Source organism: Azolla caroliniana, unplaced genomic scaffold, assembly GCF_043228905.1.
Source record: "Azolla caroliniana isolate FFs.n. ecotype wild unplaced genomic scaffold, voAzoCaro1.0.p SCAF_6, whole genome shotgun sequence".
In the NCBI taxonomy this organism is placed as follows: Eukaryota; Viridiplantae; Streptophyta; class Polypodiopsida; order Salviniales; family Salviniaceae; genus Azolla; species Azolla caroliniana.
In genome coordinates, this window is record NW_028230441.1 from 8439185 (window position 1) to 8511273 (window position 72089).

General features: G+C 40.0%; 3 protein-coding genes across 5 annotated transcripts; 1 reads left to right on the top strand and 2 right to left on the bottom strand.

Moving 5' to 3' along the window:
• Nucleotides 1–23386: 23386 nt before the first annotated feature.
• On the bottom strand, nucleotides 23387–25509 carry LOC147862972 (uncharacterized). The gene is made up of 3 exons (XM_087321375.1): nucleotides 25118–25509; nucleotides 24188–24425; nucleotides 23387–23760 (listed from the first exon to the last, which is right to left on the bottom strand). The coding sequence occupies exons 1-3, from the start codon at nucleotides 25337–25339 to the stop codon at nucleotides 23627–23629; spliced, it is 594 nt and encodes a 197-aa protein (XP_087177501.1). The 5' UTR covers nucleotides 25340–25509; the 3' UTR covers nucleotides 23387–23626.
• A 4034-nt stretch (nucleotides 25510–29543) lies between these two features.
• LOC147862973 (putative serine/threonine-protein kinase PBL7) lies at nucleotides 29544–34307 on the bottom strand. The gene is made up of 5 exons (XM_087321707.1): nucleotides 34120–34307; nucleotides 32102–32283; nucleotides 31792–31981; nucleotides 31153–31544; nucleotides 29544–30720 (listed from the first exon to the last, which is right to left on the bottom strand). The coding sequence occupies exons 1-5, from the start codon at nucleotides 34256–34258 to the stop codon at nucleotides 29962–29964; spliced, it is 1662 nt and encodes a 553-aa protein (XP_087177833.1). The 5' UTR covers nucleotides 34259–34307; the 3' UTR covers nucleotides 29544–29961.
• Nucleotides 34308–40167: 5860 nt separating this feature from the next.
• Nucleotides 40168–55139, top strand: LOC147862974 (protein ENHANCED DISEASE RESISTANCE 2-like). Of its 3 annotated transcripts, XM_087321638.1 has the most exons (23): nucleotides 40170–40647; nucleotides 40753–40900; nucleotides 41417–41491; nucleotides 42081–42134; nucleotides 42216–42287; nucleotides 42379–42479; nucleotides 49057–49112; nucleotides 49179–49268; nucleotides 49358–49395; nucleotides 49616–49716; nucleotides 49818–49913; nucleotides 49985–50049; nucleotides 50122–50193; nucleotides 50356–50517; nucleotides 50857–51059; nucleotides 51145–51184; nucleotides 52654–52811; nucleotides 52899–53000; nucleotides 53435–53479; nucleotides 53575–53718; nucleotides 53806–53901; nucleotides 53997–54098; nucleotides 54578–55139. In XM_087321638.1, exons 1-23 carry the CDS (start codon nucleotides 40571–40573, stop codon nucleotides 54677–54679), a joined length of 2199 nt encoding a protein of 732 aa, XP_087177764.1. In that variant the 5' UTR covers nucleotides 40170–40570; the 3' UTR covers nucleotides 54680–55139. The 3 variants fall into 3 exon arrangements, with proteins under 3 accessions (XP_087177763.1, XP_087177764.1, XP_087177762.1); XM_087321637.1 differs by having other exon boundaries at nucleotides 40168–40900; nucleotides 49622–49716; XM_087321636.1 differs by having other exon boundaries at nucleotides 40170–40900.
• The last annotated feature ends 16950 nt before the right edge of the window (nucleotides 55140–72089 follow it).

Genomic DNA, 72089 nt, shown 5'->3' on the forward strand with positions numbered 1-72089 from the left:
AAAAGGTTGGCAACCTTGGTTCCAGAATATATAGAAAAGGTTGGCAACCCACATTAGATGTTACAAAGTACAACTCCGAATGATTAAAATAACCCTAAGCCCCTGAGGCAGTATTACACGAATGCCATGTGCCTTCTGTAAGTGAGCCTCCATCTCAGCTTTCTTGCGAAACCATCGTACCTCTTTTTTGCATGAATCTCCAACGATACATGTGCGACATTCGATACCTGTCGAGTCTCTTCCACACTTGAAGAGGGACATAGGGTCCACTACAACATTGGTGTGACATTTGCATTAGAAAAACCCAATATATACTTACTTCAATAATGATTACAAGATGTACATTAGCTCACCATTTAGTTTGACATCTTCAACAAATGGCCCCATGTCGTGTATGGGGTTTGTATCCATGTTCGAGTCATTCATAGGCTTTTCAGTAATGATGTTTTCAGCATCCATATCGTTGGATTTGGGGCACCTTGCACCCTTTCTTACAAAAACCCTAAATCATCATTCAAGTTAGCACACAAACATCACTATTTATACACAATATATAGTTGAGAAATGATTAAGGCCATACCTCCCTTCATAGGGTATTGTTTCACCCCAATCCGCATCAAAGTCTATGAAGGTCTTGGACTGAGTAGCCATTTGTACAAACCACATTCAATATTCAATAACCACCAATATGTCCATTGCATTCAAGTCTTCAAAATTCACAATCCAAGCACACCGAGAAATCGTCAAATGCATGCAACAATTTTTTATTGATATAACTAAATAATTGGGAGGACACAAGTCCACATATAATAACATCTGAAATATTCAATGGACAAATGTGGAACATGCAAGGTGTCTCCAATTGCATTTCGAATATGGCATATGAGAAGCAAGAAGAAAAAAAGGGATATAAAAGACGCCCATAAAATCAGAGACACCACACAGACATGTTATTTGTGGTGATTCAAATACATTGCATATTAAAATGTTTGAAATATATCAAATTTCAAATCCTACTTTGATTACAAAGCCTGTTGTGTCTAGAATCACGATTGAACCTAGTTCTCTTAATAAGATACTAATGTAGAGTGGAAGAATTCAAACATTTATAATATGGCACATGAGAAAAGCAAGCTTGCTTCCAACAACAAGAGAGAAAAGAAAGAGACATGAATGAAAGCCATACCATTATAGATGCCTAAGACAAACATGTTATTTAAGGTCATTCATATTCATCGCAAACTGTTGAGAATCAAGCTCAATCTAGCCTTGTGTGTGAACACACCCTTTGAGAATCTATGAGCATTCAAAGGTCAAAAGTCACACCATTACTCTCTACACATTAAGTTTTAAGTATGTGTCATAGAATCATATTCTATGACACATAACTAATGAGTTCCATATTCCCCATGACTAATGAGTCTTCACATTCCCCAAGAGAGAGTGGTTATTGTAGTGGAGGTAATGAAGAGAGAGGGTGACCTTATATAAAGCACCCTCCTCCTACTTCATAAGGTGTCGGTTGTCCTCCCTTGTAATGCTACATTTTGTAATTGATATTCTACTTGTTAATATACAATCTTCTTGAGTATTCTATTTTTCATTCTATCTTGTGTTTCTCTTCTCACCTCTTCTCTCCTCTTTTACACACACACACATAACACACATCTCTTCCGATGCACATAATCATATATGATTCTTTACATGGTATCAGAGCGAGGTTGGTAGCTTGATCTAGCCCATTTGTGTGTGTTGTGTTCTACACCAACGTTCAAGAAGAACCGGCTCATCGCTATCGTAGTGCGACTACATAGCTCGTGTTCTTGAGAGAAGGAAAAGAAGAAGATCTTCATCGACAATGAATACTCAAATGGGGAGCGCTCTCCCTAGCGAGAAGTTGGATAGAAACAATTGACAGGAACACATGCTCCTGATGAACAACGCTCAGCCACAATCGAGCTTAAACTCATAAAACACAGAAAAACGGGGAAAGAAGGCACAACACAGTGAGGAGAAGAGTACACAGGATGTTTACGTGGAAAAACCCAAATACGGGAAAAAACCACGGCAGCCCACAGACAGCAAACTATCACTATGTCAGAATGTACAAAATGGTAAAGCACCAAGGCAACGACCTCGAGCTTTCTATCTTCGCCACAGGCGGCGGTTACAACAGAGGCAACAAACTCTTCCTCTCTCACACTCTCTCTATACACAGTTGTGCACTCTAATCTTGCGCCAACAATCACAACAAAATCACAGACATATATTTACAACAGTTTGCCCTAAGTCATATTTATACTAAAAGGACTTTTCGGCTATTTACAAATATAGCCACGATGGACTCTCAGAAACATATTTACGAATATGTCTCTTTATCCGGTGAGCACTCCTCACCGGGCCTGCATCATCCGGCGCTTGCCGAGTACTCGTCATCCGGTTCTCACCGGGTCTGCGCCATCCGGCTCTCCGTAGCCGGGTACTCTTCATCCGGTTCTCACCGGGTCTGCACCATCCGGCTCTCCGTAGTCGGGTACTCTTCATCCAGTTCTCACCGGGTCTGCACCATCCGGCTCTCCGTAGCCGAGTACTCTTCATCCGGTTCTCACCGGGTCTGCACCATCCGGCTCTCCGTAGTCGGGTACTCTTCATCCAGTTCTCACCGGGTCTGCACCATCCGGCTCTCCGTAGCCGAGTACTCTTCATCCGGTTCTCACCGGGTCTGCACCATCCGGCTCTCCGTAGCCGGGTACTCTTCATCCGGTTCTCACTGGGTCTTCACCATCCGGAGGGATCTGTTTCCTAACAAACTCCCCCTTCACTCCAGCATGGGATGTCTTACTAGTCCGACCCGCTTCCGGCATGCATCCACCTTGTCAGGTGTCAGTCCTTTGGTCAGCATATCTGACCCGTGCTCGGCCGTGTGGATCTTCGTCAGCGCAAACTCCTGGTCATCTACTCTTTCCCGGATCCAGTGATACCTTCGCTGGATATGCTTTGTCCGGGAATGGTAGGCCGCATTCTTAGCAAGGTGGATGGCACTTTGACTGCCGCAGTAGAGTTGGTATTCATCTTGCCGGATACCGAGCTCTCCGATGAAGTCCTTCATCCATAATATTTCCTTCCCGGCTTCCACAGCCACCATGTACTCCGCTTCCTTGGTTGACAACGCAACCGTCTTCTGCAGCCTCGACTGCCACGAAACAGCTCCCCCTACATATGTCATTACATACCCGGATGTAGACCGGTTGGTATCCACATCAACCGACATGTCTGAATCAGTAAAACCGTCAAGTTGAGGTTTACCGGAGCCGAATCGGAGACACATGTTCGAAGTGCCCTTCAAGTACCGGAGTATCCATTTGACCGCGTTCCAGTGCTCCTTGCCGGGATTGCTCATAAACCGGCTCACCACTCCGATTGCGTATCCAATATCTGGTCGAGTACACACCATTGCGTACATTAAGCTCCTGACAGCAGAGGCATATGGAGCCTTCATCATATCCGCCTTCTCTGCTTTCGTCTTCAGGCTTTGCTTACCGGATAACTTGCAGTTTGTCGGAAGTGTCGATCCGACCGGTTTCGCATCTGACATGTTGAACCGCTGAAGCACCTTTGTCACGTACTTCTCCTGTGACAGCCACAGTTGCTTCGTTGGCCGGTTCCGGATGATATGCATCCCCAGCATATGTCTTGCCGGACCCAAGTCTTTTATTGAGAAGGTCCGGTTGAGAGCCTTCTTCAGCATGCGTATTTTGGTTTGGTCCCGTCCGACGATCAACATGTCGTCCACGTACAGAAGGAGTATTAGGAAATCACCTCCTTCAAACTTCTTCACAAACACACAGTGATCGGCCTGCGTCTTGTGGTACCCTTGATCGGTCATGAAGGAGTCGAACTTCCGGTACCATTGCCGGGGGCCTACTTCAACCCGTAGAGGCTCTTCTTCAACCGGCAAACCAGGTGCTCCTTCCCTTTCTCCACGAATCCTTCCGGTTGCTGCATGTAGATCTCCTCTTCGAGGTCACCGTGAAGGAATGACGTCTTCACGTCCAGCTGCTCTACCTCGAGGTCCATGCTTGCCACTATACTCAGCACCGTCCGGATGGAGGTCATCTTTACTACCAGGGCAAATATCTCGTCGAATGTCCACGCCCTTCTTCTGCTAGAACCCCTTCACCACGATCCTGGCTTTGTATCTCGGGGGGTTGCCGGCATCTCCCGGTTTCAACTTGTACACCCACTTATTTCAGAGTGCCCGCTTTCCTTTCGGCAACTCCACCAATTCGTACGTATGGTTCTCATGCAGGGAATCCATCTCATCCTGCATGGCACTTAACCATTTTCGGATGTGGGTGTCATCCTTCGCTTCTTCGAAGCTTTCTGGCTCCCCCTCATCGGTTAGCAGCACATGCTCTGCATCCGGAAATCTCCGGGGGGGCCTTCTCTTTCTAAGAGGATATCTCCGTCTCTGGGCTTCGGTAACCGGCTCCTCCATTTGCTCTTCATTCAAATCCGATTCGGGGTCTTGGCCAGTTCCGGTTTCAGCTTCCTCTACTTCTTCTTCTGTCGGTTCAGTATCCTCACCGTAACCAGTTGGTTCCTCGAGTGCTAACCGGTCTCTTGCCGGTTGGGTCTGCTCATCGTGGAATCGATCCTTACCTGTCGACTCAGAGTTCATTATCTTCTTCTCCGACTCCCAGTCGGCGAGTGTCTTGTCCTCCATGAAGATAATATCTTGACTCCGAAATACTTTCTTGTCGACCAGGTCCCACACTCGGTATCTGAACTCATCGTCGCCGTAACTGAGGAATATGCATGGCCGGGTCTTTGGATCCAACTTTCCTCTCCGGTCCTTAGCTACATGCACGTACGCGAGACACCCGAATACCTTCAGATGCCGGTAGGATACTTCCTTACCGGTCCATACTCTCTGTGGCGTGTCTCCGTCCAAGGGTACTGAGGGTGATCTGTTTATCACATATGTCGCCGTCGACAGTGCCTCAGCCCAAAACTTCTTGGGTAGTTTTGCATGCGCAAGCATACTCCAAACCCTCTCCATTATGGTCCGGTTCATCCTCTCAGCCAGCCCGTTTAGTTCCGGCGTCTTCGGCACGGTAAATTCGAGCCGGATTCCCTTCGAGCGATAGTACTCCTCGAACTGCCCCCGGTATTCACCTCCATTATCTGCTCGAACCACCTTCAGCTTCCAGCCGGTTTCTCTTTCCACTCTCGCGTGGAGCTCTTTGAAGACGGATAACACCTGATCCTTCGTCTTCAACGGTGTGGCCCACAACTTCCGGTTGTGGTCATCTCTGAACGTCACGAAGTACTGCGATCCTGCATGTGACTTCGTGTCCACTTGACAAACATCAGTATGCACCAACTCCAGTGGTGCATTACGTCTCATCGGTGGCCTTGGTCGAAAAGAGGTCCGGTTTTGCTTTTTGGCCAGACAATCAGTGCACTTCTCCAAGTGCACGTTCTTCACTGGAATGAGGTTGTCGTCTGCAAGCCTCTTCATCCCCTTTTCGCTCATGTGACACAGCCTCTTGTGCCACAGCTCACCGGTAGTGTCGGATGCCATGTTCACTTCCTCCGGACATAACCGGGCATTCATCAGGTACAATGTGTTTATCTTCCGGGCCCGAGCCACAATCAGGCTCCCTTTGCTGAACTTCATAACACCGTTCCGGATGCTACCCGTGTAGCCTTCATCATCTAGCCGACCGGCTAATATCAGGTTCAAACGAACCTCCAAAACGTGTCGGACATCCTTCAGCAGCATCTCGCATCCAGTTGGTGTTGTCAGCCACACGTCTCCTATGCCGACAATTTGGCATGTACCCTCATTCCCCATCCGGACACAGCCATGATCACCGGCTGAGTAGGATGAGAAGCATTTCCGGTCCGGGGTAAGGTGGAACGACGCTCTGGAGTCGACCACCCAGGTCATCTCGTCACCGGCAAGGTTTATCTCACTCTCCTCGGTAATGAGCATCAACTCTTCTTCACTTGCCGCGATTGCCGTCGTTCCCTTCCGGTCCGGCCCCCTCCGGTCTTTACCGTTCCGGTCCGGTATCCGCTTCGAATCGGTACCGTCGGTTTCCTTGTCTCTCTGGAAATGCCGACAGTTCTTCTGGAAGTGTCCCGGCTTGCCGCAATAGAAGCAAGTAGGCCTCCCCCTTGACTTTGACCGTGTCCCCGACTTCTCACAGTTCTGGGGACTACGGTTCCTTTGTCTTCCGCGTTCCGATTTGGTAAGGAGCGCTTTGGAGTCGGAGCTCTTATCCTTATCTTTCCGATGCGCCTCCTCATCTAGCAAGCTCGACTTTACTCTTGCTAGGGATAACCGTTTCCCTTCCGGCCCGGCGTTGCCCAAGGTGACAACCAACGTCTCCCAGCAATCCGGGAGGGAACCAAGCAGGAGTAGCGGTAGTACCTCATCGGCGAGAGGTACTTCCAATGATGTTGCCTGGTGGATCAGCCCCTGGAAGGCATTCATGTGCTCCGCCTTGCTAGAGCCATCTTGGTACCGGAGTCTTACTAGCTTCCGAAATACCGAAACCTGATTAACAACATTTTTGTTTTGAAACATGAGCTCATGTCGATGAAGTTGTTGTATAGGCTCATGTCGATGAAGCACCGTATGTACGCCGTTGTCTTCATGTGCATCACCTCCCATATCGTGGCGTTGATTTTGTCCGGTCTCTTGTCCCCGAACTGAACCGGCAACCAAAGATCTTTAACCACGAGCATGTCCCTCATCTTTGACTTCCACATAGAATAGTTGGTGCCGGTGAGCGTGAACATGCCTCCCAACGAATCATCCATTTTCTGTGTCGTTTTGCTCTGATACCACTTTGACAGGAACACATGCTCCCGATGAACAACGTTTGGCCACAACCGAGCTTAAACTCATAAAACACAGAAAAACGGGGAAAGAAGGCACGACACAGTGAGGAGAAGAGTACACAGGATGTTTACGTGGAAAAACCCAAATACGGGAAAAAACCACGGCAGCCCACAGACTGCAAACTATCACTATGTCAGAATGTACAAAATGGTAAAGCATCGAGGCAACGACCTCGAGCTTTCTATCTTCACCACAAGCGGCGGTTACAACAGAGGCAACGACCTCTTCCTCTCTCTCACTCTCTCTATACACAGTTGCGCACTCTAATCTTGCGCCAACAATCACAACAACATCACAGACATATATTTACAACAGTTTGCCCTAAGTCATATTTATACTAAAAGGACTTTTCGGCTATTTACAAATATAGCTGGACTCTCAGAAACATATTTACGAATATGTCTCTTCATCCGGTGAGCACTCCTCATCGGGCCTGCATCATCCGGCGCTTGCCGGGTACTCGTCATCTGGTTCTCACCGGGTCTGCGCCATCCGGCTCTCCGTAGCCGGGTACTCTTCATCCGGTTCTCACCGGGTCTGCACCATCCGGCTCTTCGTAGCCGGGTACTCTTCATCTAGTTCTCACCGGGTCTTCACCATCCGGAGGGATCTATTTCCTCACAACAACTTTGCATCTTGGGAGTACAAGATGCACCAATACTTTGTCGGCCAAGGCTATTGGAGCTACATCAAAGGAGCACAAGAAAATCGATCCGACCCAAAGGACGCAGAATACTCAACATGAGAGCAAGCGGCGAGTCAAGTAATGTATTGCTTGGCGACATGTGTTCATGACCACATGCTCATCTACATTCGAGATGCCGAAGGAAGCATGGGAGAATCTTAGGAAGATTTTTGTGGCCAACACAACAACACGAAAGCTTCAACTTCGCCAAGAGTTGAAGAACATTCAAAAAAGAGACATGTCCATCAAAAGCTACACCTTGAAGGTCAAGGAGCTTTGTGATTCACTCGGCTCAATAAGCGTCAATGTGGAGGATGATGAGATGGTGCAAATATGCCTCGACAGCCTTGTACCACGGTTCGGCGCAATGAGGACCACCGTACTAGCAAGGGAGAATCCTCCCTCTTTCTTAGACCTTCAATCCATGTTGTTGGTTGAAGAAAACCATGTTCGAACAAGGAGCAACGCCTCAGAAGGCCACATGCTCTACACACATTCAAACGGAGGAAGAGGACGCGGTCGAGCAAGAGGCCTATTCAGTCAAGGACGAGGGAGACGAGGTCCAACTTACGAAAATAATTCCCAATTTCGGCAACAAGACGGAAGTCATCGAGGAACCTTCGGAAGAAGTGGGAGCTTCCATTCCGGTCCGAGCCGACAAATCTCGACCGAGTGCGGATATTGCGACAAAATCGGCCACCATGAAGAAGAGCGCTGAAAGAAGAAGCAAGAGTTGGCTTCCACAAGCCGAAAACTCACCAATTACGCCACCAACTTTGACTATGACGATCAAGGCGGAATGTTTGTGATGAGACATAGAGCAAATTCTATGTCGGTTTCTACTTCAAATAGTGCCTTTAGTTCGGGAGACGTATGGTTTGTCAACTCTGATGCCTTGAACCATATGACGCCTCATGAAGAATGGTTCCGAGACCTTCGAGAACCGGATCAACCCGGCTATGTTGAAACAGGAAACGACACTATTCATCCGATTCGACACATTGGCAATGTTCCATTCGGCAAAGAAAGTAACCAAACTTACAAATTAAGAATGTCTTGCATGTACCGACCATCACAAAGAATTTGGTCTCAATCGGCCAAATGGTGGAGCAAGGCATGCAAGTTACACTTAACGAAGGCGGTTGCTTCATTGAAAAAGAGGGTCGACTCATCGTTCACGATCAAAAGGAAGGTCGAATGTTCATTCTCGATTCACACAAGATTAAATCGGCCATGTTTGCAAAAGGCACCAAAGCCGACATAGACATAGAGTTATGGCACAAGAGGATTGACCACAACAATGTCAATAAAGTCAAGGCAATGCAATCGAAAGGAGTCATCATCGAGCTCACGATCTTCAAAGAGAAGGAGATTGAAGGCGTATCTGTAGCCTGCAAATTCAGCAAGCAACATCAGCACATGTTCCCGAAAGAGAGGAACATGAGCAAAGGCGTACACAATGTAATTCATTCCGATATATGGGGACCAGCTCAAACGGCTATATTCGGCGGATGCCGATACTACGTGGTCTTTATCGACGACTTCTCTAGGCTCACCTCGATCTACCCCATGTGGCAAAAGAGAGAAGTATTCAAACACTTCCAAAAATTCAAAAGTGAAGTCGAAAAGACAACCAGTCATCATGTACGATGGCTTAGGTCGGATGAAGGAAAAGAGTACTTCTCCCACGAATTTTCGGCTTTTCTCTAGAAAGAAGGAATTTGGCAAGAGTTTTCACGTCGACTTACACCGCAACAAAACGGAGTAGCCGAATGCAAAAATCGACACATCCTCGAAGTAGTACGGGCCATAATGAACGAAAAGAATATGCCAAAGTCATATTGGGCTGAAGCAGCAAATATTATCGTCTACCTCATGAACAGGTGCACAACATTCAATGTGCACGAGGTTACTCCACACGAAAAGTATTGTGGGAAGAAGTCGGATCTATCCCATGTAAGGATATTCGGTTCACTTGCATATGTGCACATTCCCGACGAAAAGCGATAGAAGCTCGATCCTAAGTCGGAGAAGTGTATCTTTGTAGGATACTCACTGGAGCAAAAGGGATACAAGTGTTATAACCCCTCTACTCAAAAGGTTCGTGTAATTCGAAACGTCGTCTTTGACAAATCGGCATCATGGTATGAACTCGAGCCACTCCTTCCAAACCATTTATGAATGACCTTGACAACACAGAAGACGAAGTTCGACTCGAACACATGTTTGAAGAAAGCCTGACAACAAGGCTTAGTGGGCCACAAGAGCCCCCTAGTGACCAAAGCGCATCTCGGCCTAGTCCGAAGTGGACAAAGGCAAGGCGAAAATGTCGGAATATGAAGACGATCAATTCGACGGCAACGAATCGACTCAGTGCACTCCCTCGTCAGTGAGTTCGGTGCCTTCGATGTACCTATCATGAGGACACTTGGTGTAAAGAAAGCCATTGCCATTGCAAACGAAAAACTCCGTCGCTCCACCTGTGAGAAGAATCTTGCTAGCCGATTCGGCTACAACGACTATTTGGCATGTCACTATGCCTTTATGATGAAGGTGGCGACAGTTCAAGAACCGGAAAACTTTTCCGAAGTAGCCAAGGATCCACGATGGGTCGAAGCAATGAATGAGGAGATGCAAGCACTATGCAAAAACGAGACATGGGATCTTTTCCCCCTCTCACCGCAATAGAAGGCAATCGGTTGCATATGGATATACAAACTGGAGTATAATGTTGACGGTTCCATCAACCGTTACAAAGCCTGACTCGTAGCGAAAGAATACGCACAAACACATGGAGTCGACTAAGAAGAGACCTTTGCCCCGATGGCAAAGATGATGGCTGTGTGGACCTTGATTGCACTTGCAATAGCGAAAGGGTGGCACCTCCATCAAATGGACGTCAAGAACATCTTTCTTCAAGGAGAATTAGAAGAGGAGGTGTACATGGTACAACCACCCGGCTTCAAAGCCAACATTCATCTGAAAATCGTCTGCCGACTCAAGAAGCCTCTCTATGGCCTTAAGCAAGAACCATGTGCTTGGCATTCGAAGATAACACAATATCTTCATCGAATCGGCTTTCGAATGTCAAAATTTGACAACTCCCTCCACATAAGAAGCGATTCGGGAAGTCTGATTGTCATCATCCTATACGTGGATGATCTTGTCATTGGAGGTGAGCATCTCATCAACATCAACAAGGTCAAGTTCCTCCTCTCCAGAAAATTCAAGATGACGGATATGAATGAGTTCCATTACTTTCTTGGCATCAAAGTAATTCGGACCCCATCTAACATTATGATCTCCCAACGACACATCCTCAACTTGTTATACAAGTTCGGGATGACTGAGTGCAAATCTGTGGCAACCCCTCTCGATCGAAATCTCAAACAAGAGTGCGAGCCAACTCAGTGTTGACAACTCATCAGGAGCCTCATATATCTCACGATCACTCAACCCGACCTTAGCTACCCGGTTGGCCTCCTCAGCCAATTCATGCAAAAACCACGAGACATTCACTTGGATTGCGCTAAGCGAGTATTACGATACGTGAGTGACACAATGGATTGTGGTATTCTCTACAAATCGGCCACACCAATTCGACTCGAAGTGTAAATAGATGCCGATTGGGCCGGCTATAGAGCCGATCGACGATCAACCTCCGGATTTATTTTCTCCCTCGGCAACAGAGCAATTTCGTGGAGTAGCAAGAAGCAGTCGATTGTTGCACTCTCAAGCATAGAGGCCGAATACAGGGGTGTCGCCATATGGCTCAAGAGAATTTTGAAGGATCAAGGGATTCTCATCAAAGGTCCGACTCCCCTCTGCAGCGACAACATGAGCAATATTTATCTGGCTTGGAACCTAGTATTCCACGCACGCACGAAGCATATCGAAGTGCACTATCACTTCATTCGAGAGCGCGTTCAGGCCAGAGATGTCGACCTTCAACGCATCAACACGCATCTTCAGACAACCGACATCTTCACCAAAGCCTTAGGAGTCGACAAGCTTTGGCAATTCATGTCAGACCTTGGATTGACGATCCCTAACTTGCCAAGCTTGAGGGGGAGTATAAAAGAGAACCGAATACTGTCTGAACCGGGCACCAGCGGAAGCGGACACCGGATATTGGCCAAAGTGGACATCAAACGAAAGGAGTCGACCAAGTTGAGCTTGAGGGGGCGTGTTGAGAATCAAGCTCAACCTAGCCTTGTGTGTGAACACACCCTTTGAGAATCTATGAGCACTCAAAGGTCAAAAGTCATGCCATTACTCTCTACACATTAAGTTTTAACTATGTGTCATAGAATCATATTCTATGACACATAACTAATTAGTTCCACATTCCCCATGACTAATGAGTCTTCACATTCCCCAAGAGAGAGTGGTTATTGTAGCAGAGGTAATGAAGAGAGAGGGTGACCTTATATAAAGCACCCTCCTCCTACTTCATAAGGTGTCGATTGTCCTCCCTTGTAATGCTACATTTTGTAATTGATATTCTACTTGTCAATATACAATCTTCTTGAGTATTCTATTTTTCATTCTATAATCTATCTATCTCGTGTTTCTCTTCTCTCCTCTTTTACACACACACACACACATAACACACATCTCTTCCATTGCACAAAATCATATGTGATTCCTTACACAAACCATAAAATAAGATGAAAGCTTGCAAACCATAAAAAAGATGACTAAGTATTAAAAGCCTTGGATTTCCATATAGTAAGATGTGATCAAATGTAAATGAAATGAAAAGAGATAACAATGTAAAAAATAGAAATAACCATCAAAATACATACCGTCTTCATTTTGCAGATCGAATGAGGATGGTAGGTGATTCTCGTGGGCGGAAAGTGGTGCTCCTCTCTGATTCTTCCCTCCAAATACCCTAAAACTCTATTTTAAAAATAGGTTCAAAATGAGTGATTCGGGGTTTTTATAGTCAGTGCTCATTAATGAGCAGGGCTCCTAGCCCGACTCTTGATTAATGAGCAAGGCTCCTAGCCTGACTCTTGATTGATGAGCGGGGCTCCTAGTCGGGTTCTTGATTTATGAGTGGGGCTCCTAGTCGGGCTCCCCAATAAGTGACCATTTCTTTGCACGTTTTTTTCCACATCGGACGGTGCAGATCACACGTGCCCTCGATTGAGCGACCTACACCGTCTCTCTCCGTGATTCCCTCACTTGCCGTCTTCAATTTCTAGAGGTATTTAGACACATTAGTATGTGTATGTGATGCAACCTACGTCTCTATTCACAGACGGCGCAGTACATGTATCAAGTGGCATTTGCGATCTGCAACGTTTGACCTCTACCCATAAAAAGAGCGCTCCTAAAACACAACTCGGCTCCAACAAGCCTCTGCCACATCTAACCCGAGTAGTGATGATGCCATTTCATTACCTAACCCAGACTCTGTTAACCTAACCCAAGCAATGTAATTTTCTAAACCTAACTCGAACTCTACTAGCCTAACCCAAGCAGTGTAATTTTCTAACCCTAACCTTGATTCTACATACCTAACCCAATCTTACGAGCCTAACTTGAACCTTCTGACCTAACCCGGGCACAACTACAACGTTGCTAAAACGAATATTTGAACCTACCACACCTACGCTTGACAACTACACTTGCATCTAGACTTGAACCTCTACTTGGTAAGTATTTTTCTTCTTTTGTTCATTTGTATTTGTCTCCATTTAGGGATTTACGAAAGATATGTTGAGTTTCATGTTGAGATTTGGAACTTCATTTTTATCAATATGTTGTGTATGCATAAAAGATCAATCAAATAGTTCAACCTTACAATCCCATATAAGAGGCAAAAGGAAAACTAGAGTGTCATCTACCGTTGGGAATCTGGAACACAAGATAAAAGCCTACGGTTGGTAATCTAGAAACTACCAATCCTAACAAATGATTGGGTCATGCGGCAAACCACTACTCTTGGTTGCCTCCGATAGCTCTCTAATATTTTTACATATCAAAGTCTTCATGTACATTGATTATATCATTTTTAATCTTGTAATGCAAAGCATATTTAATCCTGAATACAAGTTCATTGATGATCATAAAAGCTTGCTCATACAGTTGATCTTAAAGAGTTTTCCAATGAATAATTCTCTGCAACTTAAGAACAAAAGATGTGCTTCAATGTGAGACTCAAATTTCCGGTTCAGCAAAAATAATATTTTAGTTCATTAATCATCATTAACATATTCCCTCATTCTAATTCCACTAATTCAATTAAAAAAGATTACCATTAATAATACCTCTTCCTTTGTGTGCGAAATGTAACCACCATCTAACCCTCTTGAGAATCCATAATCATACATTCTCCTTCTCTATCTTCTTCATCTTTGTTCTCCATAACTTGTTGCTCTTCCACGTTTAATCCATCTTCCCTTTCAAGGTCCTCTTTTGAATTTTGGAATCACAATTCGAAATAATAGGTTTCTTTAAGTATGTGCAAGAATTAACATCTGAATGCCAGATGTACTGATAATTTGGTTTACAAACAAAAGACAGCTACAAATGAGTAAAATACGACGTAGAAGCACTATAAAAAATGCATAAGATTGTTTGATTGATGCAAAGGTAGAAAAAATCACGATAACTAAATATTTTTTCTTCTCTGCCAAAAGTTTAATGTCCTCTTAGCTAGTTTGCAGCTCTATAGGTAAATTTTTGAATAGTTGAAAGTGATGCCGAATAATTTATAAGTAGATATTTCTCAACTAGTTTCCATCGATGCCTTCTCGATCCCTACAATTTCTTGACGTGGATGGAGATTGGGGTGAAAGAAAACCCAGTGAGGAGAGGTACGATTCAAATTCATTTATAAAAAAATGTGTTAGTCATCGCGGTGTTTGCACTTTCTAAAGCCTTTGTCCCCTCCATATTGTTTTGGGCCTCCATACATCTTGAATTGTTGGTTTTTATACTCTTTTGTACATAAGCCTTACTGTCATGAGAGAAAATAGAACACATTCATTAGAACCTCAATGACTATCACATTTTTTATCAATGAATTTGAATCCTACCTTTAATCATTGGGTTTTCTTTCACCCCAATCTCCATCCATGTCAAGGAATTGTAAGGACGGAGCAGCCATCTATGCAAACTGGTTGAGAAATATCTGTTATGTAGATAGTCTCTCCTTTCGGGGAAGTCGGCCAAAAAGCCGACTCGAGAGTCGGCTGACCGAAATCGGTTGAGAAGCCGAAATGTGTCGGTTGGCCGAAATCGGTTGAGAACCCGACTCCGAAATCAGTCGAAAATCGAAATGGTATTTCGGTTGAATGGGAGTCGACCTAATAGGACTTCGGACAAACATATACATATAACACGTTTGCATTCACAAGTGGAAGGATCGCACATTCCACTTATACGTTCCTTTTATAATCTTGCGATTTTAGGCGATTTTCAGAAACTTGATACACCAATATCACATGTTTTAATAGCATGTAAAATTTGTTAATTTTTTGAGATTTAACAAGTTTCAAAATGATAATTTTTAAAATTGAATAGTTTTTCAATAAATGCTTAAACGTTGATGGTTTGCAAATATAAACAAAGTTTTCAACACGAACTCAATACATCGTATCGAGTTCATGTTTAAAGGTTTTTTTGTTTTTTTGTTTTTTTGTTTTTTTGTTTTTTCTATCTTTTTTGGGTCTTTTTGTTTTGTTTTTTTTTTTGTTTTTTTTTGAAGTGATGAAAAAACTAGAGTTTTTCATCACAAGTCGATACAATGTATCGAATTCATGTTTAAAGTTTTTTTTCCCAAAAAACAAATTAATAATAAATAAATAAATTTGAAAAAAAAATTGAAAAAATTACTTTAAACATGAACTCTATACATTGTATTGAATTGTGGTGAAAAACTATTTTTTCATCAACTCAAGCTCAATTGATTTATTTTTTTATTTTTTTAAATCCGAGAAAAAAACTTTGAACATGAATTTGATACATTGTATGTAATTGTGATCAAAACTCTGTTTTTTACATCAACTCGATATAATGTATGGAGTTCATGTTTAGAAATCATCTTTTTATTCAAATAAAAGAGGTTTAGGGTTTACATGAACTCGAATAGTACTAAAATCTATGTTTTTACAAGAGAAAAAGATGCATATTGATATTGCAAAGAAGTATGTTGCACAACAAGACACCTTATGGTGAACATGTGCTTCATTGATTAACAAAAAACCATTAAGAATTGTGTTGATGGTAATTGAACCTTGCACATGCCATTTACATGGTGTATAAAATATTCTCGTGGTTCTTAATCACCACGTCAAGCACTTAATGTTGATCTTCATAGTTTGGTTCATCTACAACAGAGAAACATTTATGTGGAACTAAGGATGACAACACAAGCATAACTCAGGTGACAAGGAAACTTACAAAAACTCAAGGTGGGGATATTAATAGTTGCACATGTAGATGGCCATCACCTAGGGCACCAATTCTGCATTGGTAAAGTTTTGAACGTGGTGATGGTTTAAACTTTTGTAATACATCTATCATTGACATTAGTGAGCTAGATATCATTGTGTATGACTTTACACTGACAAAAGTTGGATGTTTAAGGACGACAACGATAGATAAAAAAGATATTACCAAGACTAGAAGATATCTCAAATTGAAGGCGAACAAGATTTAGTGCACACAATTTGGAGACACCATTTAGTGAAGACAATGATTTGATTGGTACATTTGAAAATGAGGAGGAAGAGTCATAATTGTATATTAGCTATAGTAGTGATTCTCAGGAAAGGAATGATGATAGTGATGCAAATAACTCTTAAATGTATTTTTTGTGCAATGATATGTAAGAACTTTAGACAATATTTTATCGAATGAAATAACAAAATTGATTGTTTTGAAATCTTTCGCTTATGATTTCGTTAGGATCTAAAATACTACTAGTTGTAATTTCTCCTTAAAAATACACAAAGTTACTTTTCGTATTTGGCCAAAATTTGGCATTTTTCAATTTTACCAAATGGTGAAAATTTTAGCTTTTTCATCAAGTTTTTGAGAACATGTGATACTGGTATCAAGGTGTTTTGTGAAATGGCAAAAAAAACCCCAAAATCAAACAATATTCCTTATCCTTCCATTTGTGCGCAATCCTTCCACTTGTGAACGCGAACGTGTTATATGTGTGTGTGTGTGTGTGTGTGTGTGTTCTTATATATGTATATGATATGAGTTAGTGGCAACTATAAGACAGTGTGTAGACATTAGCGTCCTACAACACATAGCAAGTGATACCAATGCTTTCGAGTTATGGCATAAACTCTCTGCCCTCTATGTGTGTGTGTGTGTGTGTGTGTGTGTGTGTGTGTGTGTGTTCTTATATATGTATATGATATGAGTTAGTGGCAACTATAAGACAGTGTGTAGACATTAGTGTCCTACAACACATAGCAAGTGATACCAATGCTTTCGAGTTATGGCATAAACTCTCTGCCCTCTATGAAAGGAAAAATGCCCTAAATAAAACTTCCCTAATGATGAAGATAGTGAGACTAAAATACGTAGATGGGGAGAGCATTGTAGAGCACATCAGTACTTTCATGGGATTGGTGAATCAGTTAGCATCAACGAAGTTCCCATTAGATGATGCTATGCAGGCCACACTACTACTATGTACTCTATCGAATAGTTGGGAAAACCTAATAGTAACACTCAGCATTTCATGTAGAGAAGACAACCTATCTTTACAAGTAGTAAAGACAAGTATTTTAAATGAAGAGACAAGAAGAAAGGATAAAAGTGCCTTGTCTCAATCAGAAGCTAATGTGACCCAAGAACTTAGCAGAGGTAGAAGAGAGCATAGAAGTCCAAAAAATGGAGATAGGTTTTATGGAAAGTCGAAATCGAGAGGAAGACCTACATGCTTCTATAATGGGAAGCCAGACCACTTCCAAAAGAATTGTCGACACCTTAGAAAGGACAAAGGCATGGCTGATGAGGTCGAACCCAGAAAAATTTATGATGATATAAAAACACCTCAACCATTGCAACTAGTGAGGAAGAGATGTTATTCCTTTGTGAACAAGTTAGTGTGAACCTTGCAAATGTTGAGTGCTCATGGGTAGTGGATTTTGGTCCATCATTCCACCTAACTCCCAAAAGAGAATGTTTCTCATCCTACACAGCCGATGACTATGGTTACGTAAGGATGGGAAATGACGGTGAATGCAAGATTGTGGGCATAGGAAATGTGTGTTTTAATATCTACTGGTTCTAGGTTAACATTGAAGGATGTACACCATGTTCCAGATATCAGATTGAATCTGATATCGGTTGGAAGGCTAGACGATGAGGGCTACAATGGTGGATTTCAGAATGGTACATGGAAGTTCTATAAAGGGAGCCTGATTGTGACTCAAGGCCGGACATTGCATTTGCTTAATGTATGTTATGGTCAGCACAAGGCCGGACATTGCATTTGCTTAATGTATGTTATGGTCGGCACAAGGCCGAACATTGCATTTGTTGTTGGGACAATTAGTCGGTACATGAGTAATCCTGGAAAGGAGCATTGGGCAACCGTAAAATGGATACTCAAATACAACAAAGGAACTTCGAGTTTATGCCTTAGATATGGCTCCGGGAAACCTATGTTAGAAGGTTTCACAGATTCTGATATGTCGGGGGATGTAGATTCCAACCGATCCACATCAGGGTATGTGATGACTTATTCAGGGGGAGTCGTGTCATGGCAATCAAGATTGCAAAAGGTTGTGGCTTTGTCAACCACAAAGGCTGAATATATGGTTGTAGTGGAAGTCGGAAAAGAATTAATTTGGATGAGAGATTTTTTAAGTGAACTAGGAATGAAACAAGAATCATTCCTACTTCATTGTGATAATCAAAGTGCAATACACCTCGCGAAGAATGCTGCTTATCACTCTCATACAAAGCACATTCAAAGGAGGTATCATTGGTTGCGAGAGAGAGTGAAAGAAAATGAGTTCGCCTTAGCGAAGATCCATACTGACGAAAATGGGTAGATATGCTTACTAAAGTCTTGCCTATGGAAAAACTTGTTGTGTGCCGGCAAAAGACTAGTTTGGTTGACTCTCCCCCTACATGAGTGAAGGGGGAGTTTGTTATGTAGATAATCCCTCCTTTCAGGGAAGTCAGCCGAAAAGCCGACTCGAGAGTCGGTTGACCGAAATCGGTTGAGAAGCCGACTCCGAAATCAGTCGAAAACCAAAATGGTATTTCAATCAAATGGGAGTCAGCCTAATAGGACTTTGGACAAACATATACATATATATGTGTGTGTGTTCTTATATATGTATATGGTATGAGCTAGTATATATAGTAAGAGTGTAACTAGCTGCGTTTGTATGTGGGATAATTCACTTAGAGTAAAAACAGTGAGAAAAAGTGTGAAAGTATACTTAAGTGAAAAAGTGGGCGCGTGAGTTGCATAAGAATATATACTGCAAGAAAAGAGCGCGACTGAGTACGACTGAGAAAAACATAGTAGTGGTTGTGCGGGTGCCATAGCTCAGAAGTTTAGCGTGAGAGGAAACAAAGGAAGGAGAGTGTAACAGAAAGAAAAGGAAAAGACAAGTCAAGAAGCCTTGAAGGCTTCGAAAGAGATAGACACCTATGAGTTAGGGTTTGGTGCACTCGGCTGAAATTGTGGTTTTAGAGTGCAACCATACCAAATCAGGTTCTATCATTCTATGTTTGTATTTTGTTTATCTCATAGTGGAAATTTCCTGTTCCCGTGGTTTTTCCCTGAAATCGGGGTTTTCCACGTAAATCGTGTGTTACTTGTTTTACTTTTGATTGTGTCTAAGTCTATTTGTAACTTCCGTCTGAGTAGAAATCATAACAATATCTACTCATAAATTATTCGACATCACTTTCAACCATTCAAAATTTTACCTACAAAGCTGCAAACTAGCTCAAAAGACATTAAACTTCTGGTAGAGAAGAAAAAATATTAGGCATCATGATTCTTTCTACCTTTGCATCAATAAGACAATGTTAGCATTTTTTATAGTGCTTTTATGAAGAAGATAAAGAAGGAGAAGGGGAACAAGAAGAAGAAGCGTCAGCATCTCTACCAATAGACAAAGCATCAAATTTTAGGATTTATAACAATCTACTGCAAACACAACATATTGATTGATCTTTCATGCATACACAACATATTGATAAAAATGAGTTGCAAATCGCAATATGAAACTCAACATATCTTTCATAAATCCCTAAATGGAGATTTATCTTGACTCAAACAATTTGTGGGAATCTGAAGGACTTCTTTGCTGTGGTATTTGGGTGGGTATGGTTTGGAGATTTATCTTTTTGGCTGGTTAAATGTTTTAGGTCAGCTTCTTGGTTTCTCTGGAACAGGACTATATGCATTTTGCAAGCTTAAAGGAAAGTGAATAATACAAAGGTACTAATTGATGATAGAGGTGAGGAATGGAAATTTTGGTGGAAAAGAGAAATACAAAGGAATGGAAAGTTTGGAGGAAAAGAGAAATACACATCCATGGATGTATGCAGATTTTAGAAGCAAAACACACACACAAAAAATGAGAGCCTTAGAAAGTTAGATGCATAAGTAATCGTTTTCAAAATTTGGTTTGCTTGTGGCCAAATTTCTCTCTGAGATAGTGATTTTGGCCTTCAAAGGGAAAGGTCATCAAAGTTCTTCTATGTAATGGATAAATCAAATAGAAATCTTCCTATCTCACATAAGAAAATGATGGTTGCACTCTCAACAAGGCTATGTAGAATTTGAGTGTATAATTACTTTATAAAGTGTAATTTATTGGACATATGGGTAGTTTGGTAAATTTGGAACTTCTAGGGGCATTTTGGTAAATAGACAAACTCCCAGGGGTATCCTTGTACTTTTCCCTATATTCTATTTGTATATTGCCCATTGCCACTTTAATTTTAATACCAATGGAGGATTTATTTTTTTTATTTTTATTTTTAAACCCTAAATGGAGATAAATAAAGATGAGCAAAGAGAAGAAAGTACTTACAAGATGAACCATACGTACCATATGTGTAGGGTTTTAGCAATGTTGATGTTGTGACCCCTAACACGATGCTAGGTTAGGTCCGAGGGCTTGGGTTATGTCCTCCCATTGGGTTAGGTTCGAAGGATCGGGTTAGGTTTACAAAATTACAAGGGTCGGGTTAGGTATGTAGAGTTCAGGTTAGGCTTAGAAAATTACACTTCCCGGGTTAGGTTAGCACAGTCTGTGTTAGGTTTAGAAAATTACATTGCCCAAGTTAAGTTAACAGAGTCCATGTTAGGTTTAGGGTTAGAATAACATAGTCCAGGTTAGGTAATCCAATGGCATCATCATGGCCCAGGTTAGATGTGATAGAGGCTCGTAAGAGCCAGGTTGGGTTTCAGGCGCACACTTTTTATGGGTAGAGATCAAACGTTGCATATCGCACGCACCATTTAAAATGTGTCATGTACCGTCCATGACTGTGATTTCCTCACCAAGCCTCTTTATTATTTGGTAGCAAATAGAAACGTCATACGCACATATACAAACATAAATACATGTGTTATACACATATACATACTGATACACATATGTTTGATAAAGCCAAAAGTATAGGCCTACCTTTCTCCATATTCATCGAGATATCCCTCACATACCATCCCAATCAGGAGAATTTATTAGAATTGTCGCCCAGATTTCATATGGAAATTTAGTTGCATATAATGTAGTTGTAATGTTAACGCTTACTAGTTATGACATAACCTATCACTTGTCGTTGCACAATTACATCCTTGAAAGTACAATTAACTACCGGAATGATTTATTCTCATGTTTACAAATGTGTTTGTGAATAGTGGGTCAATTACACGAATTTTGTTATTAATCACCACTTAGTTATGGCAACTTGGTATTGTTTAAGTCAAAGTCAAGATAGTGATCACGTAAAAATCAAGGTTAAATGGGCATTTTGCATCTTAATCGGTAACAAGCAATGAGTTTTGCTTGTTACAATATTAAAAATACAATTGAAAAGTATGTGTGTCTTAATCGATCAAATAGAAGCTAATTAACAATTATTGTCATATTGTAGATGTGCAATAATTGTCAAGAATGGAAGTGTGGCAATATTAATTACATTTCTAATTGCAATTTGTAAGAAAGCTAGAAACAAAATTATAGCATATCTTAGTTTGAAGTATCTTCTTAGATTTTAATGTTACTTGATCTTATTGATGAGATTAATTAATAAATGTGTTTGATGCAGAGTTTGCTTCTTGGACTTCCTTGCTTGTGTGTTTAATCTTAATTTTCATGTTATTAAAGGCCTCCTTAATTTCTCATGCATTTCCCCCGCATGAAACCAACAACAAGCTCTAAAGATTTTTCAAAGCTTGGAATATTCCCTAAACTTTAACAACTTCGGTAAAGTATAATTGGCAAGTTCGTTAAAGATAGACATAAGCGCCCATTGTAGAACAAAAACATTATCAAACTTTCATATAGTCTACTCTAGTTAGGAATGAATTAGCACCTTCAACTTATATTAGCCTCAGAATTGGCTCTAATCAATAATGGTTTAATAACAACACGCCTTCCTAAGCATTTACCAACTTTATTTCAAGGCCTATGAGCAAAATATTGATCATCATATGCACCAATTTATTCTTGAATTTATACACATGTGCAATGATGAATACATCAACAAAGAATACAATTGTCCCATGGCTTTGCTTATAAATTAAAATAATAATGACACTTCCCAACATCTTCAAGCATTCAATTAACATCCATACCATGCTCTACCACCACGTTTTACATATTTCAAAGCATATGGTGTCTTTTGTTATATGCTTTGTAAAGGCTAACCTTAGGAACAAATTGTAAAGGCTAATTTCAATTGTTTAAGAGTAAGATAAGTGGGAAACCAACCACCCTAGTATTAACCAATTAATCTAGTACTTGGGAGTCAGGACAAATCCATAAGGACCTATGGCATGTGTAAACACATGGCCATTTGGGAGACCAAGGAGTTGAAGGTTATGGAAGAGGGACAAGCTACCCCTTAATCTCTACACCATCAAAGGTTAAGACTCATTTTCTGGTTCTCCTAAAAAGACATTGAAACCTCTATATTTTGCTCCATATATAACAAAATGAATGCATTGATGAATGTGATTGCTTGGTATCATCCACTTGAGTTTTATGAAATTCTCGAAGAGTCCCATTAAAACTGCAAAATTAGGATAACAGATTCCAGTTGTTTGACTTTGGTATGCTCACCATCAATTCTTCTATTGTCTTGAGATCTTGAACATGAGGAAAAAAATGCATATAAGGTAAGAACTGGGATAGATTCCAAATGTTTGATTTTGGTTGTGCACAAATCATTTGCAGTTTTTCAAATTATTTCGATTCGTTTTGAACTCCAAGAAAAAACACATCAAGCAAGATTTATGATAGTGAATCTTGCTAAATTGTGATAAGCATAATAGTTCTCAATGTAGCTTAGTTTTAAAATATGCTTGATGTTCTAATGCTCTAATACAATGTGAAGATCCAAACTAGGAACTTTAAAACAAGACAACACAATAGCTATACAAGAGTTATTATGCTTCTCCACCATAACTAAAACTCCGAAAAAGTTATTATTGCAACAACATGCATGGCACAAATAAGTAATAACATAACACAAGAGCTATCGATAGGACTTTATATTGGAAGTATAACATGCCTTCTTGATATATAATAATCACATAATGTCTCATGAAAAGGAGATATTTATATGGTGAATTCATGAGACAGAAGTGTCAAAGATAAGCTATTAAGAACACACACATATATGAAACTGTAACAATCTTGTTAAGCCACATACACATAATAGCCATGGCTTGCAACCATGATAGAATAGAACTATATGTTATAACACATATCACAGACATGGAAAGACCTGTGTTTTCTGTATAATACTATATACATTTTCATTTGTGTTCCATTCCAAACCTAGTAATGCCTCTGTTTGAACTCTCCCGGTCCACTGAGGGTCGCTATTCTAAGGGCTGGAACAGAAAACGTCTTTACAATTCCTACACCTTTCTTCAATCCTTGCCAAACGATCCAAAAGAAGGTAATCCATCCTGCAAATCCCAGAATCCTATTAGCATCGATCTTCCTTGCATTTGTTTCGAGCATTAAAAACCAAAACAAGGTTTCCATTAGAGCAGAAACTTCATTTCAAAGTTCCCACATCATCAAAACAAGAAAAGAAAATTGTTTTGAGGATAAGTCTTAAATTTCAAATTGCCTTTCAAGCATCAAAACAAAAAACAATTTCTCGTAGAAATTATCTTATTTTCAAAGAAAAATTTTAGGCATCATGAAACAAAAGTGAATTCATGAGTATTGATCCTATCTCAATTTTTTTGCATGCATCAATCTTATTGTGAGTGAGCTGTCAAAAATGGAAACAATATCATTGGCCTGGCTCGTATGTCAAATCTTTTCTTCAAGTTTTCAAGAATGGATTAAGAAGAATCGCATGTAAAAAAAGCTTGAGTTACTGACCTATGGCCATTAAAGTGGCCGACACACAGAAGAAAGTGGTGGTTGAAACAGAGATAACTGCTGTGACGAGAGCAACAATGTAGATAGCAGTCAGCGAGGTGAAAAACACAGCTATGAACGCCCCTATAGATGCAATTGATGCAAGAAACCCAACCGCAACTGCATTCACTGTGATTGCAAGGAAGAAGAGCATAAAACTTCCCAATCCTAAAAGCCCTAGCAGCAGCACTATACCCACCTAATACATACAAAAAATCCATCGTCAATAACATCAATATATATATATATATGGAAAAACATACTTGAATGAACTTTCGGGTTAAAGGATTATAATCCCATTGCTTGCAAATATTAAAGACAGAAAAATTTCTCTGTTTTTCAAAGTTACTGCTACTAGCACATGATTTGGCTGACCAACAGACTACAGAGAAAAGGGAGGAAAGAAATGGTGTTTGGGAGTATAACTCTAAACCTTAAACAATCTGCAGAGCTTCAAAGTAGTCCCCTCACACCTAAACCCTGAAGATTCCAAGTCTAAGAAGAAATCATTGAATGTCATAGAATGTATAGTCTAAAGCCTAAAGATTCGAGAATAAGCTAATGTCATATCCAAATGCGATCTCATTAGCACAGACGGGATGTATTGTTCTAACATTAATCACTAACCCCAGAAACTCTAAACCTGACGATCCAAGAGATTATAAGCTATATCGAAACCTTGCTTTTTCTACTAGCATCATTTGATTAGACAACAGTGGCAGAGGAAAAAAAACAAAAATCAACTAAACCCTAGTCCTAACCTGGACCTTGAACACTCCCCTCCAGACAGATGCAAAATGTGCATAATCTCGAAATATAGAAAGGAATGCCAAAAGCAATACCCATGCACACGGAAAAGAGAGAGAGAAATGAGTGACAAGAGAGACTTACAGTAGAGACCAAGAAAGCTCGCCATGGCCCTCCTCTCTTCATCCATCGCAAAATCTGATCTGTTCTATGACGTACCGCCTCTCTAATCTCGGGAGACCTCTGCAGAAGAGCTTCTCTGCCACGCGCAAGGAAGAAGAAGGAGACAGAAGCGGGAGAAAGACCGGGAGATCGTGAGCTCAGAGCCTGACGACGGTCTCCAGAGCCATGGATGGGATGATCCATGGTCTCTTCCTTCGGTTTCTGATGATGACTTTCAATGAAAAGATCGATACTTTCGTTCTTTCTTTTCCTTTCTTTGTGTATTTCTTCCTCCCTTCCTTTCTTCTCTGGCGATGGCAGAGAAAGTCAGGGATTAGGGTGGAGGGTTCCAGACAAAATTAGGGTTAGGGGTTAGGTTTCTCTGTTCTACTGTGCAGGGGGAGGTGGCAAGGCGCTTCTCTGTTCTACTGTGGGCCTAATTAATATACTCGAATGCATTGGAAAACATTCTTTTTCATACGAATGCGTATGTTATCAAAACATTCTCTCTTTTTTTTAAACACTTCTTACCTTAAAAAAAATTTTACCTTGCAATAAATAATCAATACTAAAGTATGGTATTTACCATACTTCGAGGGTGTTTACCATACTCGAATGAATGAAACATTCTTGAATGCGAAATGCACGTATGGTACGTATGGTTCATACTATGCTCAAAAACAGTGAGAATCCATGTCTTCTTCTTCTTCTTGTCATGTTTTATTAATGAATGAATTAGGGACCCCGACCGAGACCTTGGATTTGGACCCGGACAAACTTGCGGTCAAGAAATTAGAACTTCTCAAATGGGCCCAACACCATTTCATGCCTTTTGCCACACTCTCATATTTTGGCTCATATGGACACGTAAAATGATCTAGCTACAATGAATCGAAAAATTAGACAAGTATGTATATGCACGCATCTCGTGCTTAAGCTATTATGGTTCTATAAGAAGTTTATGAAACTTAGATAAAGGTCCTTTTTTTACATAGAATAAAATGTGGGCTTCAACTTCAAGGAAAATCAAATGGGGTCTTTTTACGTAACATGGGAGCACTTCTCATCAATATCTTGAATTTTTTCTCTCCAAATTGGATGCAAAATAAAGCCAGTTGCATGCAATGGTGAATGTAGCATTGTCCATCTTTGCATACATATTCCTCAAATTTCATCAAGCAATAAATTATCTACATCTTCAATGTGGTTTATTTCTTCTATCATACGATGAGTACATTCATAAATTAAACCCATGGGTGCACCTTCTCTATCCACCAATCTAAGAACTTTTAAGATTGGCTTGCATATCTTTATTGTCTTCTTTATATTTGCCCAAAAGGAAGCATCAAGTGTAACTGAAACTATTTCTTCTCCTAGTTGTGTTCTTTATCCTTTCCATTGACACCATTGTTCACTAACCACCATTCTTCTTAATCCACCTTTGACTTTATCATCCAATAAGTTTGACAGGATGATAAAACTATAGGCAAATCTAGTAGTGGAAGGCTTTAACAATTCTTTCTCATTAACTTACGAAACATTGCCAAAGAATATTGTTTTCGTGTAATAAACACGATTACCTTTGTAGCCAATTTCAAAACATCATGAATTTTCCAATATCTTCAAACAACAAATCAAGGCAATGACATGTGCATCTAGTAAAAAAGATCATGGGCCACTCTTTCTCTATCATCCTCCCATCTACCATGACATGTGGTCCTTATGTAGAAGGTACCCCAACCATGGCTTCTAGGCGGTGTAGCTCACGTTCCCTTATTTTCTCGATTGCTTGTACACCACGTTGAGTTGCTTTGAAACCCGGCATCCGAGGGCATTTGGTTCTTCTTTGGTTTTCTGTTTCAGTAAGGAAGAGGTCAAGTGGTGCAAGTGTGTCCACATTCATCGTCTCCCGTTGTCTCCTGAAAAACTTCATTGGCTACATGTTGGTGAATATTAGAAAAGTCATTGTTAACATTTTGTAGCTTATTCTCTCTATGTTGCTTTAGCTCTAAGATATATCTACCTAATTTCTTTATCTCTAGAGTATCTAATAGTTTGGAAAGGGTGGGAGAGGGTCCACATATGTCTTGGTAATTTGCCATTATCTTGGCATAAGTTGGACACTTGCATGTAAAGTGGTACTCATCCTCTACCTCTATGTGACATAATCTACATATCCTTTCTTCTCTAGGGAATCCATTAGTACGACCATTCCCACTCTATGGTTGGTGAAATGATATTCTACATTGTCCAATAGCAACCCGTGCATTTGGTAAGAATGTATCTAGATATTTTGGTCGTGTAATAAAACCTAACGTAGAGAAGTGCATGAAGTGTTCCTTATAATACAACTGTGGGTATATCAAGCTCAACTAGGTTTGGTTATTTAGTCAACCATGTAACTTAGTAGTTACATAATTAGAATCTAGTTAGAAGTGTCGACCTTAAAGCCTTAATAGGTTTTTGTACTTAAATGGGGCTACATTCTAGATCCTCCACTACCAAGTTCATTGAATATAGGACTTACATCCTTGTACCTATATTCTCCTCACACACATCACATAATCATTCGCTACTGATCACATACGTGATTAACTATTCACATAATTAGATACTAATTAACCCTTAGTTAATTACCTAGTTATTAACAACATTTTAGACGGGAGTGGCTCTAGTGGGGTGATCCATTTATACCAAATGTAAATTTGCCATATTTCTTGGCGTATCACTTTATTACGGTCCTCATGAGATATTAAAGTTTTATCAATCTCGTGTTTGTACCTGAGGGGAGGTAGGTTATTAATGTCTAGGTCGTTCGCAAGAAGCCAACTCACCACTATGCTATACCAGGAGCTAGTATATCCAAACTCATAGAGTGATCGAGATGCCTCAAAAGCTTGACGAGATATCCTATCTTGTGGTTGGCAATGTATCCTATGAATAAAGACTACAAGTTAGAAAAGTGACTCTACTAACATTGGGGGTGAAGTGAACTCAACTCTAATAATGACATACGGTATTGTTGATTTGTTTCGGAGTTGACGTGATAACATCCTCACCAATGCTCTCTCTAATTGCGTCCATATGAAAGATGGTAGCCCTGGAGCCCATACCATTTCATGTCTTTGGCCACACTCTCATATTTTGGTTCATATGGACACATAAAATGATCTAGCTACAATGAATTGAAGCATTAGACAAGGATATGCACACATCTCATGCTTACGTTGTTACGGTTCTATGAGAAGTTTATGAAATTTAGATAAAGGTCTTTTTTACATAGAATAAAATGTGGGTTTCAACTTCACGGAAAATCAAATGTGGTCTTTTACGTAACATGGGAGCAATTCACAATTAGGCAACTAGAGGATCCCATGTCCAACCTCGAGTAGTAGGTGGTAAGAGACCATATGTTTCCATTGTATACAGGGGTTGCCACATGTGCATCATCTAAACTACACATTAGTCCATGTGTGTGTGTGTAAGAAATTTTGTTGAGTGTTTCGTTTTAAAAATCCCACCCTATTTTGTCAAAACTTAATCAAAAGATGTGTACTTTGTTAAAATTGCCCTCTTTTTAGGTAACATTGAAAAGATTAATTAGTGCATACAATTTAAATATGAGAGAGAGAGAGAGACGTTATCTATGAATGTTTGTTTCGTAAATAAAATAGAGCAACATTTGCAATATAATGTGTAAAAAGTGAGATTTTGCACGTTTTCCAAGCTATGATACATGGCCATCAAGAAATACTCATTTGTTTGAGGCGTCATTAACTAATTGTAGTGCATCCATTTTCCAAACCATTTCAACACAACTTCCATATATATCATAAACTCAATATTTTGCTTGTATGTCTTTTGAGCTTTTTTAGTTGCTTTTGTGCAAACCTAGGAAACCGATGTGAGATTTCATTTTGGAATTTTAATATGTACTCAATGAGAAGTGATCAACCAAACTGTTTTACAAGTGGACTTGGAAATGTAACTAACCCATACGGTTTACATTTATTTATTATGATCCAACATTTGATTTTGTTCTCCATTAACATGGAGAGAATGACACTAAAAAGTTGAGGTTTAGGAAATTGTGCTTTGTTAGGTTTTATTCTTAGATTTAAGGATCATTTCTTTTATGAATAGTATCCACATTATATTGTAGTTGGGCAACAAAGATTTTCCTTACTATCATGTTTTTTAATATATCCATATTTTATGAGAGAAAGAAACACGTTGAAACGATTCCCTCATCTCCATTGTCATATGAGTTCAAAGTGATTTGTTGACAAACCATATAGAGATACTTTTACAAAAAGCAGCCCTTAAGATTTGCATTGATAATAACAATAGTCAAATGATTACCACTACACAAGAAATATAAGAGGACAAGAAGAAGAATATTTCCACGAGAGAAACAGGTGTAATTGAGCCATACATTTGCGAGCAACTCACCCCATAAGGGAAATTAAGTGAAATGTGATTTAACATCTACAAAAGGCCAAAAAAAGCCCATTTCTGTGTGCCCGCACATGTTTTAGGTCCATCATATATAATGGAGCTTCACTCGGCAGGTTTCCATGGCACATAAGGTTTTGAGTATTCAGCTTGAAGAGCGATCAGTAATTTTCTTGTGGAACCATCCATCAAATTACATAGATCTCATTCATTAAAATCCAGTGTGAGTGCAGAGCTACTTGAGCGTATTTTAATGAAGCTAATAAGAGGGTAGAATATATTCCAGAAAGCACAGGGAAAATCATTGAAAGACTGCAATCTAAATTTTGGACAATCGCAGCAATATAAAAGCCACCTAAAAAAGAAGGCAATCATACGAAACCAGAATCCAGATTCCCTCTTTTTCTCTCTCTCCAATTCTCGCCCCATATCCTTGCTTCGGCAACGGCTCTTTCACGATCACTCGGGCATTGAAAATTCATTCCTTGTTGTTGCCCATTCGATCGAACCAACCATTCTTCCACATCATTCTTTCGGGTCAAAAACCCCTCTTCAGCACTGCCACCATGAGCTCCACTCATCCTAGAGGGGCTTCTGGAGGCTCCATTCTCTCTTATAGAATTAAGATTATCTCTGGTAGGATTAAGATTATCTGGTGAGTGAGAGGCAGGTGAACGTACTCCTCCCATTTGTCGAATCACCATCCTGTTATCAGGAGAATGGCGCAGCCCCACCTGTCGTACCGCTCGGACATCACGGTTGTCCGGAGAGTGTGAAACTGGAGACCGGGACCCAAACATCCTCTCCACAAAACCACGCTCTTCTCCATTGCTTAGCTTCCTTTCCTTATCCTTCTTGTTGTCTCTGGAAGGAGAAGGAGACTTCTTGTCACGAGAAGGGGAAGGTGAGAATTTGTTTACTGGATGAACCCTTGGGTCATAGTTTTGTGAAGCTAAGTAGTTGAGTGCAGTTACAACATCGGCAATCACAGGACGTGTCAAGGCATCTTCTTGTAGACACATGGCAGCAACGGCTATTGATTGATACAGTCCCCTCAAAGGATAACAGCCTTGCAACAGTGGATCTGCCATTTGATGAAACTTTTTTCTGTCTTTAAAAAGTGGCCGTGCCTGCCAAAGACATGAAAAAAGCATGCCAAGAATGAAATGAAAAACTTTATTGATGCAAAATCTTTCATCAAAACACAAGTACAAACTTCAAAAGGGAAAAAAACATGGGTAGGATGAATACAGAAATGTACAGAAATGATTATGCAGATGGTATATGATTAATATAAGAGGATGCGTTTAAAAAAGAGAGAAATAAAATAAAAACGAAATTTATTATTTCGTCCTACAAGACCCATCATGTCTATGTGACGATCATACAACATGTTCAACATCCAAAAATAATAATCAATGAATAGATGGATACAAATTCCATTAGTCTCTTTCAACTTTATCTATTATACATTTTGATTTTTTAGCAACTCATGTCTAAAGTCTAATAGATTAGTTATGCATTTTACTAACATGATCTATGAGAGAGAAAGAAAAACACACCCATGACACTAGATTATGTTCTCCGGGTCCTCGTGAATTATCAATGGCTTTCCTGCCTGTAATAAGTTCCAATAGCACAACACCGAAGCTGTAAACATCTGATTTGACAGTTAGCTGCCCAGTCATAGCATATTCTGGGGCACAATAGCCATACGTTCCCATAACTCGCGTTGAAACATGGGTTTTGTCACCAATTGGTCCTAGTTTTGCAAGACCAAAGTCACTTAACTTTGGATGAAAACCTTCATTTAGAAGGATATTAGAAGATTTGAAATCCCTGTAGATAACAGGTGGAGTCGCTTTGTCATGCAAATACTCTAAGCCTCTTGCTGCACCAGCTGCTATCTTCATTCGAATGTTCCAATCCAAAGATTCTTTATCAGGGGGAAGATCTAGCACCCCAACCATGATAAATGGAAGCAAAATAAGGAACTTAAACATGGGAATTACATAATTGTACGCAGTACTTTTCAAAAAATACAGATATGCGGGTAGTATGTACATATGTATTACACATACACACACCTACATATAAGGTCCTACATACATATATATGTGTAGTATATTTGTTGAACCTTATAAAAGGAGAATGCACAATAGTAAGTAGTAATGCTCAAAGAAAAATGGTGAAGGTCATACAATGGAGATGATCCTCAAGGCAACCCAAAGCCATGTACTCATAGACAAGAAGCCTTTGATCACCATCTGCACAGTAGCCAATCAGATTCACTAGATTCGGATGGTGCAATAGACTTAGCATTAGGACCTCTACTAAAAACTCTCGGTTTCCTTGAAGCCCATTTCTATCCAGTTGTTTAATTGCCACAATCTGTAGAAACATCAAGAAAAATATGCCATGAAACCCTTCTCAAGGTCAATGACTTTATTTGTGTAATTAATGGTTAATCATGAGAAAAACAAATGGTTCACATCTTGAACAGGGACTTTCCTGCCCAGTGCTCTCCAGGCGCCCCTTGTAAACACGACCAAATCCTCCTTCACCAATTAGACAATCAGACCTAAAATTTTTGGTGGCAACCGCTAGTTCATGGAATGTGAACGTTTGAGCTGCAATGTGCTGACAATCCTTGGGAGAATCTGTACTTTCGCTGACTTTTACTTTAGAATCATCTGCTGTACACAAGAAACTTTTTAGAGTGCAAGTGATCTTACTCTTCTAATGCACCATTGCTAGCACACACATGTAATGATCACCCCCCAGCTAAAATTCCTTCAGATTCATCCGAACTGGAACACAGAGGATCTGATAGAAAATGCTTAGATTAATGCAAAGGGGCAAGTAAATAGGATTGACTCCTATTTGCTAGTTGTAAGTACCACAATACAGGTGTCCAATTTGAAAACAATGGTGAAAATAATCACAATAACAGTCTTAACCCTGAAGGAATTGCTTCAGACTAATTCAAATAGAATTAGAAACAATATAATAGGAATGCTTGCACCAAAGCAAATAGTCTATGGTAATAGTAGGCATTCCACCATGCTGCAGGTATCCAATTTCCAAATCATAATTACTAACAATCAATCACATTGTATCACTTCATTACAAAAAATCTTGAGGGTTCCTGGAAAATGCATAGAAAGAGTATAGTCTAGACACATGTGCGTAATGTCGAACAATGGCACAAAATCAAGAAAGATACCAAAAAAAGACTTTGATGCATAATCAATAGGAGTATCGTCTCATCTTCACTTCACAGGCCAAGAATCCTCTTGCACAAGGGGAATATTTGTGTAGCTTCACCACAAAAAGGGAAAGCAAATGTAATGTACTGAAAGGGCGAATCCAAGCTTCTCCAAGATTCACAACAGCACAAGATCTAGGCAGCATAGTTCATGTACTTTGCCACAGAAAGAAAAAAAGGTTAATCCATAGAAAAAGCACAGTTCCATGCTTTTCAAAGGCCAAGAATCACTGGGCCTTGGCACCAGATCATAGGGGAATATTTATCTCACTCCAAAACAAAAAGATGTCAAGCATATGCACAGGAAGAGCATAAACACAAGTGCTATTTGGAAGTAGAGCATTAAATTTGCTCGACATCAGGAGGCATATTTGTCTCGCTTCCCCGCAAGAAGACATGAAGATGGATAATACATTGACAGCCTAAGATTCTAGTAGAACGAAGTGGAGGAAACATATTTTCTCACTTCACCAAAGAAAAATTATCTGTTCCCTTGGCAAAATATCATTTTTCCCATGTCACCAGAAAAAGATTCTAACACGTTGATAGAGTAAAGCGCCATGAGGTACTGGCTAGCCGGGAAGGACTCTAGGGAAACATCACTCTTATGCATAATGCATAGAAAGATTGTATAGGCCGGTGCGGCAATTACAATCAAAGAAGCATATTTTTACTTCAACACGAGAGTATTTGAAAGGTATTGCATACATAGATACAATACAGATTCATGTGCGCATTCAAGAAAGAAAATTCCTCTCATTTCACTACAAAAAGCTTATAAAGGGTAATTAATGCTTGGAAAGAGCATAGACCCATATGCTAATCACTCATCTGTCTACGTTATCATAAAAAGAATCAAAGGTTAATGCATAGAAAGATCTTAAACCCATGTGCCAATCACAACAAAAAAGATACATCACAAGAAGACACAAAAATGTTATAGATTCAGCAAAAAATCACAAAAAGGTTATAGTACCACAAGCTCAAGAGGAGCAGACCAAAAACACAAATGCGGCTACAAATACAAGAAGGTGATCCCTTTAGAATCTATATAAAGATCCCTTTAGAATCAATAAAAGGATCCTTCCGGTAGTAATATAACCCGGGGTTTAGTAGAAAGAAACCATCAACAAAAACCAAATCCTCTGGTTTAATCACGAAGCTCCATATAACTAGAAACAAACCTATATAGATCCAACGACATCTAACAGATCTAAAACGAGTTTTCCTCCGTTGGTTTGTCCTCTTTGAGATCCATTACCTGCGGAGCATTTGTGAGCGGAGGACGAAGAAGAGGTTGTGGCGTAAGCGGCAGCAGCAGCAGCAACATCGTTGTGCAGGTTTAATGGCTTCTTCTCATGCTGCGATTTGCGAGTGTCGAAACAGATGAAGCAGCCCATTTTTCCGGGTTCAGCAGCAGGAATCAATGGATTTCTCGGAGCGTGGAGGGTGTGAGCATCTTGGCTTCTTGCAAAAGCAATAATAAGAATGGAATCGAAGAAGCTTCTCTTCAAAGTTCACAATGCACATGGAGAGGAGTTAGGAGAGAAGGGTGGGGGTGATTGATGCAAGAAGAAACAGAAGGAAGGAAAAGCAAGCATATTCATATTCATCCTTCTAACTTCTAGCTTCTTCCTCATGGAAGGAATATAGTGATCATTGGAATGAACACACACACACTTATCTCATTCCTCTGCATTGCCATCCCATCCCATCCCATCCCATCCCATCCCATCTGCTTGCGTTTGGCCCTGAGTCTGGGCCGCCCGCCCGCCCCGATGGCCTACCAATCATTTCATTCATCATCTCAGCTCTCGCAACCCCACTGATATTGACATGGCCCTTGGTGCGAGACGTCGTCCCTCGGGGTTCCTGGGCCACACTCCTGTGTTGCTCGCTACCCTTACAGGTATATGGTATAGCATCCTTTGAACAGACTACTTGATCTCCCTCCAATGCTCCTTGTACGGACAATATCATGGGTATGGTTGAGACTTGGCCGAGGAAATCGGAGTGCGGGTGGGAGATGTCCGCACATTCTATGCCAATTCTTCATTCTATAGCCAAACTTGCGCAATACATGTACATGTATGGTATAGCATCCTTTGAACTGACTACCTGATCTCCCTCCAATGCTCCTAGTACGGACAATATCATGGGTATGGTTGAGACTTGGCCGAGGAAATTGGAGTGCGGGTGGGAGATGTCCGCACATTCTATGCCAATTCTTCATTCTATAGCCAAACCTGCACCGGACATTTCTAGCAGCCCAATGTTAGATCAATGATTTCATAGGACGTATGGTTCTCATTGAGTCAATTAGAGGGTATATATACTTTTTGTTTTTATGCTCAAGTTGGCATCAATGTTCTAGCTATGGTTTTATGGACATATATAGACACAAACAAAAATTTCCCCTATGCGACTAGTGTGGATTTATATGAAATGTGCCCATTGGTTCAAAAAGCGTGATTGTCAAATATCCATTTATGCTTTATGTGGATGTCCATGCATTAGACACAAATAAACCTTTGAGAGTTCATTCTAGCAATCATGTCCCACTCTTTTTTTTGTTGTGGACTTGAACTACAATGTATCATTGTCATATAACATTATAAAAAATCATAATTCTACAATGTGCCTTCTCTTCATTTTCCATACGGCAATGCAGATTTCATCCCAAACAAGAATTCACATGTTTATTTCACTTTGTTGGATACGATCAAATTTAATTTGTTCAATGCATCTCTAACGTGTGGACACTATTAACCCAAAATGTCTCACCAACTTGACCATATTTGTGTTTGTTGTAACACTTCTAATTATGAGATGCCGCATGTAAAAGTAGTTCAATGCAAAGCGTTGTATCTTAATTTTCTACGTGGTCGAACGGGTTATCGTTATCAACCTTTTTACGAGGTTACTTGCCCGAAATCGACAAGGTTCATTGTTTCCAAATGATGTTGTATGACAAGGCATGTTTGTGGTGGTCTCACTCATCATTTTCATGTTTCATAAAATGATCTCTGGATTAAATTATTTGTATTTAAAGGACAATGCTAGAATTTTCACTCTTTACAGAAAATGTATCAATGTCGATGTTGTACATCCATTTCTTTAAGAGCAAGCTAGTATAGTAGTTTGCATAATCTAAAACTAATGTTTGGAGAGATTGTATAATGAATGCACCATCAAACATAATATATATTCATATGTTTGAATTAAGAAATTTGGCAACCTAACTTGTGAAACTATAAGTTGTGAATTTTGGGACGTATTGTCACATACTAAGGAAATGCTTTCACATTGTGCTTTAGAATCCAATGTCTTGTTAATAGATGACGTGTGATTGGTCTTCCAACATCGTCTCTAACATGACCTCGCATTGAATAATTGCTTTCACATCAATACGTCCATACTCAAAAGTTCGACTCTAGGTAGACAAATAGTCTATTATAGAAAGAAAGTACATGCATGCTATGTATTTTCAATTCTTTCAAGAATTCCCCCTTTAATATTGGACTAGCTAAGAATATCATCTTGTCGCCCTTCAATGTCTATAGGAAGGTTTTCCATTGACCTATCTCTAGTTTCTTTCCATTGTACTGTGAATAAATTTGTGTTGTCTTTGACCTAGAAATTTATATACCGTAAGGTCTTTACGATGGTTGTATGAGGCTATATATGTATGCATATCTATGGGTTTCTATCAATAATTAATGTAAATCTCTCATGACACGACCTTCAAAGAATGATTGCCAACATGAGTAACAAACACGTGTGACAATCAACAACATTGTACATTTAATTTATGCATAGAAGTTGAATATAGAGGTATCATAGTTGGATGTGACTAGAGATGGAAGAGAAAAAGGAGGAACAAAAAGAGAGGGGGGAGTGTGTGTGCCACATGATTATGGCGTGCTACTATAGCCCAAAAGCCACTAACATGACCTACGGAACCCAATAAACGTTAAAATGGAGCACCCTCATGAGAGGATCTCCATTTTGCATAGATGGGAAAAAAACAAAAAACAAGCCGGACTTTCACTTGTTTCACATATGTATACATATGAACTTTAAAATGCTAGAATGGAAAGGGACGTAGCAACACGATGTGTGCTTCGCACACAATAACTTGCTCTCGTTTGAAATGGACTTGATTTAAGGAGACATTGAGTTTGGGATATGCTATTTTTGGATATAGGATCTTTTGTCAATAAGACTATGATGCCAATAAAATGTCTCACTTTATTATTGTTGTTGTTAGTAAAGCCATATTGCTAGAGAATTCGAACAAAAGATATTCTGCAAGTGTGCTTGTGTATTTTTTCAAACACTGAGCCTTTAATATCATTTGAGCACGTAATCACACAACTTTTAATATTAAACTTCTTGCTCGACACAAGTTTAGTTTTATGAGGATATGTTAGGAGCCAATTAAAAGCAGACTCGTTAATTTTAACTCGTGTTTGGCATAATCATTTCCTAATTTATGTAATAAAAAAAAATCTCCATAAAGTTGTTTATTTTCTCAGTGTATAATTATATGCTTATTAACTCCCGCCAAGAGGAACCTACCTTTGATCCAACATATATTATGTTAGGAGCCAATTAAAAGCAGACTCGTTAATTTTAACTCGTGTTTGGCATAATCATTTCCTAATTTATGTAATAAAAAAAAATCTCCATAAAGTTGTTTATTTTCTCAGTGTATAATTATATGCTTATTAACTCCCGCCAAGAGGAACCTACCTTTGATCCAACATATATTTCAAAATTTATGTTGCCTACATTTTGAATTGTTCATAAAAAAGTATGATCATGCAAATAGCCTAAAGTATTAAATATATTCCTCGTGTATAAGGATCAATATCAAGGTAACATCTCTTGAGCACTAAGAAAAACTGATGTTAGATTGAGAAGTTAACATCATATTTTGTACAGTTTGTGATCACAATCAATAGCACATGTAGAGATATTGCAATATTGGTGTTGGCACTTGATGGGAGTGGCTATTGTTATTTTCAAAAGCCACATCATTGTATTCTCTTTCCTCATTTGAACCCTCTTTAGTCATGAGAAGAGCTTGTATACACTCTGTGGAAATAACAATCATCAATTTAGTTGAATGGGACATTAGCTGCAAAGTAATCATCGTTGAAGTAATGATAGCGAGATTTGGTGGGAAGTATTTAGAGACTTCGAATAGTTTATATAAATATGATTGATTTCAAATCTAGACAACTAGAGACAATATCAAAACATTATGCAAAACCACCTGCTCGCCCCGTGTATTTCGTACCTAGTCTTGAATTTTCATTTGCAACAAGCTGCTTTGTTGTGCCATCTTCTCGTTCTACGAGAGATCTATTATTAATTTGGGAGGGGGTAGATACAAGCATTTAACTTTGATGATGCTCTTGTTAGCATACATATATATTTTTCCTAGGTGTTAAAGAGTACGATTTGATATATGATGCATAGAGTAGAGCTCCTGAGGAGGAGATTCGAACATAAGGTTCACACACTTCAATACATGCACTTTTTGTCACATTGGAAAAGGGGGTCTAATATTACCGTGGAAAGTTCATATTCTAGGCTGTAGTAAATCTCATAGTTTTAAAAAGGGTTAACTTTTTAAATTCAAATGAATAGAAGGGCACTTTGTGTTATGTTGTTAATCAACGCAATAAAGACGAGCCACAATGCACAAAGGTCTCGTGAAGCTTCTCAATCTCTCTCTCAACATCTTGATTCCTATTGATTAGGTAGGATCAAGTCTCTAAAGCAAACAAGACTAGTCATACGAGAGATCAAACTTGGACGGGTCAATCGAAAAAAATAATCCCAAGAAAGAGTGCATGAAAGATGAAAAAATAAAACAAATGTTAAACATTCCAAAGAGTGTATGTGCAAAGAGGTTGCCATTACAAAATGCTTGGGAGTGTTTATCGTTTTATTATTTCTCTTTGTGCGAGGAGGCGCCTCTTTTATTTACAAACACTGGAAACAAAATGCGAAAATTATCATAATCAATTCAAAGTAAAATGTTACAATTATTTAGTGAAACAAAACTTAGTTCCTTTATTTTGTTCGCACTATCATGGGCAAAAAAGACAGAAAGGTGTAGAAAACGAAAAAAGAAAGGAAGGAAGGAAAAGGAAAGAAATAAGAGGAGGAGGAGGAGCGATGTGTCCCGGCTCAAAGGCGATCCCTCGTTATTTGACACTCGATGAGATATTTCCAGTCATACCAATCTTCGAATGTCCGTGTGGTGATACTTCAAATTTGGCCAACATTTTCCACTATGAATACACGTTTCTTTTTTTGTTCGAACTCTTATCCTAAAGCATCTATAACCACTGGGTCATCTCTCCACCAACGTGCTATATGGTTCGAGTAGACGAATATTCCTTTTTCCAAATTGGACAACGCGGAGCAACTGGCTCCGAGTTTCCCAGCAATTATGGAATTATCTATATGGCTTCCGTTTTCGCTGTCCACGCATCCATACGTGGGTGTGGATAGTGTAAAGCGGGAGGGAGGGTATACAAACGAGTCACAACACATACTTGGGTGAAGGGGAAGGAATGGGGAGGCAACAAGGGAAAGGCGGAGGCCCTAGGGGCGGGGTGTGAACAACATTCACCTGGCCACAGAGGCCGAGTCCGAGGTCTCACACATACACATACACATATTGTCATACACATACACATACACATACTATGTATACATATACATATACTATTATAAGTTATAAGTTATACATACATATGTTACATATGTATGTACATATGTATGTATGTATGTATTGATTGATTGACTTAAGAGCTTTATGGAAACAGAGCCCTTACTTGCAGCTCTACTACTAATAAAATAAAAAGAAAAAGCAAAAGCAAAAGCAAAAGCAGTAGTAGTTAGAGCCTCTCTGTTCCTTCCTTCTCTTTTCGCTATCAAAGCCTAAATCCTTCTACATACATATTCATTATTACATAATCTCTCTCTCTTTCTCTCTCTCTCTCTCTCTCTCTCTCTCTCTCTCTCTCTCTCTCTTCTCTCCATATTCTGCTTTCTCCTCCTCCTTCTTTCTTTTTTTCTTTCCTGCCTTCCTTCCTGCTCGCCATCGCCATCGCCATCGCCATCGCTAGATTCTCTCTTTCTCTCTGTCATCCTCGCCTTTTCCTTCTCTTTCCCTCGCTCTGCGAACAACCCCTTGATCTCAACGATTGATCCATCCCAACTTGTAATACCTTCTCGAAAATTCCTCCATCATCGGACCTCGGAATTATCTTCCATCACTATCGCCCTCTCCATCTCCCATCTCCCATCTCCCATCTCCCATCTCCCATCTCCCATCTCCCATCATCCCCATGCCCACATCTAGTCCTTGCAATTTTACACACCTGCAAAGATCGATCCTTCTTCTTCCTTATTCATCTTAAAGCTTAATCAGAACAAATAAAATCAATGCTCATGACCTAACGTAATATAGCTACATCTTCGGAGAAGAAGAAGAAGAAAAAGAGGAAAAAGAAGAAGAAGAGAAAACCTGAATACTTTATCGAGTCCTGTAAGTATACCACAAATAATGACATTGCTGTTGAAGGTTTGCAGATTTAATTACAGCTTGAAGAAGAATTAGAACACTTCTTCGAAACTATGGTGTTGCTTCTTGATTAACAATAGAAGCAAAATCAAGCAAAGGCAAAATGGCTACTGCTGGAAATATACCTGATGGATCTATGTCCGATGTAGCGCCAAGCCAAAGAGTTATAAACCATAAAAGGTCTATGTCAGATATTGATCAAAACAGGCCTACTAATTCAAAAAGCACTAATCCTATGAATCAGGATCCGACCTCGGATAGTTTATATGCTAATTCTTTCACCAGGGAAAATCAAAGACCAAGAATTATTCGCGAAGGTTCCATGGTGAGATTTGGGAGACGAAAATTTGGTCGATCCTTCATGCATAATCGGCACTTCGTGCTTGAGCCTACACGACTTTCTTATTATAAGAAAAAACCTTCAGAAGATCAGGTGAGTTTATAACACTAGTGGCTATATAAGTAGAAAGAAGATTGATTCTGTAATTCTATAATGAAATTAAGAGAGCTTTAATTATACAACAGGAAGAAACCTATTCATAATTTGAATGTTTCTGTTAGAAGAAAACTTTGAGAAGGTTAGGTGGCTAATAACCACAATCTATAAGCAGAAAGACTCTCTATTATTTGAAGGTTAAATAATTCTAATTATAAGTAGAAAGATTCAGCAAAGATGGGAGAACTCTAATCATTAGAAGTTTAAAGATCCAGTCTTTCAAGAAGGTGAATCCACTCCATTTCATGAGTAGAAAGATTCAGTCCTCAAAGATGGGAGAAATCTAACAATTAAGTAGAAAGTTTTTACTTTAGAGGTGAGAAAACTCTGAATTTGCTCTATTTTTAATTACAAAACTTCAGTCTTTTCTCATACTTGCAGGTAAATCTGTACTACATTCTCTGATCCCTTGTTCTTTTGCGTCTGATTCATGCTCTCATTATTATATTGCAGATTCCTATCAGATCTCTTTTCTTAGGTCCAAGTTGTAGAGTTGAAGACAAAGGCATGGAACACCACCATGGCCGTGTAAGTATTTGGGTTTTGTTCTTAATTTAATAATTCTACAAAGTAGAGCAAAGAGGTAGTTCATAAACAATTGTTTCTTGGTGAGATTTAGTGTGAAGGTTTGTGGAATCTATTGTTTTATTTGTGACATTTAGCATGAAAGGTTTGTGAAAGTGATATTTAGCATGAAATATTTGTGGAATCTGCTAATTCTGTTGGAAATTTAGGGTGAAAGATAGAGTTTTAGCATGAAAGGTTGTGATATCTATTAGTGTCTTGCTCAGGATGACAAATTTGTGGAATCTTTTATTCCTAAATGTGAAAGGTTTGCAGAATCTATTATTTCTCAGTGAGTGAAATTTAGCATGAAATGTTCATAGATTATCGAGGGAGTATAACTGGCATTGCCTCAAGATGAGAGATATCCTATCATGTCTTATTAAATTTGATTATAGTGTATTTCATCATTTTTTGGACAGGTGATATTTTCTTTTAGCAAAGGTCAAAATTACTACATTGTGTCTGTTTTGAGTGCCTTTCAATTTCTGCATTTTAGTCTAAAGCCTGACTTTATGCATACAGCTGAAATGTATTGGAAATTTGTTTGCAGGCTGTTTTTGTTCTCTCTGTGTACAGCAATAAGGATAAATCGCATGCAATTAAGGTTTCTTAAAGATCAAATCTTGAACATCATGTTGGGGATGATTATTCTTTCAAATGAAACTGGTTTATTGGGTTTAAACAGATGGCATCATTTTATCTAGAAGATGCAATTTTATGGAAAGAATCAATTGAACAAGCGGTCGAGCAGATAACTGTATGTTTTAAGCAAATGATAGTATGATTAAGTTTTCTATAACATGTCTTATCAGGTATTGTAATTAAGATTCCCTATGGAATATTTTCAGCATCCTCATATTCCAGGGGTCAATGGAAATAATATTCCTCAAACTGAAGTGAAAGAAGGTATTTTCCGTGACAGGATATCACCATCTGAACACGAAAGCAAGTAAGTTCTGAATTATTGAGAGGAAGAAACAAATCTTTAGGTATTTTTGACTTATTCACACAGTCAAGTAAGACATAAAATTAGAATGCACTTTTATTTCATTACTGTAAACCTTCAGTTCTCAACTATTCTATATGCGGCATAATTCAACTAATGGAAGTTAAAAGCAAATAGTTTAAGAGCCTCTGATGTAAGGACAAAATGCTCCCTTGGGCATCCTTTTATAGTCTCTATGGGTGATGATGTGCTGGTGAGGAGACCCTTGCTACTTATCAGTTCACATGTCTTTGCTTCAGCACTAGGAACCTTGATTGGTGTGTGACAGTCCTGATCTGATTCCTCTATTTCTACTCATAAGTGCATGCTCCTGTGCGTCTTTCTCTCTGTCATGTTCACATTTTGCCCGGCAGTGTGCCTTCCTTGCGCATTAAAGATTATTCTTCTGGTGGTTTTGGATCTTATGCTTGCCTCGACATGTCTGACTGGTTCCTGAACTCCACTTACCCTTGATTGGAATTCAGATGCTATGGTTCCGCCCTGTTGTGCATTGATATTTGCAATTCTCCCCTCTAGGACAACCTTGGTAGATCAAATATATCTTATCTCTCTAGGCTGAAGCCCACTTGCACTTTGCGCAGTGGAGAGAATGCGGGACAACACCTGGGTGTGTGTCATGCTGTGCTGCCTAAGGGAAGCAAGCTGCAAAACAGGGAAGTACCTAATAGAGTAGTTGGATTGGTCATGCACCCACATGAACCCATTACTCTAGTTATTTTGAAAATAACTCCAACAGCGAAATCACCTTACCTAGCACCAGTAACAGTCAATTCGTAGATAATAAGCTGAGACCCAGAGATTTGCCCTGATCAAATGGCTCAAAACTTTATTCAAGAAATCCAACTTTCTGGATAGCATCTTGCAAACAAGCAAACATTAAGCACACAAAAGCCCATCCTTGTGCATGGGGAATCAATGAAGAGCGTAGCTAGCCCACACTCTTTGTAGGCACTTACTCCATGCCACTTGCTATCTCTCCTCACCATACCCATTGATTTAAGTGCTTGATCTCTGTCTTTCTCAAACCATGTTCCTGGTATTTGATTTTTCCGCTTCCTCTTGGGAGGGTGTTCCTCTGCATCCTCTTCTGTCGCTGTCATGTGTCTGATTGTTGTCTGCATCTGGTGGATGTCCTCCAAGGTTCCTCACTTGAAAATAAGGATTTCACCATATTTGTATTGGCAGAAACAGAGGAAACCAGCTTGCCTACTCTTGGTTTCTGGAGGCTCTTTAATACATTCAATCCTGGTTGCTGGTGGTGAAGGCAGGGTTGGCTCTGGTAGTCTTGGTAGCCTCTAGAGAGGTAATTGGTCCCTCTTTGAAGTATGATCTGTTCCTGGTCCTCATTCTGCGTGGCATCCTTCTTGCTATGCATTTGTGCAAGACCACTTCCGGACAGTGGTCTTGCCAGCCTCTGGAGAGGTGATTTGTCCCTCTTTCAAGCTTGAATTCTTGTGATCCTGTTTCTGCTGTGGAGTCCTTGCTCATAACTGGTGTATCTACCTTACACCAGTCCAGGCGACACATCTCCAATATCGCCACCATCTGCTTGATCCATATCTTCCCATTGCCTTCCACTGGGTGACCCTATCTATCCATGCTTCTGGTTTGTCCAGACACAATTGGGAAGTTGGGTTGAGCTTCTCTAACTTCTGCAGAGTCCATACAACTTTTGGTTTCAAAGTCTTGTTGCTTCCCCCATTACACATGGATTGGTTCTCAGCGCCTTTTCCACGCACACTCATTGCTTAGTTCTTCCAGGATTTCTAGCTGACATTGTTTTTCTCTGAATACCAGCATTGACCACGTTTTTGGGGCCTGAAGTGTCTTTGAGCAGCCACTTGGCCGAAACAGCCCCTGCTCACATGCACAGGGGCTGGATTCCTTGGAGAATAGAATAGAATGAATATTGTATCATCCACGAGGCCAAATTTGACCTTTGAGAACAAACCAACATATCATCTTGTATGTGACTTCTTCCTAAGAAAGCGGATCGCTACTGAAAACTCTCGATATGAAAATAATTCATGCATGTATGTGCTCACCCTTCTTGGTGGAAATTTGAGTATGAGACGTTATCATGCCCATCTAACTAGTCATCATATTTCTCTGAATTACTTTACGTGCTGAGCATGCAATAAGTAAGTGATATTCATCCTCCACTAGGTTTTCATTGCATATCTTCATATTTGGGCGATGATGCCATGATACTACCTCAACAACTGTGTGAATGAGTTTGAAGAAGTGTTAAGGGTCTCTGAGAGCCAAGGTTCATGGGGGTGTCAGATGCGATTGGATAAGTTCTGGTATTTTTTTTCGTGTATTGGGGCCAACATTGGGGGGTTAATCTTTGCATTGTAATATTCCAGTTTTGACGTTTTAGCAACTTGCCACTTCATCCTTAGTGCTTCGAGTAATCTATTGATGCCTATGAAATATATGATCATTGAGCATAGATCTTTTAGGGTTTAGATCTTTTTCTCCCCATCTCTTAAACTATTTAATAAGGTCAAACACCCAATCAGATGAGAGAAATTTTCTCTTATTAATTTTTTCTACCTAGCTACCTAGTTCCAAGCTTGTTTGGGCAGTCTATGATCAGGCACATTCTTGAAGTATGCAAGTATGCCATATACTTATATATTCTTTGCATGGGCTAGTATCTCTATGGGCTAAGCACCTGTATCTAATAGCATGATAGGATAGGATGTTGAGGATTTAAACCCCAATTGTCTTCGTAAGAACATTTTTTGGAATTTCTCTATTTCATTCCATGCACTAAGTGAGATAGTGCCAGCCCACACTTCCACTCCATAAAGCAATACTAGGACTGCCATAGCACGGAATAGCATCAACCTCACTTCCCATCCTCGAGTATCAGTTTGGTTGCATTGATTCTTGAACATATAATAACTATTCCAATGTGCTTGAAGTCTAGACTCATAGCATACATTCTACCTATTTGTTGATGGGACATTAATACCAAGATATTTGAAGCTTTGCACCACTTGTATTGGGTCTCCCTTGTATGTAAAAGAGAGGTAGCGTCTTGGTTGTATTGCCTTTATTGCCATCATTTTTGTTTTCTCCAAGTTAACTGTTAGCACACTGATTTGACAGAATGTGTCCAATATGTTAAGTAAGTGCTGCATATCATCCACAATCTATGAGAATAAAACACCATTAGCATATGGGAGTATAAAAATAAGCTCATGCATTAGTTTTGGACCATCCAATCCTTCTTCTTTTGCAGCCTTGTTACTATTTCTTCAAGTTTATCAATGCATAGACCAAAGAGTGTGGAGAGAGTGGGCACCCTTGCTTGGCCATCATGTTGCTCAAACTTCCCAGGTTATGAACGAGAAGAGTTTGTAAAAGAAGTGTAGAAAGAAAGAAAGATATATTAACGTCTTTTAAGAGGCCAAAATGGCCAATAAGACCAAACAAGAGATTACATCTTAAGTGTTGTCTCGTCTTTGAGAACAACAAATCAAAAAAATAAGTAAATAATACTCCGTAAATATAAAAGTATATAAGATAAAAAGAGACGAGGGAATCTGGTTTTCGGCACATGTGAGATTCTCAAGTTAGATATATTGTAGCTTTTGTCTTCGAAAGATCTCTAGCATAGGTCGATCCAAAACGGAAATGTCTCCGAAGCGAGGGAAGCACTTGTGATGGTGGGAGATAATGGCTTTTATTTGTTGATGACAAGGGTGTCAAGGTCATGGTCCATGGGGCTTGGGGCCTACGTGCATGGCAAATTGCTATTGCCCGATCAATTGTAACCCCTTTGTTATGTCCTGATTGGGAGCCCATTTGTGTATCCCGTGATTGACTTGTAGCATTAGTAGGAGTGATGGGGCTAACGAAAGTTGTGATTGTTCTTTGTGGATGAGCTTGTGTGGCTGTATTTCTTCAACAACTTTTCCCGATATCTCTTCAGCTCTAGCAAGAAAAGTCCTAGGCACCGTTGGTCCTCATATTCCATTACCTTTCGTAGCGGGCCAAAGCCTTGTTTAAAGAGGCAACGGTATCTACCTCTGATTTCATAAAAGACACTACAGTGACAAACATAGTGTTCTTCGGATTCCACTCCTTGATGACACAATTGGCAAATTCTTTCTTCTAGAGGTATTCTTGTATATCTGCCTACCTCAATCTGTAACTGATGTGATGAAGTTCGCAGCTGCTCTATCACACTACGCAACGCATAGGATAGATGTATGTCCATATAAGGTGGCCTGATGATGAATCCATCCTCTGATGTGTGTAAGAAGTGCGTCTTATAGTGGGCCATCTTTATACCAAGTGGTATTATGGGGCTGATCCATGTTATCTTGTTTTCCAAGTTAATAATATCAGTTCGGATCACTCTATTCTTTTCCACTTTTGTCATATTTAGATGGGGACGGTCCAAACTATATTGAAAGGGGGGTAGTGCATTTATTTACTCATGCTATGTTGCTGCATTTCAGCATACCAACAATGAATGTCTCCATTTTCAGCCAGTTGTCTTGAAGACATAAGTGCCAACCTTGGGTACCTTTGTTTAGGGAGCTCCCAAAGACGTTGGATAAATGTCACTGATCGGAACAATGCCTCGGTGATTATAGGTGTTGCTCCCATCTCTGCCTGGATTATATCGTGGGGCACTGATGCTTTGCTCCTTATCATGTGAGCAATCATTGACACTAAAGGTCTCTCTAAATCTTTCCAATGATTTGCCTTGTTAAGACTCGGTCCCATGTTTCTACTCCACAGAGAAGAGTTGGTGTGACAAGTGTATCAAATAACCACAGCTTAGTTCGTGGCTCTTGGAACTGCAAATGTGCACATTATCTCTCGAGAGCACCAAGCGCTGCATATCCACAAGAAACTCGGGCACAGGCAGCCTCCTGTAAGGAGAACCAAGGCCTTGTAAATGTTACTCCTAGGTATGGGTAGGAGCGTGTGTATTCCACCTTTTCCTCTCCCAAGAAGAATTCTGGTTTTGTATCTTGTTATCCATGCTTGAGTGGTGTTAAACACCATCACTTTAGTTTTATCCATATTGATTGTTAAACCTTTGTCCGTACAAAATAGTTTAAAGGCATTTAGATGTTTTTGTAATCCCTCCAGAGAGTCAGAAATCAGCGCAATATCATCAGCATATAGTAATATTTGTATAGCTATACCTGCTAGGCGTGCTCCCGAACCCCGGAATCTCTCTGTAATGTGATACCTCATCTATATAGAGACCGAAGAGAGTGGGTGATAGTGGGCATCCTTGCTTCACTCTGATTATGCTAGCCACTGTCTCTGACAAACCCTTGGAAGACTGCACTTTTCCTGACACGGATTCATAGAGTGCATAGATTCCCCATTGCATATTTGTAGGAACACCAAGGGCTTCTAGCCGCTGCATAAGCTGAGCATGTGGCAGTGTCAAAGGCTTTTCGGAAATCCCCAAAGCAGCAATAAATCCTCTTATTATGGGCTCTGCCTTCCTCAATAACGGTCCGGAGGGTGAATGTGTGATCCAAAGTTGTGAACCCCTTCTGAAAGCCTGCCTATCCAATTGAACGGCAGCCATTCCGCTCTGCCCATATACTCAATTCTGATTCTAGAATCGACCCATATAGTTTAGCTAGTAATGGCCAATCATGATTGTCCTATAGTTGCTTGGCATCATGGGGTCTCCACTCTTGAGGATTAGCAGAATGGTATGCTGAGTCCATCTAGTAGGGAAACCTTCACACATGGCTCTATTAAAGATGTGTGCTAGCAATGGGAGCAAGGTGTCACGGGCATAGATAAAGTGCTCACCCACCAATCCATCATGATCTTGGGCCTTCCTAATTTGTAGCCAGATAGAAAAGTGTAGGATTAAAGTAGCAGAATTGAGACAATATACAATAGAACAATATTCCACCTTAAGGATAATAGCTTAACTTTGCTGAACCCCGGCTTGAACTCTTTGATCTTGAGAGACGAGAAACCTTTCCCCATGAGTTAGCTTGATTAATCGATTGTATGTATTTTCCTTGATGTCTAGATTCTTCGATTCCTTCTCCTTAGATAGATGTTCGAATAAGAGTGCATGTGATGTGTGAGTGCATGCGATGTGTGATCTCCCCTTGGTGCACATGTGCTAATATGTGATGCATGACAACCATGTTGCTCATCTGAGTTAGCACATATGCAATACTGCATAAGACATAATTACAATGATGAGAATATAGACTTTAGAAATACTTATCCTAATGGTTCACACTTGGTGGTTGCTATGTGCGGTTATGGGTTTGAGCCTCACACATGACACTTGCAATACTATTTGGGGAGTAAAAAAAGATTCACATGGGTGAGCCGTGTGGGGGGAGGGATGAGGGGCTGCGTGGAAATGTCATAGAATGCCAAGTATGAGGTGAAGCTAGTTGTGGGCTATCTTTACTTGCATTAAACATTTTCCATGCTCTTACTTTCTAACCCTAGAGAGTGTGTGCGAGAGAGAAAGAGAGAAAAAGATGTTCTATTGAAGGGTTCTGGAAGTTCAAGGTGAGAAGAAGTTTCCAAGTACTCGAGCTAGAATTGATGGTATGGAAGATTTTCAATTTGATTTGACATTGGGTGGTGTCAACTCTTTAACAATTTTATTTATAGTTATGAGGAACGATGAGGAGTCCGAAATCTTGCATCCAACATTATCAGAGCCTAAGAAAAAACATTGGAGGCTGTTTCAGTGTCATAATGGTGATTGAAAGTTAATATTGCTCTCAATGATTGTTCTATTTAAGGTTTATAGATACATAACTTGACAGATTAATTTGTAATTTTTACAGGATTGCGTATATTTGAAGAGATTCCAGATGATTTTTCTGTGAGTGCTTGAGATTATATATCTAGTTTTTATATTTTTTGCAGCATTTCCTATCTTCATTGTCCACACATTTTTCTAATCTTCCTATCAGCTATATTGATCATGCAGTCTTTATAACAACCTTTTCCACTATGATTGTTTGCACTAGCACTTATATGCGTTTTGTGTTTCCCAACACAATTATCTGGGATGAGGTCACTAAGGCAGGTGCATTATATAGTCACAGGGTTATATAAGAGCTATGAAAGCTGTTGGAGTCGTAGATGCAAAATGTGAAGACATTGTTTCATTGATTATGGGAATGGACGATACCCGAAATGAGTAAGAACTATTGAAGTTCAACCAGCATAAAATATAATCTCTGATAGAATTTCTGAATGAATTACAGGTAATATTTTAACTGCGAGAACATTTATGTGCAGATGGGATAGTACATTTCACAGTGGTATGATGGTGCAAGAGATCGATGGACACACTGCAATTTTATACCACCGGTTACAGCTGGATTGGTGTAGCTGGTAATTCCTTTATATGTACTTTTATAATCCTATATGTGATCAGTTGTACAAACTGATTCTGTTTAATGTAGGTTTATTTGGCCACGTGATTTGTGCTATGTTCGATATTGGAGATGTATTGAGAATGGTTCATACGGTATGAAATTATCTCTAAATGGTAGTAGTTTTCATAATCCAGTTTCTGAAATTTGTTTTTTAACTATTGCAGTAATCCTTTTCCAGTCGCAAGAACATGTGAATTGTCCCCCTCAACCAGGCTGTGTGCGTGCACATATTGAGAGTATGTATAAACTTCCTCTTAAGTAATCTCTAATGAGAAAACTTTCAACTTTTCAACTAGATTCTACATTTAATATTTTTGTTTTTGTTTATGATATATACAATCTGACTTGATAATCATCCTTAAAGTTAAGTGAAAATGGTTATACTGTCATATCTACAGGTGGAGGATTTAGGATCACTCCCTTAAAACCTCGTCTAGGATCTGAAAGTCCTCGTGCTAAAGTTGAGCACCAAATTCAAATAGATTTCCGAGGATGGGGGGTGCGATATTATCCGTCTTATCAACAACACTGCTTGTTCCAAATGCTTAATAGCGTTTCTGGTAAAAATTCCTATTCAATGGCTAATCAACACTGTTTAAATAAGAGCTTGCTTGTTTTGATGAATTATACAAGTCAATATTAATGTCTTGTACAATTTCTTATGAATAAAGTTGAATGTACTGTAGTTTTTTTCTACCATTTTCTGGCTAGTGAGTCATGACACGTATATAATTGATGAGATCTGTTATGTGCATGCTCAAGGTCCTGTGTAGTACATTCAGATGGCCAAACACAACTACAGAAATTTCTATCATTTTAAAAGTGTATTTTACATGGTTTTGATGCACAAATATCCATGAATGCTCTGCACTTTATTTGATACAACAGACAATTTGTAGGTCTTCGTGAATGGTTTGCTCAATGTGACGATGCTCATCTTGTCCCACGAATCCGGAAGATGGATACAGAACTTGTATCTGTCAAGAAAGGGAGGAAGAGGATACCCATACATGATGCCTCTAATTTGAATCAATATATTCCTTCACAAGGGGAAGAAGATGAGTCAGATGATGAGGATGATGGACAGCCAAACAGTCATGAGGTACGCAGTTGCTAAATATGATAGCTTATTTTATAAATTCAAGGATGCTCATCTTCTGTTTGCATTACCTTGTTCTTTTGGCTAGGCTTCTATTGAACAACTTTCGAACCAGAATATTGCATTACGTAAGTTACTTACCCATGGTTGTTTTATGTAATTAGTCAATGCGACAATGAGGGATGTCTATAGTTTTGAAGTAAATTTTATGTCAAAAAAAGAAGTCAATATATAACTCTTCATGTGCCATATGTAACAAACCAGCTTTAATGTAACCACATTCATTCAATAAGTGTTTTTAATAGAACTAAATTTTTGTCTGCATATTATGTTGAATCCATGTGCATGCAATCTTAATGAAAGACTATCGAGATTATCCAAAGAAATGGAACCGGATGCAAGGCCAAGAAAATATATTATCTTGGCTGATATGTGTGTGAGCCCATTCCAATCACGAGAATATATTCCACTTTATATAATTTTTACGCTAGATTACAAATGCTTCTTACATGCCCCTCTTTATATTTCTCTCCCCCTTACACAACTGTGTTGGGATAACATTTACTTACTAGCTGCGGAAATGAATGATGCATTCGGAAAATCAGGAATTAAGAAAACTCTAAAGTTGTCTTGAGGGTGGGAAAATTATGAGCATTCTCCGTTCATTTATTCTCAAGAGTACATATATGTTACAACAAGAGAGAGAAAACACAGAGATCACTTATCTAACATAAGGAGGAGAAGGCTCCTGCTTATAAAGGCCAGATATGGCAGTTGGGCTAGTCATTTGGCTACAACTTTAATCATTCTCAACACTCCCCCTCAAGATGGGCGAAAGATATCCACTAAGCCCATCTTGTCACACAGTCTAGAAAGACATACTGGCCCAAGTCCCTTCGTAAGACAATCTGCTACTTGATCTTCAGTAGAAACATGACTCAATTTTAATATTCGACCATCAAGCTTCTCCTTGATAAAGAATCTGTCAATTTTGATGTGTTTGGTCCTATCATGCTGCACCCGATTGTTGGCAATGCTGATTGCTGACTTATTGTCACACCACAGCCTCATCTGACTTTCTTGATTCATTCTTAGTTCTATTAGGAGAGTTCACAGCCACAACATCTCCGCAACTCCTACATCAATAGCTCTATACTCTGCTTCTGCTGTTGACCTTGCTACTACTGACTGTTTCTTACTCTTCCAAGAGACCAGATTGCCCCCCAACAAACATGCAGTATCCTGATGTGGATTTCCTATCATTAGCACAACTAGCCCAATCGGAATCACAATAGCCCTCAATGTTGAAATGGCAATGTTTTCTAAAGATCAATTAAAAGATGTTAATATTTCTTTCTTTCTTTCTTTCTAGATTACAAATGCTTCTTACAAACCCCTCCTTATATTTCTCCCCCCCATACACAATTGTGTTGGGATAACATTTACTTACTATCAGTGGAAATGAATGATGCATTCGGAAAATCAGGAAGTAAGAAAACTCTAAAGTTTTCTTGAGGGTGGGAAAATTTCCTAAAGGCTGTCATCTATGCTCTTTGCCATGAATATTCTAAATATTTACTATTCATTTATGGTGCAGCACAAGCGGATGCCGAAGTAACCGATTCAATTGACTGGTTAGCGTTTCCTAGTGTTGCTACTCATGATGACCATGATAATGCAAAGAATTCTTGGAGCATTCCAAATGGTAACAACTTCCGTGTCCGTAGTAGGAAATTTCATTTTGATCGTTCAAAGGTAAGAATTTAATGTGGATGTGCATGTGTCCTATTCAGAATTATCCTTCTTGTAGTAAACATTCAAATTCTGTTTTTCTATCACCAGGTTCCAGCCGGAGAACCTTTGATGCGACTAGTCTCAGTGGACTGGTTTAAAGGTTCGCAACGTATGGACCATCTTGCTCAGAGAAACGGTTGTGCTGCTCAGGTAAATTCTGTTGTAATGAACCCTACAAATTTAAAGTTCAGGATTTTTGTGTCATATGCATTCCACTAGAATCTTTTAGTTGTTTTTCTTGGATGTAAAATCTACTAAAATGGCATCCAATATGAGCTTTGATGTTTTGGGAATTCAGGTTTCACTATTTTGAAAATAGTCCAAGAAACTTGGTGCATCATGAATATTAAGTATTTTACATGCATTTCCCAATGAAAATTCTCTCCTTAATATAAAAGTAGACTTCGTGCTTAGATCCAATTTTCTCTTTTTTATGATTTAATTTGATAATTCTACTAAATCTTGGTAAACCTACAATTATGCTAAGATGGATCAGTAATCCAACACATTCCATATGGTATGTAGAAGGTACAAAATAATTTCAATCCGTCTAAAACAAATGTTTCTTTCTGATTTAATAACAGGTAGCTGCTGAAAAAGGTCTTTTCACCTTATTATTCAACTTGCAGGTGCAAAATCAAATCTATTTCTATTTAATTATGCTTGAGCACGGCCTGAGATTCAATCTATTTCTATTTAATCAAATCTCTTGATGTTGCTGTAGGTCCCAGGTTTCACACATTACAGCATGGTTCTATATTTTGTGTCAAAGGGACCCATTCCTACTGGTTCTCTGCTTCAGAGATTTATTGATGGTGACGATGGATTTAGAAATGGTAGATTGAAACTTATTCCAGCAGTTCCAAAGGTGATTATTGAAGACCGTTACTCTGTTCCATCCTGCTAAAAGTTTTTCATTATCAGACAAGTAAAAGGATTTAGGGTACATTTACAGGGAAATTGGATAGTTAGACAAAGTGTGGGAAGTACACCTTGCATACTAGGGAAGGCTGTTGATTGCAACTACTTTCGAGGACCGAAATACCTGGAGGTTCACGTCGTATTTCCTCTTGATTCTTGAAGGCCATTAGATTTCGTGAAATGTCTAGTGATTGTATCATCTTTTCTCTATTTTCTTTACTACAGGTCGATGTCGACATTGGTTCTTCTACTGTTGCAACTGGAGTACTTGGCCTTGTGTTTGGTACAGTGGCCTCTTTGGTGGTTGACATAGCTTTCCTTATTCAGGTTGGTAGTATATATTAACATCTATAGAAAACTGAAAAAATAATTGATAATTGTCACCACTAGAAGAAAACTGAAGCAATGAAAAACAGAAGTGAAGCACAACTCCTGTATAACTTAGAGGAATTATACCTAAGAGGCAGATAATGTGATTGTTTACTAGGAAAATGCAGCCGAGTTGCTACGTAAAAGAAAAAATCCTGCATACCCAAGTTTTGCCTAGTTTTTGTTATTCCACTGTTAATGCAAGGATTGGAATGAATTGACCGTATAACTGCCCAATAGCACATATAGTACATTTGAGAAAAAGGGGATGCATTGGCGATATAGCTGCTCAAAGAACATGCATAATTGCTCAAGTGGGGTCGACCAAAAGCATTTTGGGGTATTTGGGGCTATTTTCAGAGTTCTTCCCTTTTCAAGGGCTTCTAGTCATTATCTGGTTGGTTTTGTTTAGCCTCACACAGTGTGTCTTCGTGCAGGGGAATTCATTAGATGAGCTACCTGAAAAGCTGATTGGTACTGTTCGCATATCCCGTTTAGAACTCTCAAAAGCTATTTCTCCTTACCCCGATAAGGACTAAAAGTTAGCAATGCTCCATTCTTTCAAGACTATGATATCTCGGTTTTTACCTGAAGTTTGGTTACCAATATTGCTGCTATGACCCAGCAAGGTGTACACATGAATGTGTAAGCTGCTGAAAGCCAATGAAGTATACTTCAAATATGGAGACGAGCAAAGAATTCTCTGCTTTGATGGTAGAAGAATAAAATGTGTTGAATGACAGGATAATAAGTTGAAGTAGGCAACAGATTATTTACTGTTGTGTAGAGGCAAAATTTGAAAACATTTTTGAGGCAACTTCACTTCAATTGAATTTAAGTCGAACTGTAAATAAAGTCGCCATTTATTATTTTCTGAAGAATTATTTGTTTTGAATGTTTGTTGTGTCTCTGCACAACATTTACACGTGAAACTACTGATTAAATGTCAGTTGATCACGAATATGTCATGGTATAATTATTATTCTTTTATATGACTTCTATTCAAGCTTATCTTGATGATTCTAATGTCAGAAAAGTTTTATCGAAGAATGTCCTTGAAATCTAGATGCCATGTTGGATTTGGATCTTTTATCCTCCTGCAAACTTGAAGATGCAGGTAGTTTCATCCGACTTTGTTCCATTTACCCTTTGATATTAGTGCTATCTATAGAAGGATACTTCTAAAATCCATTACTTTATAGAGATTATCAATAGCAACCTTTGCTATATTAGTGTTATTTACAGAAGGAAGTTTCATTCAAGTTGAGGCATGCAGATTGAGTGCATTGTTGGGTTATAAAGTTTACAGGGAAGAGAGTGCGAAGGTTTATAATAGTGTCAATGAAGGATCTTAAAAAGCTCGGCTTAATATATTATGCATAAAATATATATACCAAATGGGAGTCCATAGTGATCAATGTAAACATTGGAGAGAGTTGCATTACATGAGAGTTATGAGGAGTTCAATCTATGTTGACAATTTTTAAGGTATGATGATACTCACGCACCTTTCCAACCATATATATGCTCACCATCTCATGTTCATAAGTATATAGTAAAGAGATACAAGATCGTCTAGATGTCCACATATTTATGCAACCAATATATGGATCACCATCTCTCATAAGTATATAGTAAAAAGATATACAAGATCTCGTAGAGACCGAACCAATATATGGATCACCATCTCTCATAAGTATATAGTAAAAAGATATACAAGATCTCGTAGAGACCTAGATGTGCACATATCTATGCAACCAATACATACACCACCATCTCTCACAAGTATATAGTAAAAAGATATACAAGATCATCTAGATGTCCACATATCTATGCAACCACTATATAGATCACCATCTCATGTTCAAAAGATATATTAAGGAGATGGTACAAGGGCATGAATTGTTCCAAGTATTAATCACTTGTAAATTTATAGGCGTTGTAAATGTATTGAATAATTGATGACTCACTAAATCTATGGCGTTAGAGTATAAGAACATAAGGCAACACCTTCATCTAAAGTGGCTCTAGAATGGGTTGGCACAACCTCATATTAGAGAAGGAATAAACTTTGTGATGGAGGAGAAGATGCACATTGGTAAGAAACAAAATACATTGATTGTGTCAAGTATCTAACAACAAAGTCAATCCCTCTCCCAATCCAAAGTTTGTTGTTTGAGCCTTATATTTACAATAAACTTGGAATTTGTTTCATTTTGAACAATTTCATGGAAAGATCTATAGAAGTGTTCACATTGTTGGATAATCTAATTTTTAATGAGATTCCACACACAATAACGTTAGATTTGTATGCGCCTATTGCGCGTAAAAATGACAATCTTTGGAATTTCTGTGCAACGTTGACATGAATAACATTTGATCGGCATTGGCTCCTAATTTCCTCAAGAATCAATATAAGTCACAATGCTTTGCACTTGAAAAGCATTTATAAATAATGTTATCATTGAACAATTTGTGTTAACGATCCTTGAAAGAAATAGTCGCCACTATGGATTTACCATCAATTGCATCTCCACCCCATGTTGAGTCAACACCAACCATGAGCTTAGTGGTACATGAGGCCCCTTTTTGGGACACTCTTAATAAAGATTGATCTCAAAATTCTAGTGCCACTCAAATGTCATTCCTAATTACTGCTCTTTATTGAGTTATATTGAGATTACTCATTGGTTGGTTATATTGCGGCTTGGTTGGGGTAACACCCTATTGTTAGTGAGATGGGAGAGAGAGTGTGTCAAACACTCTAGAGTGTACTGAAAGAGTTAGCAAGCTCACCCAAACACCAGTGCCTCAAATCTCACTTCTTCTTCTTCTTCTTCTTCTTCTCCTCCTCCACCACCATAGTGATCGGAACCCAGTTGTCCCCCGATCGCATGTTGAGATCTACATATTCTAAGGTGACATGGACATGTAGCATGAAATCGGCGGGATCGGACTGGGCATTGTAGTCTATGATGTGATCATGTGGCACAAATGAGACATTGTAATCATGCTATGGATGCATATACATACATACTACTACTACAATGAGTGTACTAGCGGCTAGGTGTTTATGGATATCAATTTAAGCAGGGGAGGCCATGGTGCTGGTCACCATCACCATGATGTCGAAGATCCGGCATTTGTTGAATCTGGAGTAATGGAGGCGGACGAGCTGCTGTTTTCTGGCCTGCACAGAAAATGTCGAACACACACACACACAGAGAAAAACAGCACACACGAAAAAAACAGAAAAGAGAAAGACAAAACTTTTTGGGGGCCAATGAAACCCTCATTTCTATTAGTTTATATACCTATGCGTAAATAGTAAGAAATTACAGATTTGGCCTTTTCTTACTATCAATCTCCCACTAAAAGGCCAAACTAGGGATCAACAAAGCTGATGGGGAGATTGAACAAGACCTACACATCCTACTTGATGAGTATGTTACACAATGTACAAGAAACAATGTGTAACCTCATGACCTAAGTTATCCCCATCAAGTGGCAGCAATGCTCTAGTGCTTCGTGCGATAGAGCCTTGGTCAACGCATCTGCGGCATTGTCTTGAGAGACAACTTTCTCAAGACTAATATAGCCAGCAGCTATGCATTCTCGAATGAAGTGATATCTCACTCCAATGTGCTTGGTCTTCGCATGGTATACTGGGTTTTTAGCCAATGCAATGGCACTCTGACTATCACAAAACAATATGGGTACAAGCTTAGATATGCCCATGTCACAAGCTAATCTGGACAGCCATACGGCTTCCTTACAAGCTTCGCTAGCTGCGACATACTCTGCTTCTGTAGTGGACAGAGCAGTACATTTTTGGAGACGAGATCTCCAAGATATCGCACCTCCCATAAACTGAAAAATATATCCTGAAGTGGATTTTCTGCTGTCAGAGCAGCCAGCATAATCAGAATCTGTGTATCCGATGATGGATACAGTTCCACCACCTAAACATAGACACCTATTCTTAGTGCCACACAGATATCTTAAAATCAGTTTAACTGCCTCCCAATGTTTATTACCAGGATTGGACATAAATCTGCTCACAGCTCCCACTGCGAAAGCAATGTCTGGTCTGGTCGCTATCATAGCGTACATAAGACTCCCAACAGCGGATTGATAAGGAACCTTGGACATGAATTTCTTGTCCTCATCGGATGTGGGGCAATCACGTGTGCTCAGATTTACATATGAAGGTAGTGGAGTGCTTAACGGCTTCGCATTCTCCATATTAAACCTCATGAGCACTTTCGATATGTACTCAGCCTGAGACAAGTAAATACATCGCTTACTCCTATCACGAGTGATACGCATACCAAGAATATGTTTTGCATCTCCCAAATCCTTCATGTCAAAATTCTGGCTCAAGTTTTTCTTTAACGAGGATAACTCATCCTTGTTTTTACCAGCAATAAGCATGTCATCAACATATAATATCAATGTGATAAAACTCCCATCTGAACAGTTTTTCGTATAAAGACATGCATCTTCATTGCTTCTAGTACATCCTTGAGTCTTCATAAAGGCATCAAATTTCTGATACCATAACCTCGGGGACTGCTTAAGCCCATACAAACTCTTCTTGAGCTTACATACCAAATGTTCTTTTCCCAATACTTCATAACCTTCTGGTTGTTCCATATAAATGTCCTCATCAAGGTCCCCATGCAAGAAAGCAGTCTTCACATCCATTTGGACAAGTTCCAAATTCTGATTTGCAGCCAATGAAAGCAACATACGTAATGTAGTCATCTTAACTACAGGAGAAAAGGTTTCATCAAAGTCAATTCCATATTCTTGCTTGAAACCTTTTGCAACCAAGCGTGCTTTATACTTTGGAGAAGCACTATCAGATGTATACTTATACTTGTATACCCATTTGCATGGCAATGCTTTCCTGTCCTTTGGCAAAGGTACTAAATCCCAAGTACCATTTTTATAAATGCTGTCCAATTCACTTTGCATGGCCTGTTTCCATTTCACATGGTCATTTACAGATATGGCTTCATTGTAACATGAAGGCTCACCGGCATCTGTTAGCATTACATAATCAGCAAACTTACTAGGTGCCTTGGGCACACGCATAGATCTCCTCAATGAATCCTGAACCTGAGTGCCATCAGGTTGTGCATGAGAAACCTCATTCTGAGCATCATCATTATGAGCATATTCTTGCTGAAAAACATCATTTTGCACATCATTGTGCTGAGCATTATCATTTTGGGCATCTTCATCCTGGTCAATAACAGTTTTTTGTGACTGCGGAGCATCTACATCAATAAGATTTTTCTGTTTTTCATCAACAAAAGGCGTACTATCTTTAAATGCAACCTTTCTCACTTCTACCTCCTTTACGGACTGTTTATGCATTTTGTTCTCGTCAAAAACAACATCACTACTTCTGACCACAGTACGTGTGTCAGGGTCCCATAAGCGATATCCAAACTGTCCATCAATTCCGTAACCAAGAAATATACATTTTCTGCATTTATAGTCTAATTTCTTTCTTAAAGTTTTTGGAATGTGTACATACGCTTCGCATCCAAAAACTCTAAGATGAGCATAATGAGGTGTCTTGCCAGTCCACACCTCTTGTGCCACTCTTAGACCTATGGCTGTGTTCGGTGATAGGTTAATCACATGGACTGCTGTTAAAACAGCTTCTGCCCAAAAGCCTTGCGAGAGGTTTGCATGGTGTAGCATGGAGACAACTCTGTCCTGGATGGTTCTATTCATCCTCTCAGCCACACCATTTTGGACAGGGGTGTAAGGAGCTGTAAACTCTCTCCGAATACCTCTAGACTTACAAAAGTCAACAAATTCGTGAGAGGTATACTCACCTCCATTGTCCGAACGTAAAGCCTTAAGCTTTATGTCCTTTTCTAGCTCAACCGAACTAAGCCATTTTCTGAAAGTGGGGTATACATCATCCTTTCCCTTAATTGGATAAGCCCAAACTTTCCTAGTGGCATCATCAATGAAAGTAACAAAATATAGGGCACCACCCAAAGATCTTGTGGGCATAGGTCCACAAACATCCGTGTGGACAAGATCCAATGGTTTAGTGGATGAGTTTACACTAGTCTTATGTGCACTTCTAGTTTGCTTACCATGTTGACAATGCTCACATAAGGCAAAATCAGAGAATGACAACTTAGGTAAGTGGCCATAACGAGATAGGATTTCCATGCCATTTCTTGACATGTGGCCCAAACGACCATGCCAAATGCTCGTCATTGGCTGGTCTGTGACAGCCAACAAGTGTTCCTTTTGATGAACAAATAGAGGGTAGAGGGAACCAACTTTGTTCCCTTTTGCAACAATCATATTTCCTTTCGTTATACGAAAGGATTGAGAAGCAAACATCACCTTATATCCATTGTCATCAAGCTGACCAACGGAGATCAAACTACGAGTTAGTTGGGGAACATGGCGTACATCTTTAATGGTCAAATGAGCACCATCACTAAAATGCATTGAGATATCTCCAATGCCAATCACATCACATTGATGTGAGTCTCCAAGTCGAACTTTCCCAAGCGACTTGGCTTCATAACATGTGAACCACTCTCTATGTGGAGTCACATGAAACGATGCACCGGAGTCCAACAACCACGTATATGATGGAGAAAAAACCGTGTTCACCCCAGCATGTGTGCTAACATCATCTAGGACCAAGATGTCCGTCTCACCACATGTTGCATTTACTTCCTCCGTTTCCAACGAGGAAGAGGGACCACTAGATTGTCTACCATGCCCTCTAGCATTATCTTTCTCCTTATTTTTAAGGGCATAACAATCTTTCTTAAGGTGACCCTTTTTATGACAGTAATGGCACTCCATATTTTTCTTCCTAGATTTGCTTCTACCTCTATCATTTCCACCACTATTTCTTGTTTGGCTCCTACCACGATGTTGGTTCTTGCGAGGACCAACATCAGAAACATTATATGCATCTCCATTATGTGATGCAATCACAGATTTTCTACGAATTTCTTCACCTAAAAGTGCTCCACATATATCATTATAGACTAGTTTCCCGTTTGGTGCACTAGCACTAATGGCAGTGCAAAAGGTGTCCCATGATGTAGGCAAAGTGCATAACAGAAATACACATTTCAGCTCATCATCCAAAATCATTTTCTGAGCTAGTAGTTGTGACCACAATGCATCAAAGTCGTTCAAATGAGAGGCGACACTGTCATTGTCCTTCATTCGAAGATCATAAAGTTTTCTCATTAGATAAACTTTGTTTGATGCGGTCTCTTTTTCATATGTGTTGCATAATTTGGTCCATAGTATTTCAGCCGAGTCACAATCTAGGACCGTGAAATACACATTGTCGGCTAGGTGTAGTCTTATAGTAGACATTGCCAAGAGATCGAGCTCTTCCCAATCATCTTTGGTCATGCCCTCAGGTCTCTTGGCTTCACCACTTAATGGTCTTAATTGCCTTCTTTGAATCAGGACATCTCTCATCTGATTCTTCCACAAGGCAAAGTTGGATCCGTCAAATTTACGGATCTCAAGGTGGTCTTTTCCACTCATAGGGTGATTTCTATGGGAATTGAACGAACCACCGCGTGAGGTACTTGAAACCTCGGACATTTCAGAGGCAGCCATTTGGAAGCTAGGTAAACTTGGTCAATCCCAAATATAAACAACTAACAATAGTTGAGACACTACTCCCTACCTAGTCTCAAGCCGTGTTCTAGGGTAGGTATGTGTGTTCGATTGAGGACAACACCTCTTTCTTATATCAGCCAAGGTAAAATGTCTGTAACCAAGACGTAACTTCAACGTCACAAACTCACATCAAGTGAGCAAGCATCGAAAGGAGAAAAAAAAGAAACCAAACACAGGTTCTTTTGCGTGTAAATCCTCACTTCTGTATACTAGAAACAACAAGTCTTCTCTGTTTCTACCTTCCACCAAGGTCTATTTTTCCCCAAAAAATAGGCACACAAAAAAAACTGTTCAAGACGGAAACGTGTAGTAGATATTACCTCTGTCGAGGTCCTGAAAAATAGCATGCGCAGAGGGGGAAAAACGCAGAAATGTAGATGCTTGTTGCTACACACAGTCTCACAAAGTCCACGCTCTGATACCACTGTTGAATCTGGAGTAATGGAGGCGGACGAGCTGCTGTTTTCTGGCCTGCACAGAAAATGTCGAACACACACACACACAGAGAAAAACAGCACACACGAAAAAAAACAGAAAAGAGAAAGACAAAACTTTTTGGGGGCCAATGAAACCCTCATTTCTATTAGTTTATATACCTATGCGTAAATAGTAAGAAATTACAGATTTGGCCTTTTCTTACTATCAGCATTCATGAGACTATGGCTATGGATGGCCCTCAGAGATCATGAATAATGAATGATCCCAACTCACAGGGACTTATGCTTTCACATGCATTCAAGACTTCATTGTTATGTTATTGTGTGTTAATGTTATAATGTCCCGGACTCCTTGGCCTCACCTAATGATTTAGATAGATGTCCTCACAAAGTGTTTCGAGCAATTACCTTTTACAAGAGGCTACTAGCCTCCCATCTATAAACTGGTCCCGCTTCTTAGATGTTTTAACACCTCCACAATATCTCGAAACAATCTCTAGATAGACTAGGTGTACCTTCAATTCCAACTACATTTAGATATTTTGATCTGCCCCTCGATTTTTAATTTCAAACCTACTCTAAACCTCGTGTTTCTTATTTATTTAGTTACGAGCTAAGGTCCTCATTATCACTTCTCCAAAAGTCAAATTATAACATTAATCTCATCCTTATGTCAGACAATTTGTCCATTGGTTAACATCTAGCATTACCGACCACAAGAAGTTGAGATGTAGGTAGAATCTTTATGCACATAATATTGTGAGGCAATATGTCTTAGTGATAGAGGCTATGCATCATGCAAGTATTTTTCAAGAATACATGGTCCATTATGTGTGGTCAAGCAAGACTTTCTTTTAGATATGTCCGTATTTGCCAACTTTCTTTTAGTGATGCTAATATTGAATGATTAATTATCTGTTTTGAAAGGTGTAAAATTGTGTAAGCCCAACAACTTGTAGATTCAACAATTAGTCATTTTTATTGAGTGCTTGAGTCTAGCTTCCAAGAACTAGGATTATGAATTGAAATGTACACTCCATTTAAAGATTTTCTTTTTTGTAGGTTTTGATACGATCTCGATACGAGAGGGTTACTCTCACATGCCAATGAGCTACATTTTCAGGTGCCATTTTTATGTCTACCACGTTGCCACTTCTTTGATCAATATCCTAAGATCACATAAGAGTCTTTAATAACTATTGCATCACATAAGACTCTTTGTGTGCATATTGTGGATGGTAAGGTGAGGTCCACACTAACTAAATACATATTCCATCTTTCTTAAGAGTACGGACATTTTAGGAACAAGTGGCTCCCATATTCTCAAGATCCTTGTATTCACCTTTTTTTACCTACCATTTTGCATGACATCTTTACATGCTCATGTCAATGCAACCAAATAAAGCTTGTTTTGTAAACTTTCAAAACTATTATCTCTAGTTTTTATTTTAATTCAAAGTTGCATAAGTTCTATATTGTAGCCAAGTAAATAAATAAAAATTTGTGCTTATGTACTTCTCTTATAAAATAAGAGATAGATGCATTATGGTGGGATTGATTATTAAAGTTAGGTAGGTAAATGTGAATTTCATTGCTAGTTCATTTCCATTTTTGGAGAAACATACTAATTAATGTGGAAATCTATATAAACCTTGTATGAATGGGAGTGCATGAGTGTCTTGCTTAAGTGGGAGTGTCGATATTTACTTGGCACTGTACAAATTAACGCAAAACCAAATTCTCAAGTAGATCAAAGGTACAAATAATATAAATATGCGATGGTTTAAATTATCATATGTTGTCATATAAAATTGCAATAACATTCATTGTCTAACGAAGAATGAGTTGAAAGACAACAAAACACATGCTTATTGCTGCTAAACATGATAAGATGCCATAGGCAATGGTTCAGGTTAGATAAAAAATGTCAAAGTTGAACAACTAAAATTGTCTGAAACCTCTCAAAAGATCCTCAAACATAAATGGCTTAAAACATAAATTGCTTAAAACATAAATTATCTGGCAAATAAATTGGATGAAAACTAAAATAAAAAATAGTCAACTTTAAAGTATGTTAGGGTTTATGATTTTTATATTAAAATTGATTCTAGAAGCTATTTAAGATTTGAAACCAACATACATTCATCGTTTAAGCTCTTTTAAACATATAACTGTTTAGCAAATAAATTGCATGAAAACTTGAAAATATGTTTGGGTTTATTATTTTTGTATTAAAAGTTACCGTAGAAGCTACATAAGATATCTATTGAGAATCAAGCTTAACCTAGTCTAGTGTGTGAACACACCCTTTGAGAATCTATGAGCACTCAAAGGTCAAAAGTGACCATTACTCTTTACACATTAACTATGTGTCATAGATCTATGACACATAACTAATGACTTCCATATTCCCCATGATTAATGAGTCTTCACATTCCCCAAGGTTCTAGAAAGAAAGTGGGCGTTGTAGATGAAGAGAGAGGGCGACCTTATATAAAGTACCCTCCTCCTATTTCATATAGTGTCGGTTATTGCTCCTTGTAATGCTACATTTTTGTATTTCATAGTCTCCTTGTTAATATACATCTTCTTCTTGAGTAATTAATTATTCTCTCATCTATCTATCTTGTGTATCTCTTCTCTTCTCTCCTCCTCACACACACACACACACATACACACACACACACACACACACACACACACACACAACACATATATCTTCCGTTGCATAGAATCATATCCGATTCTCTACAATGTCATGGTATCAGAGCGATTTGGTAGCTCGATCTAGCTTATCCGCGTGTGTTGTGTCCTACGCCGACGTTCAAGAAGAACCGGCTCATCGCTATCGTAGTTTCACTACATAGCTCGTGTTTGAGAAAGAAGGAAAAGAAGAAGGAAATCTACATCGACATAATGAATACTCAAATGGGGAGCTCTCTCCCTAGCAAGAAGTTGGACAACAACAACTTTGCATCTTGGAAGTACAAGATGCATCAATACCTTGTTAGCCACGGTTATTGGGGCTACATTCAAGGAGCACAAGAAAACAAACCCGACCCGAAGGACGTCGACGACTCAACATAGGAGCAAATGACAAGTCGAGTAATGTATTTCTTGGAGACATGTGTCCATGACCACATGCTTGGCAACATTCGGGAAGCCAAGATGCCGAAAGAAGGGTGGGAGAATCTATAAGGAAGATATTTGCTGCCAATATGATGACACAATAGCTTCAACTCCGCCAAGAGTTAAACAACATCCAACAAAGGGATTTGTCCATCACAAGCTACACCTTCAAGATGACTCGCTTGGATCGATAAGAGTCAACGTGGAGGATGATGAGATGGTGCAAATATGCCTAGGTGGCCTCGCACCACGGTTCGACACGATGAGAACTGTCATTCTAGTAAGGAAGAATTCTCCCTCTTTCTTCGATCTTCAATCAATGTTGTTGGTCGAAGAAAACCATGTTCAAACAAGAAGCAAAACCTTGTAAGGTCAAATGCTCTACACACATTCGGACGGAGGAAGAGGACGTGATCGAGCAAGAAGAGGCCGATTCGGCCAAGGACGAGGCGGACGAGGTCCGACTTATGAAAACAACTCTCCCAATTTCGGCAAGAAAACGGAAACAATCGAGGAACGTTCGGAAGAAGAGGGAGCTTCCATGCCGGTTTGAGCCGACAAAACTCAATCGAATGCGGATATTGTGGTAAAATTGGTCACCATGAAGAAGAATGCCGAAAGAAGAAGCGTGAGTCGACTCCCACAAGTCGACAACTCACCAATTACACCACCAACTCTGACTATGGCGACCATGGCAGAATGTTTGTGATGAGACATAGAGCCAATTCTATGTCGGCCTCTACTTCAACTAGTGCCTCTGATCCAGAAGATGTATGGTTCGTCGATTCCGGTGCTTTGAACCATATGACGTTTCATGAAGAATGGTTCCGACACTTACGAGAGCTAGATCAACTCGGCTAGATGTCGAGACTGGAGACGACACTACTCATCTAATTCGACACATCAGTAATGTTCCATTCAGCAAATAAGGCAACCAAACTTACATTAAGAATCTCTTGCATGTACCAACCATCACGAAGAATTTGGTCTCCGTCGGCCAAATTGTGAAGCAAGGCATGCAAGTTTGATTTAACCAAGGCGGTTGCTTCATCAAAAAAGAGGGCCGACTCATCGCTCGCGGTCAAAGGGAAGGCCGAATGTTCATTCTCGATTCACACGAGATTAAATTGGCCATGTTTGCAAAAGGCCACAAGATGACACCGACATAAAGCTATGGCACAAGAGAATTGGCCACATCAATCTCAATAAACTTAAGGCGATGCAAATGAAAGGAATCGTCATCGGGCTCTTGATCTTCAAAGAGAAAGAGATTGAAGCTGTATGTGTAGCTTGCCAATTTGGCACGCAACATCGGCACCCGTTCCCGAAAGTTTGAGAGATGTGAGCAAATGCCTACTTGATGTAATTCATTTCTATGTATGGGGACCGGCTCAGACGGCTACATTCGGTGGATGCCGATATTATGTGACCTTTATCAACGACTTCTCCAAGCACACATGGATCTACCCCATGCCACAAAAGAGCGAAGTGTTCAGACACTTCCAGAAATTCAAAAGCGAAGTCGAAAAGACAACTGGCCGTCATGTACGATGTCTTCGATCGGATGGAGGCAAGGAATACTTCTCTGATGCATTCACGATACACATTAGACAAGAAGGAATAAGGTGAGAATTTTCCTGTCGACATACACCACAATAGAACGGAGTGGCCGAATGCACAAATTGGCACATACTTGAAGTAGCATGGACCATGCTTAATGAGAAGCACATGCCGAAGTCATATTGGGCCAAAGTAGCAAATAATGCCGTCTACCTCATGAATTGGTGTACGACATCTAGCGTGCACGAACTTACCCCGCACGAGAAGTACTATGGAAAGAAACCCAATCTATCCCATGTAAGGATATTCGGTTCAATTGCATACGTGCACAATCCTGACGAAAAGCGGCAAAAGCTAGATCCCAAATTGGAGAAGTGTATCCTCGTAGGATACTCACTGGAGCAAAAGGGATACAAGTGCTTCAACCCCTCCACTCAGAAGATTCGTATAAGTCGAGACGTCGTCTTTGATGAATCGACAACATGGTACGAACCCGAGCTGACTCCTCTCGAACCATCTACGAATGAGCTTGACAACATAGAAAAAATGATCGACTGAGGTCAATACCCGAGGACCATCTGATCTCAACCAAATTGAGTGGACCACAAGAGCCTCCAAGCAAGCAAAGCGCATCTCAGGCCAAGTCCGAAGATGGACAAAGGCAAGGCCAAAATGCTGAATATGAAGACAATCAATTCGATGACAATGAATCGGCTCACTCGACAGTGAGCTTGATGACTTTGATGTGCCTTTTATGAGGTCATCCGGAGTTAAGAAAGCACTCACATTGGCAAATGAAAAACTCTGATGCTCGAGCCACGAGAAGAATTTAGTTAGCCGATTCGGCTACAACGATTATATGGTATACCGCTATGCCTTTATGATGGTGGCAACCGTTCGGGAACCAGAAAGTTTTTCCGAAGCAACCAAGGATCCACGATGGGTCGAAGCAATGAACGAGGAGATGGAGGCTCTATGCAAGAACGACACATGGGATCTCTTCCCCCACTCATCTCACAAAAAGGCGATAAACTATAGATGGATTTACAAAGTGAAATATAATGCCGACGGCTCCGTCAACTGCTACAAAGCTCGACTTGTAGCAAAAGGCTACTCACAAACACATGGATTCGACTATGAAGAGACCTTTGCCCCAGTGGCAAAGATGACAACAGTGCGGACCGTGATTGCACTTGCAACGGCGAAAGGGTGGCACCTCCATCATATGGAAGTCAAGGACGCCTTTCTTCAAGGTGAATTAGAAGAAGAGGTGTACATGGTCCAACCACTCGGCTTCGAATCCAACATCCATCTAAAACTAGTTTCTCGATTAAAGTAGCCACTCTACCGCCTTAAGCAAGCACCACGTGCTTGGCACTCTAAGATAACACAATATCTTCATCGAATCGGCTTCAGAATGTCTAAATCCGACAACTCTCTCTACGTTAGAAGCGACTCTGGAATACTGATTATAATTATCATGTACGTGGATGATCTGATCATTGGAGGTGAAAATCTAGTCGACATCAACAAGGTCAAGTCTCTCCTCTCCAGCCAGCATATTCGAGATGACAGACATGAAGGAGCTCCATTACTTCCTTGGCATCGAGGTAATTCGGACTCCAACCGGCATTATGATCTCCCAACGACACTACATCCTTAACTTGTTATACAAGTTCAGGATGATTAAGTGGAAATCTGTGGAAGCCCTCTCGATCGAAACCTCAAACTGGATGCTGACTCCGGCACAAAAGACTGCGAGCTGACTCAATATCGACAACTGATCGAGAGCCTCATCTACCTCACGATCACTCGACCCGACCTTAGCTACCTAGTCAATCTCCTTAGCCAATTCATGCAAAAACCACGTATGTTAAGACGGTGTCGTGCCTTTCGGCTCCGGATCGTTGCGTGAGTCGGGTGGGAACCACAGAGGTCTTGGACTAGGAGAAAGAAGTTCGTGAGATAGAGATTAATTATGAGTAAATAGCAAAGAGAAAGATAAGAAACTCGTGAATCACACGAGTATACTATATTAATTGGTACTTAGGGTGTTAAGAGAGAAGTAGATGTATAAATCGTGAATCCCACGAATAAATTTTGTATTGATTAATACTTAATCCAAATAATCAACAACCCTTTACATATTTCTCTCCTCCTTATATAAGGAAAGAAGAGCTAAGCATGGCTTCATGCTTTTTTTTTTTTTTTTTACAAAAAGTGTTCATGTCCACTAAATGTGCATGTGATGCTTTTTTATTTCCTAAGTATAGGGCTCATGCACGCTAGATGTGCATGAGTTATTTTTAGTGTCTCGTGTTTTTCTTTTTCATATATTAAAAAATACACGATTTACCTTTTAATAAAGGTATGCATAAATAAAGGTCTTATACGTATTAAATCTATATTTAAAACACTTAAGATAAGTTAATGTAATGGTAAGGTTGGGGTTTGTCAACGTGGAGGTGCAGAGTTCGAATCACGCCCTGCGCAATAGTGAGTATTTCCTTTTTTTTTTTGTACATTTACGTCTCTTTATCCGGCTCTTCCTTGCCGGTATGCCGTTTTCTTCCTTGCCGGTATGCCGTTTTCCTCCTTGCCGGTATGCCGTTTTCCTCCTTGCCGGTATGCCGTTTTTCCTCCTTCCGGTTCTCACCGAGCACTCCATTCTCTATCCGGAGGGACAAAAATATAATTTCCACATAGTGTGCAACCTACACTACGACACTCGCCCCCTCCAAACCCGCACATCCTCCGGTATGTGCCGAAGTTCTTGATTCTTCGTATCTGTCTTCATCCGAAGCTTCCTCCGATTCTCCCCTTATGTCGACTATGAGTTGTAATCCACTTTCTTCGCTTCCCGCATCATTGTGGTCTTCGTCCGATTGCTCCTCGTTGTTGGCCTCGACTTGGATCACATAAGGTTTGTCGTCGGTCCGCTTCTTGAAAATCTTCACCCGCTTCCTGGCTATAGGCACTCGTAGTATTGTTCCATCCAACTCGGACAGTCGGTACGTCCCGTTGTCGAAGACCTTCCGAACCTCGTACGGCCCGAACCACCTTTTCGCGAATTTCCGCATCGTTGTATGTTGATGGTCCAAGCTACTATCATAGACGATCACCCAATCTCCTTCTTCAATCCTCCTCGGTCGTAGTCGGTGCTTTGTGTCGAACCGACTTTTGTTCCGGAACCGTGCTTCTTGTTGTCGGCGTGACGCTTCCGCTACATCTTTCGGTCTTCCCTCCAGTTGTCGTATCCGGACCGCTAGTAGTTCTTCCCGGCTCATCTCTTCCTTCCACGGTAGTATTGTCCATGTCGCGATTGCGGTTTCCGTTGGCATTACCGGTGCTTGTCCGGTCATGAGTTCTGCCGGCATGTAACCGGTCACGGAGCTATGCGTCGTCCGATCCGCCCATAGTGCATACGGAAGCATTTGTGGCCAATCCTTCACCCTTCCGTCGCATGCCTTCGCAAGTGCTTTCACGATCGGACTATGTCCTCGTTCGATCTTCCCGTTGGCCTCCGGATTGTAGGCCGTTGTCAACGTTAACCGAACTCCATGTTTGGCGAAGAATCCCCTAGCTTTGTCCGAGTCGAGTTCTCCCCGGTCCGCAATCACTTGTCCTACGCAGCCGTACCTACAAAACACTTCTTCCAAAAGAAATTGGCACACCGCGGCACACGTTTTCCTCCGAAGCGCCCGACCTTCAACTTGGTTTGTGAGATCTTCTCGAGCTAACACCAAGTATTTCTTTTGTCCAATCCCGGTCGGCATAGCTACAATGTCGACCATCCACTTGAAGTTGATTGTCGGTGAGAATGTCGGATGCAGCTCATCTCGGTGTCGGACCCCGGAGTAGACTTGACATTTCTCGCAGCTTTCTGTGAACTCCGCGACATCTTTATACATGTTCTTCCACCAATATCTTTGCTTGATTTTCACAAAAGTTGCCCATGTTCCTCGATGTCCAGCCCAATCGGATTCGTGGAACTCGGACATTATCCGGTTTCGTTGCTCTTTCGTCCCGACTACTCGAAGTGGTATCCCATCCGGTCTTTTCGGCGTCCTCCATATTAAACCGTTTTCCAAGAAGAACTTTTGGACTTGCCTCTTCATCCTTCGGATCTCGGCTCTCCTTTCTTTATCATTGGTTGAATCCTCGACCTCTTGTAGCATCTTCCCGATCATCAAGGTTTCCCCCTCGTATTCTTCTTCCCGGAATTCTCGGATCACGTTCACTCGGCATATGTGTTCTGACGTGAAGTAGTCTTCGGAAACTTCTTCATTATCTGATTCGGTTATGTCGTCTTCAAACCGCGCCCTCGATAACATGTCCGCTACCGCGTTGTCCTTCCCCGAGATGTGTCGAACCTCCGGATTAAGTGACTTGACATATGCAATCCACCTTAGCATAGCCACATCCGGTATCGTACAACACCGCATCATCCCGAGTATCGGAAGACAATCCGTCTCGATCACCACTTCAGCTCCGATCAAATAATCCCGATCCGATTTTATCGCCGACACGACTCCCCACAATTCTCTTTTGACTTGTGCATATCCGCGTTGCCTTTCGTTGAGGACCTTTGCTCCAAATCGGATCGGATACCGCGAACCATTCGAGTCGGCTTGATTGATGACCCACCCGATACCGGTTGGACTTGTATCAACCGTTACTATGATTGGCCGCTCGTAGCTTGGCTTCTTAAGTGATTCCGCCCTCCATAGTGTCTTCTTGAGCTTCCTCATGGCTTTAGTGTGTTCTGGTTTCCACTTGAATTTCTTACCTTTCCGCAACAAGTGATAGAGCGGGTTCGCTATATGTGCATAGTGCGGAATCCATATGTGATAGAATGCACACGCACCCAGAAACCTTCGGACTTCCGATGTTGACTCACATACTTCCTTCATAGCTTGAATCGCATCGATCTTTGTTGGTGACGGTCTTCGGCCATAGGGTCCACATAGATGTCCGACCACCAATATTTCTTCTTGCCCGAATGCCGATTTCTCCCCGGAAAGTGTTAGGTGCACATCTTCTAGCTTTCGCAACACTTTCTCGCAATCATGAATATGGTCGACCACGAACTTTCGGCATCCCCGATCATCCATAGTCTCAT

What these genes read in the sequence shown, in the direction of transcription:
- LOC147862972 (XM_087321375.1), bottom strand. Translation starts at nt 25,339, where the DNA reads ATGGATCATCCCATCCATGGCTCTGGAGACCGTCGTCAGGCTCTGAGC. An exon ending in GAGCTTTCTTGGTCTCTACT is followed by an intron (nt 24,426 to 25,117) that starts GTAAGTCTCTCT and finishes TGTATGTATTAG; the next exon opens with GTGGGTATAGTGCTGCTGCT. An exon ending in GGCCACTTTAATGGCCATAG is followed by an intron (nt 23,761 to 24,187) that starts GTCAGTAACTCA and finishes TGGGATTTGCAG; the next exon opens with GATGGATTACCTTCTTTTGG.
- LOC147862973 (XM_087321707.1), bottom strand. Translation starts at nt 34,258, where the DNA reads ATGGGCTGCTTCATCTGTTTCGACACTCGCAAATCGCAGCATGAGAAG. An exon ending in CGCTCACAAATGCTCCGCAG is followed by an intron (nt 32,284 to 34,119) that starts GTAATGGATCTC and finishes TGTGTACAGCAG; the next exon opens with ATGATTCTAAAGTAAAAGTC. An exon ending in CCTTGAGGATCATCTCCATT is followed by an intron (nt 31,545 to 31,791) that starts GTATGACCTTCA and finishes TTGGGGTGCTAG; the next exon opens with ATCTTCCCCCTGATAAAGAA.
- LOC147862974 (XM_087321636.1), top strand. Translation starts at nt 40,571, where the DNA reads ATGGCTACTGCTGGAAATATACCTGATGGATCTATGTCCGATGTAGCG. An exon ending in GACAGCCAAACAGTCATGAG is followed by an intron (nt 51,060 to 51,144) that starts GTACGCAGTTGC and finishes TCTTTTGGCTAG; the next exon opens with GCTTCTATTGAACAACTTTC. An exon ending in GAACCAGAATATTGCATTAC is followed by an intron (nt 51,185 to 52,653) that starts GTAAGTTACTTA and finishes TTTATGGTGCAG; the next exon opens with CACAAGCGGATGCCGAAGTA.